This window comes from Panthera onca, chromosome B2 (genome assembly GCF_046562875.1).
Source record: "Panthera onca isolate mPanOnc1 chromosome B2, mPanOnc1 haplotype 2, whole genome shotgun sequence".
NCBI lineage: Eukaryota > Metazoa > Chordata > Mammalia > Carnivora > Felidae > Panthera > Panthera onca.
The window spans coordinates 120,650,118-120,722,206 of record NC_138343.1 but is presented as its reverse complement, the minus strand read 5'-3'; the positions used below and the strand labels follow the sequence as shown (position 1 = coordinate 120,722,206).

General features: G+C 41.3%; 2 long non-coding RNA genes across 4 annotated transcripts; both read left to right on the top strand.

Annotated features, from left to right (window-relative positions):
• The first annotated feature begins 31,054 nt into the window (after positions 1-31,054).
• Positions 31,055-38,726, top strand: LOC132667660 (uncharacterized). Its single transcript, XR_009605289.3, has 2 exons — positions 31,055-31,231; positions 37,649-38,726. It is a non-coding gene; the product is annotated as an uncharacterized LOC132667660 (long non-coding RNA).
• An 11,636-nt stretch (positions 38,727-50,362) lies between these two features.
• LOC132667659 (uncharacterized) lies at positions 50,363-65,196 on the top strand. 3 transcript variants are annotated; one of them, XR_013555774.2, is made up of 5 exons: positions 50,363-52,462; positions 53,600-54,070; positions 57,885-58,194; positions 60,493-60,666; positions 61,078-65,196. It is a non-coding gene; the product is annotated as an uncharacterized LOC132667659 (long non-coding RNA). The 3 variants fall into 3 exon arrangements; XR_014137722.1 differs by adding an exon at positions 56,871-57,021 and having other exon boundaries at positions 57,885-60,666; XR_014137721.1 differs by having other exon boundaries at positions 57,885-60,666.
• Positions 65,197-72,089: the final 6,893 nt, after the last annotated feature.

Genomic DNA, 72,089 nt, shown 5'->3' with positions numbered 1-72,089 from the left:
GTTTTCAACTCAGATCATGATCTCCCAGTTCGTGAGTTCGAGCACCACATTGGGCTCTGCTGATGGTGTGGTGTCTGCTCGGGATTCCCTGTCTCCCTCTCTCTCTCTGCCCCTTCCCCCTTGCTCTCTATCTCTCTCTCAAAAATAAATAAATAAACAAATAAATAAATAAATAAACAAATAAATAAACTTACTAAAAAAGTATATTAAAGTACAACTGGCTTGGGGCACTTGAGTAGCTCAGCTGGTTGAGCATCTGACTCTTGATTTGGGCTCAAGTCATGAACTCACAGTTCACGGGTTCGAGCCCCACATCAGGCTCTGCGCTAACAGTGCAAAGCCTGCTGGGGACTTTCTCTCTCCCTGTCTGTCTGCCCCTTCCCTGCTCGTGCTCTCTCTCGCTCTCTCAAATAGATAAACAGGAGAAAATTTAAAAAAAAAACACTAGCTTTATTGTTTCTCACAAAGGAGACATGTTTTTATATGTCCAGCGCCCGTAACACCCGTTTTATAACTGAGTCCCCTTCCCCTATGCGAATACAGGAGGAACTTCCAATTCCCTTGACTTGGATTGATTCAGGTTTGTGTTTGGAGAGAACTCCACCAGGAACATCCCTGATCTCTCCCTGCTGCCTTTTTCTCCTCCCTGAGCAGGGAGAATTGAGAGCCTCGCTGACAAAGCTGAGTTTTCCCACTTCAGACTTCCTCTCTTGCCTCTTTTTATGAGCCAATTTGTCTGTAAAGTACATAAGTCCTACTGCTCTCTGTCTTATGGCAAAAAGGCCTTGCCCCTGGAGGGAGACAGGAAGCAGCCCAGCCACAGCCTGTGATTAAGTGGATAAATCTGTTTAATCGGGTCTGAAGAATTAGCAAAGCCACTTGACCACTGAGGGAAAACCACGTTTTCTAGGTTTATCCGTAATAAAGCTGATCTGTGGGTTAAAAAACAAAAAAGAATTTTCTAAAGTACGATGGCTTTTTGCCCAGGACAGAGCTCAGAGCATCCCATGCTTTCTCAGTTCATGGCACCCCGAACGTCTCAGTAATTTTTTCCTGGTGCTCCTTGGCCCAGGGACATACCTAACAGTTCTATTTACTGAGCAGTTAGGTCCAAATAATTTAGTAAGTACGTATGTCCTAACAACTGAGTAGCTGTTTGAAAAAACAAACAAACAAACAAAATATATGTGTGTGTGTGTGTGTGTGTGTGTGTCTAATGCGAAAGAAGAAATAATAGCCATTTTATTCTTAACTGTCACAGCTACTTGCCAATAGTATATGCATGTCAGTTGGGCCCTTCGCTACTTCTGAAACCTTAGTATCAGGCTGTGGAACATCACCCTCGTTTCCTGTTTTACTCTGTCTTTCCTGAGTTACTTTGTATCACAGCAATAACTAAAAACCCAGCTTTGCAAAGATGTGACGTCCTCAAAAGAAATGCAATGTGATCTCATTTTGCAACCACGAGCTCCCCTGAGCTATTGATTCGTGTGCTATTCCACAGATGTTTCCCGCAGAAACTGTGACCATTCCATAGTGTCCCCGTGAATTTGTTGTGGTGTCCCAGGGTGCTGTCGTGTGCAGTTTGGGAGCACAGACCTGAGATGAGAATTCTGCTTCAAGTTGGGCACTCACACCACTGTACCCTTCAGCTTCCCTACCCCCATCGCCATGGGAAAGGTGACGCCGACGTGATACACAGACAAAGGTCACGGGAAAAAGAAAAAAAAAAAAATCAGGCCCGTCGCCTCAGTTAGAGAGACAGAGAAATTCAACATTACACAGATGAAACTTACATCCCATCCCAGACCAGACTTCCAGGGGCGGGGGTGAGATGGGAAACACATGGAAAAGAGTCAACCCGGGTCAGAACTATTCTCTGTTCTTATTTCAATGTTCAAAAAAAACTATTCAGTGCAGGGCACCCAGGTGGCTCAGGTCATGATCTCACGGTTTGTGGGTTCGAGCCCCGCGTAGAGCCTGTGCTGACAGCCCGGAGCCTGGAGCCTGCTTCAGATTCTGTGTTTCCCTCTCTCTGCCCTTCCCCCACTCATGCTCTGTCTCTCTGTCTCTCAAAATAAAATAAACATTAAAAAAATAAAAAAATAAAAACATTCAGGGCTGGTACAAGTGTTCTGCATTGATATCTGTGTCTTGTCTCCTAGAGAGAAGAAGAAAAAGAGAGTGAGATATGGTCATCCCCAACTCTGGCATGGTCCTGCCCTGATCCCTGGAACATTTCTGGGGTACCATAGGGTTAACATACGTTAAACCTGTTTACTCCTAATTTGGGATCAGCTTCTGGAGCCAATAATATGCTGTGTGATCATATGAAATGTCACTTAGAGACAAAATACATTTCTACCGATGAGTACAGGAAGCAGTTTTTAAACTTTTTTTTTTTTTTTTTAACATGGTTCACATAGTCTTCTACGACCTTGCCATTTTATCCTGACTCCACTCCGGCAAAGGGAAAGGGAAATGTATTGTGTGAAAGAGAGATTCATTTTTAGACAAGAAAAAAAAAAAAACCACACACACAATTTTGATCTTTGGGTCAGTCGCCCAATGTGCTAGTGATTGTGTAATTAAGTAATTTATTTTGCCGCTGAGATAACTACTTCCCTTTACTCGTTGCCACGAAGCTGGCTTAAATCTCATATTGTAACATCATCGTCCCCTAGGTACAAAAGAGCTACTTTTCTATTTGGCCCTTCTCAGTGAAACATCATGTGATTGGTTAGTATCCACTCTACCTCAGATGTCTAGTTGAATGGCAATTTCTTTCCCTCTCCACTGACTGGTCAGAAACAGGTAAGCTTCACCCATTTTGGTCGGTGGGGAACACAGAGACCCTAAGTCAGGGCTTCTGGGAAAAGAAGCCAATCTCTTTCCCCTGATGACATTGAACACAGTTGGTCTGGGCAGCTGGAATTAGCCAGGCCCCCATCAAGAAATTCCCGCCACACTCAGATTGGAATCACTCAAGAGTGACTTAGTAAAAGGGACTATCGACAGAGGTTAAGGGCAGTATGAAACGAAAGCACAAGGGATAAAGAAGCACCCTAAGGTGAGTCAGCAGAGCCCACATTACATCTGTGTCCAAAGGCACAAGGTGTAAGGGGTCACCAGCACCCAGGAGGGAATGGTAGAGAGAGAGCCACCTTGAGAAGAGCCCTGTACTTGCGGTGCGGAAGGTGGTCAGAACAGGTGAACCTCGCAGGAAACCAGACAAGTAAATATTCGAGTCTCATTCTCTTCTCTCTGCTCTGTGCCTACAGGGGCTTCCCATTGGCTGAATCCAGGCAGAAGCCAGGAGGTGAGGGAGTCTATCCATGTAATCCATGAATAGGTGGGTCTCACGGGACACAGAGCAAGGAGAGAGAAGGGCAGAGTGTGGGTCCGAGAGAATAACTGAAAACATTCAACACACCAGCCTCTTAGGATGGCAAAGGGGAGGTGGCCAAAGACTGCAGCGTCAAAGTACCTGGGTGACCGATGACAAGCAACCCCAGGTCTGTCCTGTCTCTGGATTCTCTCTGCTCTGTGAGACAACACGTTTCCATATTGTTCAAGCCAGTTGAACCCATAGGAGCTGTGACGTGCCACACAGACTATCTTGACTCAACGCTTTTTCAAGCTGCAAAGTGGGACCCCATTAGCAGGTTGTGAAATCAGTGTCGTAGGTTGAAACCACTTCAAAAATGGAAGGAGCAAGAGAAGAAAAGTTATAGAGCATATGAGAGTATAAAAAGAATATGTATTTTTTCATAAAACTTTGATTTTAGTTATATGTGTGTATATACACTCAAACATACTCTTTCTAGACACGTAAAATTGATTTCTTACTGTGTGTTATGGTAAAAAAAAAAAAAGTTTGAAAATCTCTCTGCAAACCAGCAAAAGGTGTTCCTCCCTTAGAAATTTCTTCCCAGGTATATTATGCATTCAGGAAAACTTCTTAGCAGCAGAAGCCTGTGGGGCATCTTCAAGAGCACAGCAGTCTGTGTGCTTCTAGAATTCTCCACATGTGAAAAATAGGCCACATGGTTCAAGAGGCTACAGTTCTCTTTATAGTCAAAAAAACCATTTCTCTCATGTTTTTAAATATACCCTGTATTTTCAAAATTTGCCACTTTCTGTGCAAACAAATGCCCAACTCCTAATTTCTGAAAATGCTAAAAAACGACCAGCATTCCAAATTAACCGTAACTTTCATTCTGATTCCAGAATTCTCTCTAAGAGGACAGTTGAGTATTTTTGCCAGAGGGCCCATTCACAGGTCCTTACTGTAAAATTCTTCCTGGGGCGCCTGGGTGGCTCAGTCGGTTAAGCGGCCGACTTCGGCTCGGGTCATGATCTCCCGGTCCGTGAGTTCAAGTCCCGCGTCAGGCTCTGACCTTCCCCCATTCATGCTCTGTCTCTCTCTGTCTCAAAAATAAATAAACGTTAAAAAAAAAAAAATTAAAATTCTTCCTGCTGGCCACGCTTGCTACACCAGTAGGCACTTTGACTGTTGTGACAAACACAAACAGTCCCCTGATATCTCCCAGCAAAACACTGAACAGAATTTTGAGCTCATTTTTGAAAGATTATAATGCAGTCTCTCTTGACCTTATCGTCAGACGCTGATCCTATGGTCTGGTGACACAAAGCATTTAAAATTAAGGGGTTTCGGGAAGGTGTCTAAGGGTTAATGCCCTTAGGAATACTTTCAGCAGCAAGTAACAGAAGCAGTAAAGGCATTTAATTATGTCAGCTAACAAGTTGTCCAGAGGTAGACAGTTCCTGTTCCATTGGCTGGGGCGGTGGTGGGGGGGTGGGGGGGGGGCAGTAACTCAAAAATGACATTAAGGATTCAGGCTCTCTTTTTGTAATTACACTCTGTACATTGATTCCTCATCCAGTGATTTTGTCATTTCGTGGTTACGGAAAGATTGATACAAGTACAAGCTAGGTATCCTCCCTGAGTTTCTTCTAAGACGAAAAGAAAGGTTTTTAGAACCAAAAGGTTTTTGTTTTGTTGTTGTTCTTGTTGTTGTTGTTTAACAAGTCTCTATAGTTTTAACCAGGAAGAAAATCTTTTCTAGAAGCCCCTTCCCCCAACAGATTTTTCCCTGACATCTTTTCAGCCCGAAGTTGGTCACGTGCAAGACACTAGGTCAAACACTGGCAAAGGGGAACCACATCGCCGTGACTGCTCAGACCTCTGAGAGACACCCCCTGGAGATCACCACCTGCCTCTAGGTTCAGGGATGTGAACGAAATCAGGGGTTGGTCGGCTGGCAAGGAGGCTGTTGGATAAATGCCTTCCTCCTCTTGTGCTGCCCACAAACTTCGACTGCCTCATCAGAGCAGGCAGAATGCCTTCTGGAACATCGGCTCACTGGGGAGGCTCTTGGGAAAAGAGGTCACTGGTGTGTTTTCTCCACGAGGGGAAAAGGTTTAAAAACCAAGGAAGTGGAGAAAAATGGCCCAAGGCTCTTAAATCTTAGCTTCATCAGAAGGAACTTTAACTAAAGAATATTATGGGCCAAATCCCAACTGTAGTCAGACTAAGGCTGTGCCAACCTCTAAACATTCAGGTACATGAGTGAACTACAACAAATGGCCAAGGACATCTCTGATTTTGTTTTAATCCTCTGCACATCCACGTTCCACGGAATCTTAAGAGTGACTCCAAGTGTCTGTATTAGGTGCCCATGTACGCATCGATGTTAAAATACATTTACAGCAAAGACTAAATTAGTTATCCTTTTGCTTGACATACATTTGAAAATACCTCCCTAGTAGAGCCCTTCATTATTTAGAAGGAAATACCATAAATTCCTGGGGAGATTCAAAAACTGCTTACTTGCGTTGGTGGGAATCTTGCTCGGTGCTCTTTTAGAAATTAGCCCCTCCCCTCCCCTTTTTATTTCAGTGTATCAGTTCTATTTTGTTAAAACCGAATACCAAGTTGATCACCGCCCCACTAAAATGTTCAAATTTTCACCTAAGTTCTTTAGTCTAAATATGACTATCTAGCAGTCATTCCTGCATTGTCAAAAACTCAGAGATGTTACTATATGACAAACTATTAGCATAATTGACGTAATGTTTGAACTTGCCTTGGACTAAGATGTTCATGCTTTCAGACATCATATAGTGATAAGAACCAAAAGATAGAGATCATCTACTTTTTAGGGAATTGCGCTGAATATTTTCCAGACATATTTTCATTTAATTCTCACAAGTTTTGCGAGCACTCGCCAGTGCTGGGAAGTCAGCACTACTTTCAAAATCTTACCTATGACGTAACTTCTTAGGAAGATGATGTAAACATTCCATAGTTACTAAAATAATATTTTTAAGTTGTCAAATATGTTGAAGTGATGGTTAAAAAGTTGTTAGGTTGAACCAAATATTTTACACTTGCTGAAGTCAATGGAGATTACGAGTATGATTCACTTAATGTGTTTAGGCTATCCAAGTTCTTTGGTTACAAACAAGAGAAACGGGTTGTGGTTAACTGAAGTAAAACTGAAACATACTGGAGAGGCTTGGGGATCACTGGCAGGGTGAACAACTAGATCATTCGAAGAGTAAGAATACAGCAGTTCCCAGCATCGAGGCAGCAGGAACTAAGGGACCAGTTTCTTTCTTTCTTTCTCTTTCTTTCTTTCTTTCTTTCTTTCTTTCTTTCTTTCTTTTTCTTTAAATTTTAATGTTTTATTTATTTTTGAGAGAGAGAGAGTGCAAGTTAGGGGTGCGGGGGGGGGGTGCGAGTAGAGAAAGAGGGGGAGACAAAGAATCCGAAGCAGGCTCCAGTCTCCGAGCTGTCAGCGCAAAGCCTGACACGGGGCTCGAACTTACAGACTGCAAGATCATGACCGGAGCCAAAGTTGGGCACTTAACCAACTGAGCTACCCAGGCACCCCCACACTCCTCCCCCCCCAACCCCGCCAAGGGACCAGTTTCTTCAGTAAAACACCACAGAGATCATCAGTCCTGGTCACTTTCTGTGGGCGTGGCTCACAATTCAAATTTCTGGGTGATTGAGTCTGATTTGGCCTACCTTGGTCACATGCCTTACTATTTTTCCATGCAAAGACTGGCACAAAATAGCGTAGAAGTTTTCTAATGGAAAGGGAAGGTGCTGTTTCCAAACACGGAGGAGGGGATACTGGGATGGTAAAAACATGAGATGTCTCCAACAGTATGTGACAGAGCTGGGATTTAAGCCTCAAACCATTTTGGGCTCTTAACCATTTTCTTCTCTTCTCTTTTTTCTTTTTTCTTTTCTTTTCTTTTCTTTTCTTTTCTTTTCTTTTCTTTTCTCTTTTCTCTCTTCTCTTCTCTTCTCTTCTCTTCTCTTCTCTTCTCTTCTCTTCTCTTCTTTCTCACTCAGTAACATGATCCCAGTGGAGCAAAATGAGATAAATATATAATAATAATCACATAGGACATGGCACTGGTAGGCACAAATTCAGTGATGTTACCAGCACTCACAGAAGGGTCTTGAGGGAGTCCAGTGGCCATTCTTGCTGGTGGCATCTTGTGCCACAGCCTGCTTGTTGAGGCTCTGTTGGCAGCCAGACTGGTCTCATCAACCAGAGCTGGGATCACCGGCTGTCTCAGTTCTCAGTCCAATTGCAGAAGCGTGTACTTCCTATTTCCAGTGGGCTGACGTCAGAAAGTTAACATTATTGCTACTCTTAGGATCCTCCCCAGGTTCATTTGTGGTTTTACTGTTTCAGTATCAGCTCCGGGAAACCGCCTTTCATAATTTAGAATTTCCACATTGTTTTTTGAAGTAAAGATTTGTTTTTCTCCGTTCCCATGGTTTTCATGAATGTGTAAAGAGACAATTCAGGTTACAAAATGTTGCTTTTAAAGTTAAACGTGTGTTTCAAATTGTAAAGTAGCCGCCTGAAAGCCTCTTTGATATTTACAAAATTTCACCATTCAATATCTTTTCTCTTGGAAGCTGTAACATGTATTATTTTGAAACGCCTGCAGGCTTCATTTGGAACTAGGAAACCAGGCTTCTTTTTTTTCTCGTAAAATACTGGATGTGTTTTAGTGTAGCTTGGTCCTGATCAGTAAAATCAAATCACTAAACTTTTGCAAAAGAAAGAAAGAAAGGGGTGGGGGGGAGGGAGGGAGGAAGGAAAAAAGAAAAGAAAAAAAAAAATAAGAGAATTATTTTTTCACTACCATTTATCGAGCCTGTCAGGACACAGGGTAGGGTAGGTACACGTCTGCACACATAGTCTCAATTGAAGGCAAAGATAATTACCGCTAAAAATAAGTGTAAGTTTGTGAAGGACACGAAAGTGTACAAATTAAAAAGAAAGCATGGCATGGCTCCAACAGAATGGACTCTGGTTGTGCTGTATTGAAGAATTTAATAGGAATGCACTTGCTATTTTTAAAGGGCTTCTGAAGGTTTGGTTCGATGTAGCAAGCAGAGGGGGTAAGGATGTTGTTTTAGGTCTAGACCACAGGAGTACCAGTCCTGTCTCTGCCCCATAGTAGCTAAGTGCTCAAAATCAAATACCACGCTATTTCTGTGGGCCTCAGTATCCTCGCATGTAAAATGGGGATAACAAAACCACCTCCTGTATGTTTTTCTGTGAGATAATATTTCTAAGTTACTGAAAATGGTCCCTGGACTTTATATTATTGTGTCTATGGGTAGGATATTATGGAATCGTGAAAAGTATGCTGTAGAAACAATATGTATTGACATGTGGAAATATTTGTTATAAAATAGTATATAGAACATGAGTCTAATTTTATAAGATAGTTATATATATGTGTGTGTGTGTGTGTGTGTGTATATGTACTATCACCCACAATCGTATCGCTATGTACACACACACACACACATACACACACACACATATATATATATATATATATATATATATATATATATATATATATTCATGACAAAGGAAACATAATGTGCATAGTGGCTATCTCTGAGTGGTAAAGTTGTCTTTGAGCGATACGATTGTGGGTGATAGTTACTTTATTCATTGGGTTCTTCCATATTTTCCAAATTTTTTTTCCATTTTTCCATATTTTGACCAAATGTACCTGACTGATTTTATAGTCAGGAAATAAAAAAAAAAAAAATCACTGTAAGTACAACCAGTATTTTTTATATTCTTTTTCCCTAGATAAGAAAGATAAGATGAAGGAGAAAAGGGCCTTGATAGTCAAGATCATAGAAAAACTGGCTGGGTCATAGAGGAGTTAAAAAAAAAAACAAAACAAACCCAAGGCTCAGTAAAAGGGTGCCTGCAGAGGAAGGAAAATAATATGGGATTCAGATTCATGTGTGTGTTTAGATCTTAACTGCAACCTTGCAATTGTATGACTTTGCATAAGCAACTTAGCATCTATGACTTCCAGTTCCCTATTTATAAATTAAGGCTGGGATGCCTGTTGTGGAGAATACATGCCATAGGTAAGGAGTTAGGCACACAGTACACATTCGATAATGATGTCTTTATCTTACAATGTCGTCAATTTATCATATTCATTACTCATTAAATGAAAAGAAAAGAAAACTTTTATATAGCTTCCTGCCATAAACTGGAATTTAAGTTAACTCATGAATGTAATAAATAACCCAATCATCTGTATCCCTATTATTAATGTTTGAGTCCAAAGGGCAAGACTGGGCTCCGTTTTTGTAAAGATATTATTTCTCCTGGTCTTTCTTTATGTAGTTAAAAAAATAGTTGAGCATTCCAAGTCACAATTTATTTAGAAAAAATTATTCAGTTTTTTTTTTAAATAAAAGAATGGCAATTATATTATTTACTATGGACCTCCGTGCCACCCACCTTGACATCAGGCATTGTTTCCATTATTTTGGGGTTTCCTGCCTATTTGGTCTCATGATCAAATGATGTCTAAATAAATGCGAGGAGGGGAGTCACTCTTTCATTACCTGGCCCAAACCTCATTACTCTCAAAAGCTACGCTTCTCAAATTTTAATGCATATATGAATTTTCTGGGCATCTAATTCAATGGGTCTGGAACAGGGCCTTTGAGTCTACATTTCTAACAAGTGCCAGGTGATGCCAATGCTACTGGTCCACGGACCAGTCTTTGAGTAGCATATTCTCCGTGGGCTCTAGGCATAACAGTGTCTATAGTCTAAATGCCCCCATATTACTGGGGATATAAATAGAGGCAAATGAAAATCTCTTAGTTTCAACCGCCTCTCCAGGGGGTTGTTTTTAATGTTTCTAGGCTTCTGCTCATTTTGTTCCTGTTGACTTGCTCTCCAAAGTCTGCCTCCATCTGGTATATTGCTACTTATCTTTTAGGTTCCTCTCCAAAGCTGTCTTCTGGGACAATACTGTCCCAGTACATGATAGTAGCCAGGTCCCTGTAGGCTGAAGGGGATGGCTGTGTTCCCATTGGCTCCTCTGCCCATCGTCACTTGTTTTACCTGCTCAGTGCCCATCAAAGGACCCCGAGAGATGCTTGCTTTGAGCACAATGCCCTTGTAGCCACATTCTTCCACATCAGACATTTCTTCAGACTCTGAAGTTCTTCAGGACACTGTAGTTCACGTAGCCAAAAGGGATCAGTGGTTTCTTCACCCTTGAACTTTTGTGTAGCCTTTTGAGTCCCTTGAGGGGAAGATACCTGTAACAATACAAGGTTGTATACAAATATCCAAATAACACAGTAGCATTAAGAGCTGTTTTCTTTAAAACATTAAAATGTTCCTGTGCCACTGAACCTCTATTCTATCTGGCAAGGACAAACCAAACTTCTTGGCATAGATGGACCAAGAAGGTAGTATAAGCCAGCGAGGGTGGTCAGTTAGGGGGAGGGTCCTGGAAAGTCCATGACCCATCTGAGCAAGGCGGTAACCAGCCACCCCCACCCCCAACCCCACCCAGGGAAATGCCACCCAGGGCTGCCGGAAATCCAGATTTTTATGTGAAACCTCCTACATCAACAAATCCAATTTTTGGTTGTTGTTTAAACACTCTGAAAGCCAAACCAGACAAATCTATGGACCAGATGCAGCTGGTTGGGGGAACACATAATTTTTTTTTTTTTTTGCATTTCATTTAAAGTGACTCTGATTTTAAAAGAATTTTCACCTCTAGCCTGTTGAAATCAATTAGAGCCAAGTGTAAGGCTTACCAATGTCAAGTCTTGCTCAAGATACTCTTCGCCCCCATACGTATAAACTTACATACATAGCCAAAAACACCCAGAAGCATCTGGAAAGTCTGGTCCCTATGTCTGCATCAACTGTTAAGAGTATTGTTTTTCCTGGCCTTCTTTTCAGAAAATAGCTGCCATGTAACATGAGGATTCCAGAGGGCTGGTGAGCACATCTGGTTCTGGCCAAAGTCTATATGGGCAATGCAGCTTCTGGCTCCATTTCTAAATGTGCAGCGAATTCTCAAGTCAGGCAGGCACAGTAGAAGACTCTAGGTGTTTAAGATTAGAATGCCAAAAGAAAACAAAAATCCATGAAACCTGCCCAGGTTGAATAGCATGTGGGAAGGAGAAAATTAGTGTCATCAGCAATGTATCTTGTATCATCTTGAACCAACAGTATCCTGCAAAGCAAATGACTACACCTGTAAGAATATTATATTCATGGTGCCCCAAACACTATTTTTGTTGTTTTCAGTTTTGTGTTTTCCCCTCATTGTTATCTTTGTTTTTTCAGATTTAAAAACAACCACCAAGGTATCTGAAATAATGGCTTCATGTCTCACCTTGGAGTCCTCCTTGCCACTCAGCAGAACTTCAATAAATTTTTGTCAATCGAAATAATGGATGGATACATCATTTTGAGTCACAGAGCCTGGAAAAATGGCATTTCAAAACTTGATTTTTGTTTATTTTTTATTTTTTTTATTTTAATTCCAGTTAGTTAACATACAGTGTTATATTAGTTTCAGGCGTACAATAGAGTAATTCCACACTTCCATACATTACCTTGTGCTCCAGTCAGAGAAAGACAAATACCATACAATTTCACTCATGTGTGGAATTTAAGAAACAAAACAAACAAGCAAAAGGAAAAAAAAAATAAGAGAGTGAGAGAGAAAGAAAGAGACTCTTAATTACAGAGAACCATGCAACGGTTACCGGAGGGGAGGAGGTAGGATTGGGGGCCTAGGTTAAATAGGTGATGGGGATGAGAACAATGGCACTTTTTGCTTTGTCCTATATACTAGACACCAAATCAGAGGTGCCCATTTATTGCACGTGACAATGAATGAACAACAACGAATAAGGCAAGAGGTTTACAAACTCCTTCTGATCACCGATGGGCAATGTAAAATTTCCGGTGTGGCCATTACCACAAAGGTATTAATACATGGTATTATGAGAACATGTAAGGGGAGGATTGGATCTAGTTAGGAATATCAGTGCAGGTTTCTTTGGGGAAGAAATAAAGGATGTAAAGGGATGTTGATTATGAAAGAAGGGCAGAAAGAACCTTCTGGGCCTATGTTAGCAAATTATGGCCCATGGGCCAAATCCAGGCCATCACATATTTTTATAAATAAAAATGGATTGGATCACAGCCATACCTAGCTGTTTACATAGTGCCTGTGGATACTTTTGCATAATCATGGCATTGTAACATGGCTCATGGGCACTTAGATGGACCCTTTCTGAGGCCAAACTACACACACACACACACACACACACACACACACACATTTGTATAGCACATGGGCTTGCCAGTGTGTTGTTAGCTTCTACCAGTATTTTTCAAATTGTAAGTCACCACCTGTTAGTGGATCGCGAATCAATTTAGTGAATTATAGCCATCATTTTTAGAAAAATAAAGTATGGAAGTTTTTTTTTCATGTCATAGCGCATCTAGCAAGAAAAGATATTATTTGGTGAAGCTTTTGTTCAGATATACATCCATATATGAGATCACAATGAGAAATATGTATTTCATATTGTGGGTCATGGCCCAAAAGGTTTGAAAAACACTGGCTTATAAGATAAATTGATAATCCTCCTCCTATATGCTAGTCTGAGAGTGGAGGTCCCAGGTGATTTTTTTTATCAATAGATAATTTATGTGTGATCTCACTTGATGTGTTCCAATTTTTATGTTTGTTAGAATCAATGTGTTTTTGCAGATGAATACTTAGCTACATTCACTTTGTATTCACTCATAAAATTAAAAAAACTATATTCAATGCATAAGCAACACCCACATTTAGTGAAAGATAACTCTAAAATCTAAAAAACAAAACAGCAACAACAACAACAACAAAACCGCAAAAGGAGATCTAATGATAGGACACAAACCACAAACCAGTGGACAAAAGGAATCCACCACCAAATTTGATTTCTTCTTCTATGTGCACTGACCAAGACCGCTGACAGAAATTAAAAAGCTTAACCTGCTGTTACTGTACCTGAGTAATAGTTTCCAATAACATCCTGATGATAGTCAATTCGGTTTGGGGAAAACAAAACAAATGCTTATTCTGCTAAATGATTTTGTTCCTGCACCTTGTCCATTCCTTATGTAAGTGACTCTGAAATACACATGCACACACAGCCCCAAAATGATTAAAGCTAAGCAACCATGGGCTTGATCATGTCCGTCCTCTCTGGGATGCACTCTCTCTGAACTCACCAAGGTCACAAGAGTTATCAAAGATGTTCTTTGTTCATTTAAAAATTAGAATAAATACTAAGTGGTCAGGTAACCAAGCTGTCATCAAAGGAAACTTCTCACTATTATTTCGTGATTATGCTACCCCAACAGAGTAAGAAAGTGTGGATGGTACTGTTTACACTGTCCAGTTTGCAAAAGCTTATACGAGCCTGGTACAGATTTTCCTAGTATGTTACACCCACAGGCAATCCACTGCAGTGTTAGGGCTGGACTTACAGGTCACATCGTCTGAACTTGTCATCTTACTGATGAGAAAAATATGTGGTGAAGTGACCTGTTGGGATTCAACCCAGGTTTTCTTCCATCGATGGAGGGCACTCTGCTGTTGCTGCTCTGTGAAAACACCCATGATTAGGTGAGGTTGAGCCCTTGAGTTCAGTGGGGTCTGCAATCGTAAAATTTTCCGAGAGATTGAAGGGAGGAAGTCTATGCAGCTTGGGACTCTGCATTCCGCAAAGCCTGCTAATTCTGGGGCCAATCTGAGCAGTCGTCTTGCTGTCTCAGGCAGCACACTCCGTTTCACCAGCAACACTGAAGGCAGAGAGGCCGGTGCAACAGATGGTCTCCAATACAGCCTGCTTCCTACTCTCCTCCAAGGGCGGTCTGAACCTCTACTCCTGCATTTTAGGAAGAAGCTACCCTTGCAATCGCATGTATCGTCTGTTCCTGCCCGGGCGTGTACATTCATTTACTCATGAAACATTTATGGTATATTGAGCACATGCTATGTGCCGGGCACGGTGCTGGGCCCTTCAGAGAGAAAAACAGCAGCAAAGCACAGGGCGAAATATTACAAATGGACCCTCCATGTACAAACCGAGTGAGAATTAAATTATATCGCTTGAATCCATAAATAGGTGTTGAAGCTATACTCAGACTTTAGAGTCACACAAAATTATTGCCAGCCAGCTGAATTTTCTCCAGCTCGCCCCATGTTTTCTCATCTTGAAGACGTCCCCGGGAGCAACTTGGAAGGATTTAGAAATCTGGCTTAGTGCCCCGGTGTTACTACTGCTTACCAGCTGAGTGACCTTGAGCAAATTCCCCAATCTCCCTGATCATCAGTTGCTCTTTCTTCAGCGAGCACGAGAGCACCTATCTTACAGCCTGTCAGAGGACTAACATGACGCGTGCATGCGGAGTGACTAAAAAACAAGTAACTTCATTTCTCTGGCCCCCCCTGTCTTTGCTTGTAAAGTCAGCATCATAGAATCCATGCCATACAATTACTGAGAAAATTAAATGAGATAACGGCCATTTCCGTCCTAAATCCATCTTAGCTATTCTACGCAAGTGTCCTGGAAACTGCAAAATGCCAGATAGAAGTAAAATACGATTAACTGTTAAAGTTAATCTCAGGCCAGAGAAGAGTACTGGGACCAGAATCATTCCAAAGCGCTTCATATCCAGGTGGACGGCGCCTCTAAAACGAGCTTTCAGGTTCGGTGCTATTTTGGAAGTTCAAAGAGATGACTCTGCTGTGGCCGTAATGTCATATACCTATCCAGCTGAACATGTGCTCTTTTTCAGAACCTGTCCTCTCCTCTCCTCTTTCTTTTTAGATCACTTCCCAATGCATAACTCCTTTAAGGACCTGTTCCAAAGTAGTAACGTTGGTCCTGTCTGCGTAGAAAAAAATGAGAAAATGCCACCAAGGTCTTCCACCTTAGTCGGTTTATTCTTCCTATTCTTTATATTTTTTTGTTTATTTCTGAAAGCGAGAGAGAGGAAGGGGCAGAGACAGAGGGACACACAGACTCCGAAGCAGACTCCAGGCTCCGAGCTGTCAGCACAGAGCCTGACGCGGGGCTTGAACTCACCAACTGCAAGATCATGACCTGAGCCGAAGTCGGACGCTCAACCGACTGAGCCACCCAGGCGCCCTGATTCTTCCTATTCTTTAAAGCAATAAAAATAATTTTTCCCATCCTTGATACATACCTCCTCAAAATGAGATAGGGCAGCACCAAAGCAGTTTGAAAACTGAAGGGTTTTCCGGGTAGGGAGGATGTCATTACCCACCAGAATTTGAAATTGCAAAAAAGAAGACTCAATATTGCTTTCTTTGGGTTTGAACCCATCACAGTTTATGGGTGCTGATGAATTTCTGCTTCAGTAACCACTGGAAATTGAGGGCTAGGCTATCTCTTGACTCATGTTTTAAGATGGTTCAATTCAGGTAAAAAAAACAAACCCACTGGCTACCTTATTTTTTTTTTTTTTCATTCAAATGACCATTTTCAAAACCACCAACTTTTTTTGTTGTTAGAAGTCACTCCGTTTCTATTTGTACAATAGCTTGCAGAAAATGAGCCCAACTAAAATATTGGCATTCCGGAAATTCACACTTGTTCAGTCAAGAGTAAGCAAGAGTGTATGAAGAAGGCATTCAGTTTAAATCTGCAGAGAGAAAGTGACTCCCCATGCTTTTAAAGTATCAGCCTTGTGTGTTTTGAAATGCAAAGAAGAAGAAGGAGGAAGAGGAGGCGATGGGGAGGAGCAGAAGTAGCAAAAGGGGGAGGAGAAGGAGGAGGAGGAGAATCTTGTTGCAAAGCATGGACAGATGCGAATGAGCACCAGTTAAAAATTTCAGCTACGGGGGCGCCTGGGTGGCGCAGTCGGTTAAGCGTCCGACTTCAGCCAGGTCACGATCTCACGGTCCGTGAGTTCGAGCCCCGCGTCAGGCTCTGAGCCCCGCGTCAGGCGCTGGGCTGATGGCTCGGAGCCTGGAGCCTGTTTCCGATTCTGTGTCTCCCTCTCTCTCTCTGCCCCTCCCCCGTTCATGCTCTGTCTCTCTCTGTCCCAAAAATAAATAAAAAACGTTGGAAAAAAAAAAAATTTAAAAAAAAAAAAAAAAAAAAAAAAAATTTCAGCTACGGTCATCCAAATAAATACGCACGTCCACGCCGGTTGCATAGTTAGAAGACAATTGCCTTGGTTTTCACATTTTCTAGTGAAGAGTGCTATTCTGACTTAGCTGTCCTGGAAACACCCGCTCAGTTGTGTAATATTGATGAACTTGAGCTTGGAGCTGCTAGCAGTGTACCTCTCTCTGTGAATAATAGGACACACATAAATGATTAAAACAAGGTAACCAGAAACCTGATCTTACCAGTCCTCCTCAGGATCCAATTCATTTATCAGCCTACCCAGGTCACTGACCTCGATTACTCAGAGCCTAGCTACTAAAATGATTAATTGATCCACTCTCTCATTTCGCTCATTTAATTTAAAGGGGGGGAAAAGCGAAAATATTTTCAATGAATTGACCTGTAAGCAATCTCACTTAGCTTGCTGCCTCCTCTAAAGCATTTATTAATGGTAATGAGAAGCATCGACACATGCTACAGTGGAGATAAGAATAAACAAAGAAACCATAGCTTTTCTTACGTTAATTAACTTGTTATTAATTAACTTGTTATCCCAAGTTTAATCCTCTCTACAATTCTCCGTACTATTCTAACTTTAAAAGGTGTACAGGTACATGAATTGAAAGAATATACTGGCAGATATGGAGATCTAATTGTACTTCTGCAGAGGAAGTACTCAATTAATTTTCAACGTGTTTATTTTTATAATCAATGGAGAACCCTAATGTTGAATAAAGCCTAGTTTTTCTCAAGAAGTTTTCTGCTAATGATATTGCTGTCTTTTTCATGGAATGGCGGGCATAGAGAACCTAATAAGAGCATATGTGTAAACCGATTAATTTTCATTCTAGAAACCAAATAATTCAAGAATCAGTTTATCCTAAGCATCAAGACAGCATAAAATACTGTAAAACGATTAAAGTGGATTCTACTAAAGTATATTGGTAAGTACTTCACAACTCTTGGGGGATGGGAGCCCTGATTTGTGGTAAATACATGCACCGGGACTGATTTCAAGCTATCAACGTAAAGTCATTGAACATGGAGTTAGGAAGAAATGTGCAGTAAAACGCCACTGTAAAGTATTTCTTCATACAGGATCTGCCAGATTTAGCAAATAAAAAGCCAGAATGCCCAGTTAAATGTGAATTTCAGATAAACAACAGATAATTGGTTAAATATTAGTATTTTCATGTAATATTTGGCACACATCTTAACTAAGCGATTATCCATTGTTTACCTGAAATCCACATTTAACTGGGTAGCCTAGATTTTTATCTGGCAATCCTAACGTAGACACCCTAGGCATAAAGAACCTCAGGTGCATAAATAACAGTAAAATGTAACGAGTTTAGAGTATTCATGACTTTTCTCCAGAATATAATTTAAATTTTGAGTTTATTTAATCTGCTTTCTCATAGTGACTGTGTTTGAAGCCCATGCGCAAAATTCCTGAAAATTTAGCAATCAGCTTTTGCAAGTCAGCTCCGGCACACCTCTGATGTTTTACTTAAGTCGAATAGTTCACCAGAGGTAGACTTTGAAAACGCAAAGATACAGAGTTTAAAGTATATCTCAGCTCATAATACTACTGGGATTTTAAAATAACTTATAAACATGGCTTCATTAAATTTCACACGAAGTAAATTTCATTGCACCAAACTCTCCCATCACCCACCTCACCCTCCAAGCCCCAGCCCTGGGGAAATTTCTCTGTAGCAAGGGAGAATGCATCTTCAGACTTCTTTTCCATTTTTAGGGATTTATGTGGAAGCGGGCCCTCTTTAGAACCAGAAGATCTTCATGAAAAAGCTCCGACTTCAAAGCTTCTGCCATTTTTCTGTGAGGCTGAAGGGTGAGGACGTAAGGTAGGAGGTCCTTCTGTTCTTGTGTTTAGCTGAGCACTTTCATCAGATGTTAGTAATGCAAAGATAAGCCTGGAATTTTGTTTGGGATAAAGATGAAAAATCTGATCCACAAACAAAGTAAAGGGGGTAGGAGCATGTAGGTTTGCAGTTAGGGAAAAAACACGATGAAGATGAGTTCTAGAGAAACATTACCCAGGAAGCCAAAACAACTGTTTATCTAATTTTTAAAAATGAAATCCACACGCACATAACACAGGTGTCCTTCGCTTTAATCAAACAGTGTGCTCAAAGGCATTTTTTAAATCAATTCATTTTTTTGACATTTGGGGAATTTCTAGTTCATGGTAAAAACTGGCAGCGTGAATGACCAATTACCCTGCATCAATATTACTTGTTATTAAACCAGGTTGCCTTTTAAGTTTTCTTTACGTGAGGAATCCCCAATACAAGTGCTATTTCATATTCATGCATTTCTGTATGCTGCAACCTAATTTTCATTTAATGTAATTAACATTTGCGTTAAATGTTAACATCAGGTGTCCAGGGGAGAACATAAAGATAGATACTAAATGTAACATTAAAAACAATAGTCTGGGGGGATGCTCCTGGGTGGCTCAGTCGGTTGAGTGTCGGACTTGGGCTCAGGTCATGATCTCCAGGTTCCTGAGTTGGAGCCCCACATCCGCTCACTGCTGTCAGCCTGTCAGCTCAGAGCCAGCTTCGGATCCTCTGCCACTGGCCCGCTTTCACTCTACCAAAAATAAAATAATAATAAAAAAACAAAAAACAAAAAACAAAACAAAAAAAAACCAGTAGTCAGAACAGGTACCTGATAAAGACATCTGCATGAAAAATTGCGAATTTGGGTATTGATACCAGTAGCCAGCTAGAAAATTCTATGATCTAGTTCTTTTTTTCTCATTCCTTTTTTTAAGATTATTTATTTATTTTGAGAGAGAGAAGTGGGGGGAGGGGCAGAGAGAGAGAGAATCCTAAGCTGGCTCTAGCTGAGGGCACAGAGATGGATTCGGGACTCGAACTCAGGAACCGTGAGATCGTGACCCAAGCTAAAATCAAGAGATGGTGGCTTAAGTGACTGAGCCACCCAGGCGCCCCTCTCATTTCTAATATTAGGAAATTATATGGCAAATAGGAGCAAATTATTGCACGTTTGAAGTTTCTTCTAGTAACTTGAATAGTAACTCAGAGAAGTATCCCTATAGGGTCTTCCTAGCTATTTAGAAACTTTATTTAGCTTCCAAACTGAGTTTTGACTATACCAGAAACCTATTATATTATTGATAATAATTGAGTTAGACAGAATTAAGTCATTTCACTCGTATAGCAAGGTCTTCTAACCGCTTGATTAAACTTGTATTGATTACCTCAAAGGTGCCTCCTCAAATTATTTTTAAAGATTACATAATTTATCAAACTCTCTATATTACCTAGGACACTAAGTGACGAAAATCAATCCTCCTACATGTTACCGTTCTACAACGAAATTGAATTTATTTCCATTTTTCCTCAGTGAAATTGGAGAGGCACAAATCGAAGAGACAGTAAATTCGTCCCAAAATGTAAATGTCAAACAGATTCAAAAGTTTAAGTAAAATGTTTCATAGATAACATGGAATAAATAAAATGTTAGAAATACACAAGAAAGTGAAAATAAATGATTATATCCAGGACTTTGTCTCATTTGTGCGTAATTCAGTATTATATTGTTGTTGCTGTTGTTATTTGCTCCTATTAAAAAAAGAGATGATTGTATGTGGGATTTTGTCTCATTCTTGCATAACGCAAGCTATTGGGGTTTCTGGTGTTATTTGTTCCCGTTAATTTTTACTTAAGCCTGCCGAGAAGGTTGTAGTAGCTTTGATCACACAATAATGAAAAGGTCATCAAATGAGACCAAGGATCCCACGTTCACCAACCTGCTACGTGATTCAGGCAAGTTATCTTGCCTCTCTGGGTCTCAGCTGTCTCCCCTGGAGAAGAAAAAGTTGGAATATATATTTCCTAAGCTTCCTTTCCGAAATTACGAAATTCCTACCTAACAATCCTGTGTCTCTGAACTCAAGCATTAAAACAGAAGAACCGGGGGTGCCTGGGTGGCTCAGTCGGTTGAGCGTCCAACTTCGGCCCAGGTCACTATCTCACGGTCCGTGAGTTCCAGCCCCGCGTCAGGCTCTGTGCTGACAGCTTAGAGCCTGAAGCCTGTTTCAGATTCTGCGTCTCCCTCTCTCTCTGACCCTCCCCCGTTCATGCTCTGTCTCTCTCTGTCTCAAAAATAAATAAACGTTAAAAAAAAAAATTAAAAAAAAAACAAACAAAAAACAAAAAAAACAGAAGAACCGACCCTTCAAATGACCCAACAACCTGTATGCGGTTAAGATGGTGAATAATACTTTAGCAGCATTTTTTCAGTTCTCAGTAAAGATCTCAATTAAAAAAAAAAAAAAAATCTCAATTTTGTCCTTAATCTAAACTTGATAAGAATTCAGAATATTAATAAATGTTAGTTCAACAGAATTGTTAGGGGGCGAACCTCCATATTTTGAAGAAGCTCAACACAGGTTCCATATTAACACCAGAGCAATGGGTTTGGTACCTAGTCACAAATGATAGCCATTACATACTTTACCAATTTAACTTAAAAATAATACGTCAACTTAGAAATGTATAGCGGGGGGTGCAGTTTTTCAAAATTACTTCAGGGTGAAGGGCGCCTGCGTGGTTCCGTCAGTTGAGCATCTGATTCTTGATTTTGGCTCAGGTCATGATCCCAGGGTCATAGGATTGAGCCCTGTGTCAGGGCTCTGCGCTAAGCATGGATCCTGTTTAAGATTCTCTCTCTCTCTCCCTCTGTCCCTCTCCCCCCACCTCTCTAAAAAAAATTATTTCAAAGAGTACACTAGGGAAAAAAGTAAAGACTGCTGCCCTAAACGGTCTTATCTTGTGCCATGCTTTATTCCTAATCTCAAACGTAATACTAAATCCTCAATAAATCCTGAAACCCAGTGCTGGGAAACAAAGGAGACCTTGGAGAAATCTCCCAGATGACTAAATCCTTTTTTTATTCTTTGCCACCCAGTATACAAACTGCCTGTCAACAGTTGGTAGCCATTTTGATATCCAGTGAATCTCTTGGGTTTGAGAGGATACACTTTCCCACCGTTTCATTCATTCGCCACCACCCCTCCGCCCCCCTGCACAGACACTGATGAGGAAGAAAGTCCTTGACTGAGCATGTCATCCAGGCTTCATCATGGTGCCCTCAGAGCTCTGTGTGGCCAAGATGTGGTGGTTTAGGGGTCTGGAACTCAGCCCTTTTCCCTCCAGCTGAAGGAAGGAAGAGAATACAAAAATAGGGCTCTGCAGGATAGAGTGAAACGCCGGGTAAATGTGAGGCAGTTAGAAAAAGGATTCTTTTTCCTTGTGAATTTACATGGATGAATTCCAGACGTCTGTGAATTCCAGAGAAATCTTTTAATATTTGTGTGTTCATGCAATTATATCTAAAAAGTATATATTACCAGATATGTTGATGGGTTTTCTTTTACAGTGAACTAGCAATTGAAAGCAATTTTCAAAAAAATGAGGTGTTTGTTCCTTAAGCCAGTATTTTTCCAGCTGTAAATTCCCTAGAATTAAAGGTCATTCTTTTTTTTTTTTTTTTTTTCCTGCTTTAAAAGTGCTATGGTACTCAAGTCTAGTGAAAAAAGGCAAAAAGCAGTCTTAATTCATTGATGAGCATCTTTAAAAAATTTAATTTCCTCAGGGCAGTGCTTCTTTAGTAATAATAGCACAACGGCTTTATCCTTTAAAAAAAAAAAAACAAATATTTCCCCAACAATTCCACTTTTAGTAATTTGTCTGGCAGAAAAAAACCCCTATGACTATATAAAGATGTTCAAAGCTACCCACTGCAGAAATTAAAACAGAAAAATTGGGGGGAAAAAAGCTTAACAATGGGGTATTAAATACATTAGGGAACTTTCATAGGCGGTATAATATGCAGTTGTTTAAAAGAATAAGATAGAACTATTTTTATTGACATTAAAGTATGTTAAAGCAAATAAAGAAACAAATTGCAGAAGAGGATATATCACACAGCTCAATTTTTGTTAATAAACATGCAAACATAGAAGTTCATGTCGAGATAAACCCGGAAGAATACATACAAAACTATTAATTATACTTACATTTGGGGTAGTGAAATTGGAGAGAGCTTAGGAGAAAATCACAACCTTGATTTTATATGTTCCTTTTTTATAAATCTTTATCATAAGCAAGAGTCATTCTCATAACTTAAAAAAATCCACAATCACTCACAATAAAGTTAAAAATACAATTGTTGGGGGCGCCTAGGTGACTCAGTTGGTTAAGCGTCTGATTTCAGCTTAGGTTATGATCTCATGGTTCGTGGGTTCAAGCCCTGCATCGGGCTCTGTGCTGTCAGCACAGAGCCTAGAGCCTGCTTCGGATTCTGTGCCTCCCTCTCTCTCTGCCCCTCCTCTGCTCATGCTCTGTCTCTCTGTCTCAAAAATAAATAAACATTTATGCAGAAGGTTGAAACTAGACCACTTTCTCACACCATTCACAAAAATAAACTCAAAATGGATAAAGGACCTGAATGTGAGACAGGAAACCATCAAAACCTTAGAGGAGAAAGCAGGAAAAGACCTCTCTGACCTCAGCCGTAGCAATCTCTTACTCGGCACATCCCCAAAGGCAAGGGAATTAAAAGCAAAAGTGAATTACTGGGACCTTATGAAGATAAAAAGCTTCTGCACAGCAAAGGAAACAACCAACAAAACTAAAAGGCAACCAACGGAATGGGAAAAGATATTTGCAAATGACACATCGGACAAAGGGCTAGTATCCAAAATCTATAAAGAGCTCATCAAACTCCACACCCGAAAAACAAATAACCCAGTGAAGAAATGGGCAGAAAACATGAATAGACACCTCTCTAAAGAAGACATCCGGATGGCCAACAGGCACATGAAAAGATGTTCAACGTCGCTCCTTATCAGGGAAATACAAATCAAAACCACACTCAGATACCACCTCACACCAGTCAGAGTGGCCAAAATGAAGAAATCAGGAGACTATAGATGCTGGAGAGGATGTGGAGAAACAGGAACCCTCTTGCACTGTTGGTGGGAATGCAAATTGGTGCAGCCGCTCTGGAAAGCAGTGTGGAGGTTCCTCAGAAAATTAAAAATAGACCTACCCTATGACCCAGCAATAGCACTGCTAGGAATTTATCCAAGGGATACAGGAGTACTGATGCATAGGGGCACCTGTACCCCAATGTTTATAGCGGCACTCTCAACAATAGCCAAATTATGGAAAGAGCCTAAATGTCCATCAACTGATGAATGGATAAAGAAATTGTGGTTTATATACACAATGGAATACTACGTGGCAATGAGAAAAAATGAAATATGGCCTTTTGTAGCAACATGGATGGAACTGGAGAGTGTGATGCTAAGTGAAATAAGCCATACAGAGAAAGACAGATACCGTATGGTTTCACTCTTATGTGGATCCTGAGAAACATAACAGAAACCCATGGGGGAGGGGAAGGAAAAAAAAAAAAAAAAAAGAGGTTAGAGTGGGAGAGAGCCAAAGCATTAGAGACTGTTAAAAACTGAGAACAAACTGAGGGTTGATGGGGGGTGGGAGGGAGGGCAGGGTGGGAGGGAGGGCAGGGTGGGTGATGGGTATTGAGGAGGGCACCTTTTGGGATGAGCACTGGGTGTTGTATGGAAACCAATTTGACAGTAAATTTCATATATTAAAAAATAAAAAAAAATAAAAAAAATAAAAAAAAATAAATAAATAAACATTTAAAATATATACAATGGTTGGAGATAAGGAATGCAGTTATTCTTTGTAGATTATTTTAACTAGGAAAACCCAAAGAATTAATGGAAAACTGTTAAAATTAATAAGAGAGTTTAAGAAAGTGGCTGTTTACAAGATACATAATCCTCTGAAATATCTTAAAAGTTTTCCAATCATAACCAGCTAAAAAGTGTAATGTACAAAATGTAAAGGACCAAGAATAGTATTTTTGACTTTCTTTTTCCACTACCCATTCCGTGTTTTCTCTGCCCCTATCCAGAACCTCATCTAGCTTTCTCTTCCAGGTGGCATAACCCAAGCTTTATTCCTGAAGGGCTTGAAGCTTCAGTGGTCCTGCCTTAATGTGAATGCTATAATTTTCCATCAACTTTCCTTTGGGACCTGAGAGTGCTAAAAGACAGCCCAGAGAATACCCTGGCTTCTGCATATAGGACGCCAACTGTTTAGCAGCAAACCAATTTCCTGTTGGTAATTAGGATAAGTCACCCTGGTCAGCGAACTAATTCTCTTCTTTTTCTTTGGCATGAGCATTCCAAATTGGCCAGGTGGTAGTTTTAGCTTTCAATTCAACATTATTGTTGTGTTCCCAGTGGACTATTCTTCCCTTGGGAAGCAAGACTTTCAAACCAGCAACTCTCATAAATACAAATATAAGAAGTAGGGGCACCTGGGTGGCTCAGTCAGTTGACCATCCGACTTTGGCTCAAGTCATGATCTCACTGTGAGTTCAAGTCCTGCATCGGGCTCTGTGCTGACAGCTCAGAGCCTGGAGCCTGCTTCGGATTCTGTATCCCCCTCTCTCTCTCTGCCCCTCCCCTGGTCTTGTCTTCTCTCTCTCTCTCTCTCTCTCTCTCTTTCTCTCAAAAATAACAAATAAATATTAAAAAAATTTTTTAAGTACAGAGATAAGAATCAAAAATTCCGCAAGTAGATTATAAACCAAAAAACAATAATTTATTATTTAGTACAAGTGTTAAGTGAACAAACAGAATAAAAGATATATACATTCTGAGTAATACACTAGAGAAAAAAATTGCAATTGTGCAATGAGATCAGGATAACAAAGAGATATCCAAAGAATACTCAGAAAAGAGATCTCGGAAATTAAAAATAAAAAAGAAGAAAAAACTTTTAATTCAGTACAAGAAAATGAAGATAAAGCTATGGGAATCTCACAGAAAGCAAAACAAAAATAATTATTAAAGGACAGAAAATAAAAAAAGATAAGAAAATTAGAGGACCAGTCCAAAAGTCCATCATCCAACTGACAAAATTCAGGAAAATATTTAACAAAATATTAAGAAAAATTTCCAGAATTAAAGAATGTGAGTTTCTTAACTGAAATGGCCATAACAGTAAAAGGAAATAGATCCACGCCAACGTTCATTGTCATTTACTGCAGAATTTTGAAACAAAGAAAAGATCCTATAAGTTTCCAGAGGGAGAGAAAAAGTCACATACAAAAGATCAGGTAAAAAGATTCCACTAACAGCACTGGAATTTATAAGTAACTAGAGAAGTGCTTTTGTGATGGTGAAGGAAAATTATTTCAATCCAGAATTAAATATCCAACCAAACTATCAGTTAAGTGCAAGAATAAAACAAAGGTATTTTCAGGCTTATATAAGGATTCAAAATTTAACTTCCATGCACCTTCTTCTGGAAGCTTCTGGAGATTGTGTTTCACCAAAACCACGGGTTAAGTTAACAAAAGAAGGAATAGGATCCAATAAAAGGTGATAAGAATTTCCAGGATGTGGCTAAAGGAGGTCCCAGGATGACAGCTCTAACAAGTGGGGATAGTAACCAATCTATATTGGAACAGTCAAGAATCCTCCAGGACAGGCTTTTCCAGTAAAAATTGATAGACAACTTGATATGTCTGAACAACGAGAGATTTCAACAATGAGAGAGAATCTGTGATTGAATTAGAATTAGCAGCGAAAAGCTAAGCAACTTTATTAACTCGAAGGGAATGGAAAGTAGTGCAGGAAAAAAAATAGCAATACCCAACAAACTACATTATTTCCAAAAAGTAAGATTATACATTTCCATTTAAAATGTCTTAAGAATATACAATAATAAGGCATTTTGGCGCATAAGGAAAATATGATTAATTTAGATTTTTATTTTTTTATTTAAAATTTTTTAAGATTTGTTTTTGAGAGAGAGAGAGAGAGAGAGGGAGAGAGAGCATGAGTGGGGGAGGGGCAGAGAGAGAGGGAGACACAGAATCTGAAGCAGGCTCCTGGTTCTGAGCTGTCAGCACGGAGCCCGACGCGGGGCTCAAACTCACGAACCAGAAATCATGACCTGAGCTGAAGCTGGACACTTAACCAACCAAGCCACCCAGGAGCCCCCAGTTTTTTAGATCTAATGATAAAAAAAAATGGTAGAGCATGATTTCAAAGGAAAAAAAAAATGATACTCCTTCAAGTTGTTAAACCAGTAGATTCCAGACCTACCACCATAATTCTTGATTCCTGATTGAAATGAGAGAGATCACAAGTGAAACCCCTGGTGGGTATATAATCAGGCCTCAACAGGAAGCCAGTGGAAGGTTCAGAGAGGGATTATTTATGAGATATGGGCAGGTAGAGGGAAGGTGCCCCGGGCTAGTATTAATAGGTGTTACGACATGTGCCTGTAAAGAAACAGGAGGAAGCTAAAGCCAGTGGAAGACCGTGCAGAAAAGGTCACCTTAAGAGGAGCTGTGACCTTTAGCCTTCGGTGGCGATTGCACAGCCAGCCCAAGGCAACTCTACAGGTACACAGCAGGGAGACATAGGACCTGATGTCACTGTGTTCCTTCCCTCTGGCCTCCTGCACAGAGACTCCTCCTGGGACAAATCCAGCTGGGAACCTATGGTGAAATGAACCTGTAAAAGTAATCTACACAAGTCTGCCTCCGAGGCAGAGAGCCGGGCGCAGAAGGGTGAAGAGCATCTAGCAGAAGGGGAGGCATGGAAGGTCTCTGGCCCAGTGAACACGGCACATGCTAGTTTCTTTTATCCCACTTTGTACTGCTAATGGCCACATGAAGACGATGTGTCATCACTATGGAAAATCGTGTGCTTCACTTTAGTGAGTTTCAAATACAATGAGGCCAAATAATAACCATAATAATAAATCAAACTTTCTTCGCAAACACTTCGGCGAAAGCATTCTTTGGGCACATTCGGATCCATGGGAAAATTTAAAAAAAAAATATTTATGAAGACAATTAATTCATTGTGTTTTGGGTGTGGCCACAGGCAGAGAGGATAATGCAATGTAGGGAAGGGCCGTGAACCAAAGAAATTTTGGAAATGCATTTGGAGGGCCAGCCTTAATATCATTTGGGGAATGGGTGGCAATTTCACTTGTTTTTGCAATTGGATTGGATGGATGGAAGAAACACTCAGGATATGGGGCAGATAATGGTTACAAAATTACCTGCAGTGGAACAGTGTGTTTCCTGATTGTGAGACACAATGGAAATCTGATTCCAGCTTTAAATACCTATCTCATCCCCAAGTATGTTACCATCCCTCAATATCCTTCAACAAGTATTTATTGATCACACACTCCATTCTAGGCACCATTTTAGGGGCTTTTGATGTCACTGTCTGTAAGATAACACTGTCTCAGCCCTCGTGAAACTTTGATCAAGACGAATCTTGTGCAGAAGTCCGTTGTATTTACCTAGAAGATAGAAGGTGTGCGATGATAAGAGCAGAGGTGTTCTGGTTTAGTTATGTGCAGGGAGCTCGGAGCCCTGTGCGTTCCCCCATTCTTTCTGTCATTTGGTACACAGTGCATCAGTATGAAGCCACTGTCCTTATAGGGTCATACAGTATTAGCAGCTCAGGGTTAGGGAGTAGAGTGTCTACTGGAAGGGTTAGGCTCAAGTAAATCCCAAAAAGATGTTTGCCCATAATTCTCATTTAAAACTTTTAGAGAATTATTTATATTATTAAGTTTTGGAATACTCTTGCTTTGACATCCATTCACCCATTCAATAAATGACTGCCTTCTTTTTGTAAAGCACAGAGAATACATGTGGAAAAGACAAGACTTCCTGACCTTTTGTGATGTCCATTCTTGCCAGGAAGATAGACTTTAAAAACTTAATTACACAAATGGTTACTTAATTCCAACTGTGGATTAAAAAACTAGTATCATAAGTCCCAAGCCAAAAGTTCTTCCTTGTTCCTTATTTAAACAGAGTCAATTTAGACTACAAATACATGCCTTTTCCAAGCGTGCACACACACGTGTGTGTGTGTGTGTGTGTGTGTGTGTGTAAAGTTAGATATTACCCAGGCTTATTTACTCTGGGAATAATTTAAGCTTTTAATGAAAGGGTATAAATTAGATGAAATGTCCCCAGACCTCAAATTTACTTTTAGGAGTAAAAGTTAGAATATGATTTAAAAAAAAAATCGTGGGGGCGCGTGGGTTTCTCGGTTGAGTGTCTGACTTCAGCTCGGGTCATGATCTCATGGTTCATGAGTTCAAGCCCCACACTGGGCTCACTGCTGTCAGTGCAGACAGAGCCTGCTTGAGATTCTCTGTCTCCTCCTCTTTCTGCCACTCTCTCTCTCTTTCTCTCAAAAATAAAATATACTTTAAAAAAATATCGTGATGGGTGCCACGAAGGGAAAGTGCAGGATGTTTTGAGAGTGTGGGGCTGGGATGGCTTCCGTGAGGAAGTGACATTGGTGCAGATTACTGGTTGCTTGGTAGGAATTAATTAGGTCAGGGATTGCAAACTCAAATTCCTTTGTGGGGAGGGGGCAGACAGGTAACACAAATGTGTGCATCTGGCAGGGGATAAGACTGAAATAAATATTAAGGCCCAGGGTAGACTGGAGGAAGTCTACTGGCCTTAAGGCATTCAAATTCAAACTTGAAAAAAATCTCTGTTTTGTTTGGGCTGGCCAAACAAAAGAGGTCTGTAGCCAAAGACAGCAGAAGAGTTGGCATACTTCTCCGCTCTGACAATTCAGGCAGGGGGACCAGCAGGTGCAATAGCCCTGGGGTAGGAGGGAGCCATCTGTTTTGATGAGCTGAAAGAGAGCAACCAACGGTGGTGGAGGGCAGAAGCCGAAGGAGAGTGAGGCTCCAAGGGGCAGGCGGGATGGAGGAGAGGCCCAGCATGCAGGCTTATCAGCAGGTGAGGACTGTGGTCTTTACTCCAAGTCCCCTTGGATGCACCGGAGGATGTGAAACAGAGAAGCAAATTCATCAGACTTGCATTTTTCAAAGCTCAGGGACAGCAATGTAGCAAAGCATTAAAAGCAGACAGTTAGCAAGCTGCCATGGCGGGTTCCCCATCCTCTCTTTCAGTTTTTTTTTTTTTTATCCACGTTGTTGAAAAAAAATTTTTTTTTCATGCAGTCTTACCCCGTATTCCTCACTCTAGATAACCAAGTGGGACACTTCCTTCTTAGTTGTGACTCGGGCAAAGAAATTACAGGTGTCTGTGCCACGGAATGGAAAGCGCTGAAATGGAAACGTGACAGCCCTACACAGAATCTTCTATCTGCTGGCTGATTTGGCCTCTGGTTCACCTCTCTGGAACCATTGTGGGTAAGCCAGTCTCTATCCTCCAGAAATTCACCTGACTGGGGAGAGAGATATTTAAGCCACTAAATATTAAACACTGTGGTCCCACCGATGCTGATGAAAATCCCAAGTATTATGGGAGCGCGGAGGACATGTGGTCGAAACGGCCACAGGCGGAAAATCAGCTGGGGCTTCACCTGCAAATCGAAAACTTGTTGCTGGATTTATCATTCGGTTCAGCGTTTACAAAGTCATTCCTATTTAGGGATTCTCTCAGGCAGACTTTGGCCAGTTAACAGACACGAATGCATGCAACTATCTTACTGGTGAAAATGAATAACGTGCAACGTTAGTTTGCCTGCTCTCCAGTGACACCATTCTTGGTTCTCAAAGAGCCGAGGAGAAAGGAAGTGCTGTGAGTCAGCAAGTCTCCATGATGGTTATTTAGAGGTGCACGTTTGAAGATAGGAAAAAATCGAGGAAGCCAGACACATTTGCTTCTCCTTTTAAAAAACGGAAATGGCAAACTCTCGCAACTTTCATGCGCGGCCCAACGTGATGTATTTATGGTTTTGTTGTTATCGTACAAGACAAATGGGGTGAGGGTTCAGATGTTAGAATTAGCTCACTTTTTGTTTATTGGCATATTTAGATTCAAAACAATCTCTTTCCTCTTTTTCTCCTCTTAGGACTTTGTATAAAACACCTTCCTAACACTTTAATGCTACAAATAAAACACTGGGATTAAACGCCATTCCCTTAGCAAAAACGATCTCCCTTGATTTAACAACCATTCCTCCGATGATGTTTCTAAATCTAGATTTCAAAATCTCTAGGCTTGTATTAAAGTTTCATGATATACCTGTTCTGTTCTTAGATAATCGATACCAAGTCTTGCGGGGTAGGAAAGTCAACTCATGCAGGGGTCATTTATTTTATTTTTTTGAAGTTTGATTTCATTTATTTTGAGAGGGAGCTAGAGAGCAAGCGGGGGAGGGGCAGAGAGAGAAGGAGACAGAAACCCAAGCAGGTTCCATGCTGTTGGTGCAGAGCCTGACGCGGGGCTCTAACTCACGAACTGTGAGATGGTGACTTGAGCCAGAATCAAGAGTTGGCCACTTAACCAACTGAACCACCCAGGCACCCCTGGGGGGGGGCGGGGGAGGTCATTTATTTCTCCTCATGATCGAGGGAAGGGCTCTATGCTGCAATCTCTGGGGAGGAGGAAGTCTTACTGTGCTCTCTCTGCATAGTGAACAACGAGGACATGGAAGGTCTGTTCACACAAGCGTCTGCATCTGTGTTTCCACGAATAAGAGCGAAGCACAGCTGTCGGACTGCAGATCATTCCAGAAGTCAATCAAGCAAGGTTGGTGGCATCACGCTGAGTGATTCATTTTCAGAATGTCGCTCTAATATGTTTATTGCTCAATGTATTTATTTATTCAAAAGAATATTTGTAAACAAATGCCTCAGAAGCATCTTTCAAGTGATATTTCTTCTAGCATGGCTATTTAGATGACTCAAGCAAAAGGCAAATTTTGAGAAGCACTAACTAAGATGAAATTTTCCTTCCCGCTCTTGGAGGCCTGTACATACAATATGGCAAGTACATCCCTAGGAGAGTAAAATATGGGAAGCAGATGTGGTAGAATGGAAAGAACCAGAAGCACTGGCTTTGAATCCCACACCTACCTCCTACTCTTGAGTCTTGGCCAGCAGCTGGGTGACAGGAGAAGGGGACAAGAAGCTTTCCCCCAGTAAGATCTAGACTGACGTTAGGGTCACATTCCAGTGGACTGAGGTTGAGGGCAGAGCTCAGGCCCATGGGGGCAACTAGACCAGTGTATGTTCACATGGCTTCTGGAAGGGAGAGGAGAGCATTGTTGGGATGGAAGTTCAAGGGCAGACTGTGAGTCAGGGCAGCCAGGTGGAGATCCCCACAGGCACCCCAGGTCCTACCTGGGAAGGGCAGAGGCTGCCAGGGTATTCCCTGCCCTGGGAAGACTTGGATCAGTATCTCTCTGAACGTAGGCGTCAACGGAGGTAAAGTTCAAATGTCTTATCTTGACACCAAAGTACTCTGGGGACCTCGTGCTGGGAGAACTTACGTCTCACCACCATCAGAGGTGCGCTCTATCGACATCACAACCAAACAGTAGTTTACGGGTCCAGACACTGCTCGGCACTTTCCAGGGCCATCCGCTTGCTCGCACGACTCCTGCTGCCTGGGGTAGCCCATCTCTACCCGCCCACCATTACTTGCCCAAACCCTCAGCTCCGTCGGAGCCCAGGACAGAAAGCATCCGCTCCGCAGAACACCCTCAGACGTGATCTGACTGTGCTCAGAAATCCCGCAGCACGTTCCTTGTATTTCACATTTGCCACTTTCTATTCTGCATGGGTTGTTTGTATCTGCGGCTTACTCTCCTTTACTGGACCAGAAGCCCCTGGGAGGAGCAGTCAAGGCCTTATGCATTTTTGTATTAACCATAGTACCTGGGCTCAGTGCCTTAAAGGAAGTGATTGCCCAATAAATGCCTATTGAGTTGGTCACTGACTGTGTTGCTGCCTTGCCTATTCTACTGAGAGTGAATAAGTAACCATTCTTTAATAGCTCATATATGTACACAAGTTACCAGGAAAGAAAAAGAATGGAGGGGCAGACCATTATACTACAAAGCATAAATGGTGACACCTGCGTGTGTGTTTTCAAACTGATACAAAAACATATTTCCAAATAATATTGCTCTTCTTACTGAAAGGTAACAATAGATCTATCTATTATTAACTGTAGCACAGATTTTCTGTAAACCTCAAAGGAATAAGAGGTGAGGAGAGGGCTTGAGGACAGCAATTTCAGACTTCCCTGGGACCGGCTGTTCAGAGAAACGAGAAAGCCTGATTCCCTCCTGCAACAGAAATGTGTTCATCTTAGTGGATCACGGACGCATTGCTTCATGACATCAGATATTCCTGCTTCGGGGAGAGCAAAGGAGTGAGAGATTATAGAATGACTACTGCCTACTTCACCCTCTCATGGGGCCGCAACCAGCACCGCTCCCTCCCTTCCTCTCTCGATTTCCTTTCCAGCACAGGCTGCTCTGCCGGGAATCCTATTTTCCACGGAGAGAAAAGCAAAGGGGCGCTCAGATGTAGGTCAGGAGGCATTCAGCCTGTCTAGCTAATCATGAGGTCTACCTGGGTGGTTTCATTAATCTGTTTCTTGTAACTGGGATCAAGTACGTTGTATGACTGTGCAAGACTGATTTTCATTCTGGAAATGGACATTTTGCCCTCACCCGATGTGTTGTCAAAGCCCCCATGGTTTTTGCCCTTAGGGGTGTTGGGTGCCCTTGAGAGACTACAAAAGTCAGGCTGGGTCCCACAGCTACCCAGACAACCAGAGGCTCAGAAAGCCGAGCCTTCACACGCTGTGGGTAGAGGGAGCGCCAGGACGGTGCTGTGAGCTTTTCAAGCCCCTCTGGTGCTCACATTCTACGACCCAACTCCCCCTGGGGCAGAAGGAAGAGATCGCTTTTGCAGTAGCCTGGGTCACTTGACCCTGGCTCGCAGGGAGGATCTGAGCAGGGCCTTGAAGGAGAGGCAAACAGATCTTCACATTTCGTGGGAAGAAAATGTTGCCTATGTAGTAAAAGCCAAAGATTCAAAACATACATGGAAACACAGGCAATTTAAATGAGATAATCTGAAGTATAAGTTTAATTCAATTAAGGTAATCAAATCCCACGCATTTTCATTCTAAAACTCCATTGCCATTAAATCGAATTACTTCCCTCTATGACTTTGGCATTAAATGAATGTCAGCAACGACTATAGTGGATCCCTGCACCCCCTCCCCACCCCCACCCCCCCACCCTTCCAGCTTTCACGGTAAGGATGGAGTTGTGAGTGGTTGTAGCTGCCAATATAAGTACCTCCCATCCAACATAGGGGCAGAGACTAGCTAAGGACGCCATCTCAATGAATGCACTTTAATTTAAAATACTGACTTTCTTTTGTTCTTGGCCCCTTGCCTTTCAGAAGAAGGTTTACATATGTGTGTCCCTCAGTCTCTCCAAGGTATTCGCTATGTAGCTCTCCTAATTTTTTTATTTATCTTTCACCACCATCAGAAGCCAGGAATTCAACTCATAAAACTCATCCCATCACACTGGCTGATGCCACATTAGACAGAAAAGACATATCACTGCCCCCTCTCAGCCGTCTGGACAGGCGTCCAACCCCCTCACCCCCCAAATCAAACTGCACCTGATGGAATTATTGTCTCAGGCGGTCCCCGTCCTCAGAAGCCAATCCAGCCTCATTCTTGTCTGCTGTTGCTCTCATAGATGTTACGAGGAGAGATAAGCATCTGTGGCTACACACGAATGCTTCAACTGGCTCTGTGGCACGGATTGGCTCCAGACGAAAGTCCCCGCGATCAATCAAGTGCAACCTAACCGCAAAAACATCAGCCGATTTTGTTACACTCGTTGGACTTTCCAGAGACTAAATTCTCTACAGCTTTGAGGTTAGAAATTTTACGGACAGATTGAAAAAACAAGGTGTCACCAGCAATTGTACGCTCTGAATATCTTGCTGCATTCTGCCTTCAAACCGGATGCAGATACGAATTTGGGTATTGCTGTTACTGCTTCACCACGGCGTGATGGAAAATCTTCTGTCTGTCTTTTTAGAGTGTTGAGTCGTGGAATTCTGGCCTGGGCATTTAAATGTGAAATGTGGTCAAATTCCCAGAAAAATCTCAAACCAAGAATAATGCCTCCCTCAACTACTGAAATGTTAGGATCTGTCGAATCGGAAGTTTTGTTGTCATTGGTGGTAGTTGATTTTAATACCACTGGCTTTTTGTAAATGTCATGTCATAAAACTAGCAGTGACTCTCAACTTTGGCTACACTGAGAATCAGCTGGGAGCTTTGAAACCCGTGATGCTGGGCTTTGAAAGTGATGCTAAAGGCCTACCCAAGACCAACTGAATCAGGCTCTCTCCAGTAATGGGACCAGGGTGTTGGAATTTCTCAAAGCTCCATGGACGACTCTAATACACTGCAAGGGATGAAAACGACCAAGCTATAGCCCGAGATGCAAATTGAAGAGGTGGAAAACAGAAAAAAAAAAAAAAAAAAAAATTAGTCTCTTAATTAGCTAACCTGACCTCTATCCTAAGCCCTTCAAATAAATTCCTAGATGTCCAAGTCTTCAAAATGCTATTTGGGAAGACAGAAAGAGAGAAAGTGTTTTATTTGTGCAGACTGTATGCTGTTAAACACCAGTTCCTAGTTCCAAGGGACCTCTTGGGATCTCTTTCCTAATGACTTGATGACAGGAAAGCAGAGGGGATCCCTGACCCAAGGTGGTCCCAGGAGCCAGGCAGCCCTCCTTCCCCATCCACATGCCTGGGGGCGCAGGGGTGTCTGGGTCTCTGTTCCCAGGGAAACCCTCCACTGATTCACAGGGAAGAACCAGGCCATCCCTTAGCCCTGCGTGAGTAAATTCTTTAAAGAGATAAGTGAAGTCTTCTGCATCAAGAAGACAATATTCTTTAATCTGATGTCCTCCTTCCATTGTTCACAGAGCTCAATTACACAGCAGGAATTGGAACACTTCTTCTAGTGAAGTGACTAAGGCCTTCCCTGAACGTAGGATGACTCCGCTTTCGGAAGCTCCCCTGTGGCCAGCAGGGCTATGATCCCAAATGATGTCCTCATCTTTTTCCAGGAAAGGACTGAATGGAGCCCAAAGGATTGAGTGAGGAGTTACTATATTTTATATTTACAGGGAATTCCTTCTGAAGTTGATTTTATTTGTCACCATGACTATCAACATTGATTTTAAGAAACGGTAGGAGATCTGAAGGTTAAAACGAATGCTTGCGATACGTGTCTAACGTCTCATCGTTCCGGCATTTTCTTGAGCAACTCAAGCTTCACTGTGTAGTGCAGCCATATGCGAAACGGACCCTACTGAGGCCCGAAGCCCGGAAGGCGGTAGCTCTCAGACTCTAGGGTCCATCAAAATTACCTGTTGAATTTGAATCTGCATTTTGAAGACACACACCAGGTGCTTCTGAATTAGTAGATGGTCCTCAGACCCCAGAGGTGGGACATGAGTAGAGGGACCCTGTTGGGTGTTTTCAGCATAAGGACAATGACTATAGCATCAGTTACATCTGACAATGGTCTCCCAAAAAGAAATAGTATTCTTTTAGTCGGGACCTTGTTATTAACATTTACACTTACATTACATGTACATTAACATTTACATCAGATTCTGAGGCCTTAGCGCCCAGCTTAAGTCTCTAAAGGAAACAGTAAGAAAGCCAGCATCTTGAACTGAGGGATACCTACCAGGCCCTCCCGTCACAGCTGTAAGTTCCTCTCTCTGCTCCAACTCCCCACCTACCCCCCATCCAGCGCTCCCCGTCAGCATCCTGGGCTGTATGACAGGAAGGCATAGCGATATCTGGTGCTGTTAATGTTTGGATCCTTATCTTTATCCTTGGATCTATTTCATAATTTGCATTTGAAAAACCTGTACCTACACACTAACCAGGTTAACTTCATGGAAATGATTATTATTGTTGCTGTCGTCGTTCTTACGGTTGATTTGAATGTTGGTTTCATGGAGAAAAAATGACATACAGCTTCTGGCGGCTTGCACACAGGAAGCTAATAAAAGTATTTGTGGATCGCCGACTTGTGAAGTATGAGATTTGACGAAATGTTTCACCTGGCATGTGAAGGTTCTCAATTCAGACCAGGGACTGCAGAGGGAGTGTAGGGCTCAGCTGCAGAAGAGATTGGAGAGGTGAGAAAACAAAGAGTGGTGGTGAAGAAAGTGTTCATAATGGAAGCAGTTATCTGTGAAGTAGAGAGACCTAGACAGGGGACAAGTTGCGTTCCATAAACAGAGAAGGCTGCTTTTCATAATGGAGAGGGAAGGAGTAGAATGGGGTCTGTGAAAGCCACCCAAGGGTCCCTGGCAGGACTGGAGGAAGACTGCCTCCTTCGGTACACACCTGGTCTGAAGGCAGTAGGTTTGGAGAGAGAGAGACAGAGACAGAGAGATAAGGCACAGAAAGATGAAATAACTCACCCAAAGTCCTGCTAAAGCTAAAATTCTAATAAACCAGGCAGTCTGACTCTAGACTCTGTATGATTAACTCCTCTGCTTTAGAACTGAAAAAAAGAAAAGAAAACAAGAGAAGAAAAGAGAAGAGAAGGGAAGGGAAGGGAAGGGAAGGGAAGGGAAGGGAAGAGAAGAGAAGAGAAGAGAAGAGAAGAGAAGAGGAAAGGAAAGGAAAGGAAAGGAAAGGAAAGGAAAGGAAAGGAAAAAAGACAGCTTATGGAGTAGGAATGCCCTATCTTATGTACATCTTTATTGACCCCTCCTATCAAATGTGTAGTCATACCTAGGACACAAACAGAGACGATTTTAGAGTAGTAATAGGCTAGTTTTAAAATATGTAGATTGTGATATCTGGCCGCTCTTAATTTATTAATTAAATAAAGTAAAACAAGATAAAAGGGCTGCTCACCACATCTCAGTGATTTAAAAAAGAGAGAATAGATACCCAAGCGTAAAGGGATGTTGCTCTGTTTACCCAGCCATCACCAAGAGACGTCAGTCCCTCTATTTCTGAGTGTCTTTATATCTACCACAAATGGTGCTAACAGTGACTCGCTCTTTCACTCTAAATAAATTACCTGTGGGGAGCGGATTTATGGTGATTTTTTTTCCCCCTTACGATTTTATTCCAGGAGTTTTCAAGCACACCACAAAGTGGGCAGAATTTTCCAGTGAACCTCCGGGGTCTGCCTGGCACCTGAATCGCCAGTGTTGGGTTATCCAGTATGCACGTGAGGAACGGCATTCTGGATTGGTCTTCAGCTGCATCTGTGAATCACCCGACAGTGCCCAGCATGCTGCTTGTTATTAGTTGAGTCATCTGGATGGAGGCTGATCATCCTCTATGCCCGAGGCAGGGATAAGTGATGAGCAACTAATCAAGGGCAGATTCCAAAGAAGCCAAACAAAGAGTCCTTTGTATGCTATGCGTGTTGTTACTGGTAAACGCTCTGCATATTTATGATCAACAATCACCTGGTGGTAAAAGTTTGAAAAGCTCTCAAGATGTCAAGTATATCAAGCAAAGATTTCTTAGAATTCTTTTTCCTCCCTTAATTTTGCTCTCCCTTTGCTTTTCACCCCTACTGGGTCATAGAATGGGAGGAAACCCACACGGTGCATAAAGGGACGTTTACTCTCACATGTATTGGCCAAAGAATCCCAGGTGTACTTCAGCTTCTACTCCAACAATACTGGCTCCTGCAGCAGCCATTTGAACTTGGGGGCCACATTTGTAGTCGTCTCAACCTTTTTCTTTTTAGAAAACCGACATCATCAATCTTACTAAAATACCTAGGCATATCTCAAGGATTATACACACCACGACCCACAGCTGTGAGAGCCATTGCCTGCCTTTCAATGCAATTATTAGTTAGGAATAAACAAAGATTTTTAAGGGCTGAATTGTGTCCCCCCCCCCAAAAAAAAAGATGTATTGAAGTCCCAATCCCCGGTACCTCAGAATGTGCCTCACATGGAAACAGGGTCTTTGTAGATTTAAACAAGTTAAGATGAGATCCTTCGAGTGGGCGTCAATCCAATATGACTGGTGTCTTTATAAAATGGGGAAATTTGGACATAAAGGCAGATACAAACTTTGGGAAAATGTCAAGTGAAAAAGAGATCAGGTGGTATATCAGCAAAGCACTAGAAGCTCGAGAAAAGGATGGGACAGATTCTCCTTCACGGCCCTCAGAGGATGCAACTCTACCAACACCTTGATCTCCGACTTCCGGCCTCCAGAACTGTGAGACAACCAATCTCTCTTGTTGAAGCTGCCCAGTTTGTGGTACTTTGTTTCAGCAGATTAATACCGGGATGTTGGCAGGAGCTCAGAGACCATTGCCTTTGAGAATATTGTAGACAAGGCTAAAAGCAGTGGCGAGGGAAAAAAAATTGATTCGAGAAAATCTATTGTACAAATTTCCTTCCAACCGGTATGCCAGCTTTCTGCAGGTCTCCTTTCAAATGTTAAAAATGTATATTCTAAAGAGAGTTTTAGAGACAATCCCTGCTCATAACGGCTTTGTTACATATCTGGCATTTGAACGTGGCTTATTTCAGTTTTATTGGAACGTGTGAATGTGAAATGTTTTTCACAAGAATAAAAGAGTACGTCACACAGAATACAGGTGTGTAATGGGTAAATAGATCTGGGAGTGAAATTCTGCATTCTCCCATGTCAACTCGGCAATGGCACTACTCCTTTCTTCTCACAGCATATGCTTGGGATTATGTAGGAAATAAGAGGCTAGAACAGTTTTGATAGATAATCCTTCGCCAAAAAACTTCTGGAGGACAGCAGAATTGAACTCTCAGTTTTCCCCTTCTCTCTGGCCTAAAAATCAAGCGAAAGGGAACATTATCAATGGCCAATTCTTCATAACGGGAAGGTCTCATGGGTGTTACTTATGACCAATCATTTCAGAGAAATCACAGTCCTTGTAGGATGGGATGGCCCAGATACTCTGGATTCTTTCTTCAGTCCTTTAACCAGAACTATAATTACTCTTCAGTCTTCATCCTCCTAATTCCTATGTGCCCAGCCCTCAAATACTGGAATTTCATTCAATGTCGTTCAGCTTATGAAACAGAAAGTGACTCTCCCTCCTTGCGCTGCCCTAAGATGGCCAGAGCTTGACCGTGGCCGAGCCTGCTGCGAAGTAGGTCACTGCAGGCTGCCATAACTATGAGAACATGCTCAAGGGAGGGCAGGACCTCTGGTCCTCAGGACCAGGACTGCATCACATGCATCATGTATAGGAAGCCCTTTATCCCCAAATGTTACATAGACTGGGTCAGAATTCACTGAGCTGCTGCAACTTTTCTACAACAGTGAAGATACTTCCAGTATTCTTTTTTTTTATGTCTTTTTATGCCAATTCCTTTCATGTGTGTACATGTTTACATACATAGTCTACCTAAAAATTAAAAGTAAAAAAATAAATTCAACATTTTGCTTTCAATTGCCATATGACGAATGTGTCTTTACTAAGCCATGTATCCAGCACAAGGAGGGCTATAAAAGAAGAATAAGGAATGGGGTCTGCCCTAAAGGGAGATTTGCGTTCATCGAAGAAACAAAACCACCTCTCCTCTCGCATTCAAAGCACAGTTATTTTCAAAACCTATGGCAAGGACTGTATAGAAGTATTTAGCTCCGAGTGTAATAAGAGCTGAAAGGAAGAGTTGGCTTGACTTCAACAGCCAGTACAAGCTCCATCAAGGACATCAGACACGAGCTGCCTTAAAAGAGAAAATTACAAGAAAACTGAGGGACAGGGTCTGACGTATTATATTATGCAGAACACAGAACACAGAAACACAGATATGGAGATGAGAGCGGGCACGATCTGTGTTAGGATAATTCACGTGTCTGATCCAAGAAGGCTGCAAATTTGAGTGGAGGTACCTCACAGAGAGATGCTTCCTCGCTTTCTTTTATTCTTTGGTTCTCTTCTTTCCTTCAACAAATACTGATTGAAAGCCTGTTAGGTGCCTGGCACGCGTCAGGTACTGGGGATAAGGGACACCATCTACTGACATGCAGCCTACACTCTAGTCAGATAGACGAAGCAGGAGGCTGACAACAAAAGAGAAGGGTTGGAGGAAAGAAGAACAAAGTCTTGAGATTAGGGAGAAATGATCTGGAACTCGCAACAAGGATCAAGAAGATGCTACTGCATTTTCAGGCCCCGGGGCCCATGAAAGAAACTGCCCCATGCGAGAGGGATGCGCATGAATCAGTGCCTTGAGGGGAAAGCAAAGTTTCAGCTAGGTCCGGAAGATGAAGTACATATCCTGAAAAGTGGCCAGAGACACAAGGTGTATGGCTGATGACGGACAGTGATTTATTTATAAAGCACCAAGTAGATGTGTTTGGAGAAAGGGTAAGGGTAAGAGATAGGATCAGCTTCGTTGTGTGGACCAAACAGGAAAATAAAAGTGTGTGTGTGTGTGTGTGTGTGTGTGTGTGCGTGTGCGTGAGCCAACTTTTCATCATTCGCCTTCCTCCCTACCTTATCCGCCAGCAGTAAGGCCCCATTTTGAATTCACTCAGTCCTGCTAGAACGAAATTCTCTCTCTCTCTCTCTCTCTCTCTCTCTCTGAGGGAAACCCCTGAGACTCTGGAAGCTTTCCTGTACACACACACACACACACACACACACACACACACAACACCATACACCCAAGATGCATCTAAAACACCAGCACCAACCAATCGACTGGCTACCTAATAAGACTGGAAACAAATTTCAAAATCTTCAGATCCTCTCTTCACCAGCTCCACCAAACTTTTAGCTTCCACGGCTGCTTCCGGGGTGCTGAGAGTGGATAATTACTTGGAAAGAGTTAAAGTGCACCCTCAGAATAGGAGTTACTGTTCCAGATACTGAAATTTTCAAACCACTCATCCATTTGACAGTAAACTATATTCCCCAAGCATGAAGCTCGTACTGAGTGACCTACAAAAATGGTGAGTCTGTTCTTTTGAAGCTATTATACGCACTTATCTTATTTGGTCCTCATCGGGATCCAGTGAAATAGACAAATGTAGACACTGAGGTCACAGAGTTAAATCGTTTGCTCACATTCACATAGGACCACAGGGAGATTTACTGCCAAACTAATGAAGATAAATGTCAGGACTCTCCTCTTGCATGGGCTTCTTCCAATATCCCGGACGGGAAAGAGGCCCACCAATTTGTCCGCACGGTTATAGTGGCTATAAAACTTGTAAGAGTGAGACATTTTAATCACAAGTGGTGATTAAAGCACAATTGGTAAATATTGCTATCTCTTTCTACTCCAATTTCCCCTCCATTACATTTCTCTTCATGTTGGGTGGCCTCGATCATTTTTAGGATCCAGCTAAGGAAAAGTTGAGTTGGGAATATCTATAATGTTTTATAAGATCCGTGTATGGGATCCGAAATGGTTCATGTGTATAATAGCTATTGCAAGCCTTCCCAGTGTAGGACTGGCTTGGGCATGCACTCTCCAACCCTCTGCACACACACACACACACACACACACACACCCCATGCCAGCTCTGCTGGCTTCCACACAAAGATTTTAGGGTTACAGGTTGTCCTATAGCACCTGGCACTGAAAGTAGGTAGGTCTGAGTAGTGGAAGACAAACAAGTTTTTGCATATTAAGACTCACTTACCGGGGCGCCTGGGTGGCTCAGTCGGTTGAGCGTCCGACTTCAGCTCAGGTCACGATCTCGCGGTCCGTGAGTTCGAGCCCTGCGTCGGGCTCTGGGCTGATGGCTCAGAGCCTGGAGCCTGCTTCCGATTCTGTGTCTCCCTCTCTCTCTGCCCCTCCCCCGTTCATGCTCTGTCTCTCTCTGTCTCAAAAATAAATAAAAACGTTAAAAAAAATTAAAAAAAAAAAAGACTCACTTACCATCCCATCCTCTATAGAAAATATTCCAACATTGTTATCTTTTGAAGGGTATACAGCCAAAAAATTTGGGAAAAGTATTACCGAAGTGTGCCAGGCTAATAAAAACATTGTGCTGCCTTTACAGATTTTGTAAGATAAATGACATTGGCCAGCTTTTTAAAAATTTGTAATCCTTAGCATTTCTTTGCTCATTATAAATGGATATTCACCATCATACTTAATTTTTTATTTCTAATTTGTATTCTTTTTCCTGGAGAAGACCTTTGCCAAGTTGTATGAGCCCTCAACATACGTTCAAAGAAACTAGGTGTTCTAACTCCTAGCCTGAGGAAGGTTCCTGCCTCTCAGATCTACCCAGGCCATTTACACAGTATCGGAAGTTACAGTGGAGCATCTGACCAGTGGTAATTTCCACTAAAAGCGGTTCTTTCTTTCTCTCCTAATGACTTACCCATGCTGAACATTTCGATGCCATGAAAAAATTGAGAAATTCCCCTTTCTCACCCCCAAGCCTCCACGCCAGTAGTTTTCCTTTTCACACATGCCTCTTCATTTCCTGATTCTGGTCTGGGCTTGAAGCAAAGTACCTGAATCCAGCCAGAAAGGCTGTTATTACAGTAATTTTGGCCTAACAGGGGCAGGAAATACCAACAACCTTATGCGAGCTATTCTCCAATGAAGAGCCAACCTGAATGTATAAATGTGGGGCCCTTACATAATTCAGATGATGCACAGATAAGATCAGGACATTTGGAAACACCTTTCCTCCTAATCCTTAGAAGCACTGGGTAGATATGGATTCCCCACAATAAAATCCTGAAATAAAGGACTGTAATAACATTTTTTTAATGCAAGCCCCAGAGAAATAACAAATAACATTTCTCCTGGGAATTTTGTTCCAAATCCGAGCTTTAATTGTCAAACAGATAGAGAGAAGTAAGACCGCCAACGAAAACAAAGAAAGTTCGGTATTATTTTTTGATAAAAAGGATTCCCTGTCCAGTTCCTGCACAATTAGTTGTGTTAACTTTAATCAGAATCCCAGGTAAAACAAAATAAAGTTATTTTTCCCAGTGCGTTATAATGAAGAAGAAAGGAGAGAGAGAGAGAGAGGGAGAGAGAGGTGTCATCCATGCAAACTGCCTTATCTTCCCACAAAGACCATAACCCAGCTCATAAATACATAAAGCACATACAACATTCAGTATGTCAGGCATCTTTCTTTCAGGGAAACATGTTACCAACAAACTGACATTTTCAATACCTGCGTTATAAAGTTTGAAACTCAATCCTACTTTTCAACGTTACCTAAAATCCTTGGCTCTGAGGTTTATGCTAATCTTTCTTTTACTTCCACCTCGGGCAACTTTGAAGTTTATATTGTTGTTTGCAGCATTTGACGTAACCGTTTTGTAGTTGTGTTTACTATGCCAGTGCATAGCATAGTTCGAGTGAAACAAACATTTTAGAATTTGCATTGGCCTTGTTGTGACCTGCCTGATGAATCACCCTTGCTGTTCCAGCCCATCGTTTCCCAGGGCTGACACAAGGCTGTTTTGCCCCATTAATTGGAGAACTCTGTTTACACTGATTCAAATACATGTCCAGGCTGGGCTGTTTGAACTGCTTCAGGGAAAAGCACTAAGGCAAGGCCTGTAGGTAGGTAGTTCTCTCTCTGAAGTCTGAATAGGGGGAGAGGGTCTGGCATGAGATGTTCAAAACCACTCCCTTCTCGGGCGCCTGAGTCTTGTTCTTTGTAAGGTTAGTTCTCAGCATGATTGCATGGCCTCTATTGGCGTAGCTCCCAAATTTTGTGGTGTTGATGCATTGACTGTTGAGGGTGGTCACAAAACAGATTGTGGAACTGGGCAGAAGGACACTCGGTCACTGGAGCTGTCACACATCTCCTGCAAAGTCCTTCACCCAGAACAAGAACTCAGGCCTGTGTCTGTGGATAGATGATTAAATAAATACATAAATAAATAAATAGATACGCACTAAGGAATGAAAAGAAATAGGATATGTAACTAAACTTTATAGGGGATAAGGCCCTGCCAACCCCAGAGATTCACTTGGACAAAAGCCTGGTAATCTTTTTTTTTTTTTTTTCTGGTTCCCGTTTTCTTCTTTAATTTTTTTTAAACATTTATTTATTGTTGAGATATAGAGTGTGAGTAGGGAAGGGGCAGAGAGAGAGGGAGACACAGAATCTGAAGCAAGTTCCAGGCTCTGGGCTTTCAGCACAGAGCCCGACACGGGGTTCGAACTCACAAACTGTGAGATCGTGACCTGAGCCGAAGTCGGAGGCTTAACCGACTGAGCCACCCAGGTGCCCTGAGCCGAAGTCGGAGGCTTAACCGACTGAGCCACCCAGGTGCCCCTAAAAGCCTGGTAATCTTAATGGCATTTTGACTTTATGTGTTTCCTGGCACTGATCAGGCAGCAAACGAACCAGGTCAGAGACTAGAAGGACGTGCCCCCTTTTCATTGTATTAGCGCTAAATTAATAGGACTATCACTGACCCTTAATTCTATTGAAATCTGTATTATCTATTTTATAAAGTATTTTTGCCCCCGGCTGCTGTTTTTCCACCCACCCACTTCCTACCTTTTATTTAGCCTTTTGACTTCATTCTGATTTCCTTCCAAATTGGAAGTATTAGGGAGGAGTCCTTGAACCAGTTTTTCTCTTAATTAGAAACTCGTGTAAAAATGAGACCAAGAATAGGGTGGGGGAAATGGTAAAGAGAAAAGATTAAAAAGCAACTATGATGTGGCTGTGGGTTTCAGGTTGTCACAGTGCAGCTTCTCTCCAGAATCCAGGTAAATTATGAATAGAGAGGAAAAGTATATACAAGTCAATCACCTTCTTCAATAAATCTAGAGTTTACCCATCAGTCAAGTTCACCCTGAGTATAGCATCAATCCTACTCCAATCGCCCCTCCTTATGCATGGAATATATGTTCCAAGACCCCAGTGGATGACTGTAACCACAGACAATACTAATACTATATATTAGTAGTATATATACTATGTTTTTCCTATACATACATACCTATGATAGAGTGTAATTTATAAATTAAGCACAGTAAGAGATTAACAACAACTAATAAAATAGGACAGTAATAATAATATACTATAATAAAACTTATGCGAATGTGGTCTCTGTCTCTCTTTCTCAAAATATCTTATCATACTGTACTCACCCTTCTTCTTGTGATGATGTGAGATGGTAAAATGTCTGCTTGGGGAGACAAAGCGGGGTGAATGACACAGGCACTGTGATGTAGCATTAGACTACTATTGACCTTCTGCCAATACGGCAGACGGAGGGTCATGGCTTCCTAGCCATGGTTGACCATGGTCTGAAACCACGAAAAGCGAAACCATGGTAACTGAAACCCCTCTATAATTAACACTTTAAGCTTGGTGATGGGGGATTGGGGGTGCAAAATGGAATACAAGCAGTAATGAACGAAACTTTCTGTGTTGCTAAATGAATAATTAAACCACACTGAAGGGGGTGGAAAAGAACAGAATTATCCTGAGTGACTTTGGGAAATAACATTTTGTCTATATAAACAAAAAATGTACACAAAATATTATACTCAAGGAAACTGTGTCTTTCATGAGTATGAGTTAGCAATTCTGAAATTATTTTATGCGTGTGTTAGGATTGAACAGAAAGTCTATTATGGACAGTGAAAGCAAGGTTTATCTCTGTCAGAAAAAGGAATTACAAATTAAGAAAGGGGAAGACTAGGTAGAATGAATTTCGTGGTGTTAGATCAGAAACAGAGGTATCTATATAAACTCATAGATTTAAATGCGTGCGTGTGTGTGCGTGTGTGTGCACATACGCATGTATACACAGATGGGCTGCTTTTAGATGACCTGGAACCATTATTTTGTTTTGTTTTGGTTTGGTTTGGTTTGGTTTGGTTTGGTTTGGTTTGGTTTGGTTTTTGGTGGACTTATATAGGGTCCTTAGAAAAAGAAGAAAATGTATGTTGTTAGTCATTGAAGGAAATACGAGGCTCATCATACATAATAAGTGCTATTTCCAAAGGGTGCCAGTGAGGGCGTTAATAAGGCAAGGCACAGAACTGGGCATAATTTGGGGCGCGTGGGTGGCTCAGTCGGTTAAGCATCCAACTTTGGCTCAGGTCATGATCTCATGGTTCGTTGGTTCGAGCCCTGCATCGGGCTTTGTGCTGACAGCTTGGAGCCTGGAGCCTGCTTCAGATTCTATGTCTCCCTCTTTCTCTGCCCCTCCCCCACTAGTGCTCTCCCTCCCTCCCGCCCTCTCTCTCTCTCTCTCTCAAAAATAATAAATAAACATTAAAAATTTTAAAAAAAAGAACTGGGATAATGCATAATGGGGGAAGGGAGTAAGAAAATACCAATAACAGCTAAGAATCCCTGTTCCCAATCCAGGAGCCAAGTTGTAAGTATTGCAAATTCAATCTACTCCATCCAGCTCTAATAACATAGGCACAGATTTAGATGCTATTGTTTAATTTTAGGATACACTCGAGCTATAAAATCTGCTTAAAACCATAAGCCCTCCTGTTTAAAATTGAGAGAAGAGCGAACACAAACTTTTAGAGCCAACATAAACTTTTTAGGCCATTTTTAAGCCATTTTTTGAATTAACAAGTTCTCATCAAAAGGAAAAACAGGACCGCTCGAGAGCAGGTCTTGAGGATTCCTCACACAGACTCGAGAAAGTTACAAGCAACCAACTGACTTTCTCCAGAGAACTTTCTCCGGAGAACTTTCCATTAGTCATTTTCATGACTTCAATGAGATATTAGTCAAAGAGATTTTGCTGCCACCCAGAATGAATCACTCTCGGTTCAGTGAAGTCTTGGAGGGGTACTGACGAGCAATCCACTTTTCCGTTTCCAGGGAAGGATTTATTTATGTGTGAGTTCAAGAAAGACAGAAAATGACTAACACCTCACACCAAACTGAGACTTGAATCAGAGAATTAGCAGGGACACAAAGTCTTGTGTTGATGGCGAGTATGAGGGCAGTTAGTCTCCGTAATGTGAACACTGTAATTTCTCTGACCTAGGATTTCTCTGACCTAGGATCTTCTTGGTTCTGTTTCACCACTGACTGTGTGGTCTTACCATTGTCTGCGAAAAACTTGCACCCTACTAACACCCCCTGTCCTGTAACCTCTCTTCTAACCTAACCAGCAGCCCTAACAGACCAAGAAGGTTTAAATCAGACTTCACGTGTTTGCTTTCTTTACCTGACTGAGCTGTCGGAGAAGTTTGCAGTAGGCTATCTTGGAAATTCAAAAGATACAATCATCCATAAATTACAGGGTCAAAATCCTAGCCAGGAGCTAAAATGTGCACAGCTATGTTTTGGATCTCAAACTCTGGACCTAGAAAGAGCATCACTATTTACAAAGTTTGCCCTATGGCACAGCTGAGAGGACAGGTTTTTAAAATTTGTCAAATGATTTACATTTATTTATTTATTTATTTATTTATTTATATCAAAATAAGTGTACTTTTTAAAAAAATTTTTTTAATGTTTATTTTTGAGAGAGAAAGAGACAGAGCGTGGGCAGGGGAGGGGCAGAGAGAGAGGGAGACACAGAATCCCAAGCAGGCGCTCTGAGCTGTCAGCATAGAGCCCGACACGGGGCTCGAACCCACGAACCATGAGATCATGACCCGAGCCAAAGTCGGATGCCTAACCAACTGAGCCACCCAGGTGCCCCTAGATAAGTGTACTCTTAATATCTTTCACCTATCTCATCCATTCCCACACCTACCTCCCCTCTGGCAACCACCTGTTTGTTCTCTGTATTTAAGAGCCTGTTTTGCTTTTCTGTCATTTTTTTTTCCTTCGTTTTGTCAAATTTGTCCTTGAATTCCACATAGGAGTGAAATCATATGGTCTTTGTCTTGTTTTGCCTGACTTATTTCACTTAGCAATATACCTTCTAGGTCCACCTATATTGTTGCAAATGCCAAGATTGCATAGTTGGGTAATTTTCCATTGTGTGTGTGTGTGTGCACATGTATACACACATTTTCCTTATCCATTCATGAGTGCCTTAAATAATTTACTTTAATAGAATAAATTCACATTTACTGAATATTAAATAAGTGCTAAACCTAAAATCTAGAATAGGATTCATTCATCCCACAAATACTGATTGCTGTGATGTATTGGGCTTTGCCTAGTCACTGGGGAAAGAGAGATGAATAAAAAGATGGTCCTTGCCCTCAACAAGCTTATGAGCGGAAGGAACATGTATAAACAAAATGAACAAAAGAATCTGATACAATAAAGTGTGAGAAGGATGCATAAAGGAGAGAGCTTTTAACCCTAGGGTGTCAGGAGTTGTAAAGAGAAGGTGTTGCGGAAACTGACATCTGGGCTGATTAAAGGACAAGTAGGAGGTCACCAGGCAGCCCTTAGGACAAGGGCAGGTGGAGAGATCGGTGGCACCGCGATTTCTTTGGGCAAAGAAAACAGTAGTCCATACGGAGGCATGAAATAGTATTTTGTCCTACAAAACTCAGTCAGTATTACTGGCGGGTTGGACGTGAGGCAAGCAGGTGTCAGGTACGATGGGAGGAGACCCTGCCGGAGGTCACCAGCTGGCCGGGGCCACCTGTATCACACCCACATTCATGCCCAGCTTTGATCTCACCGGCAGTGGGATGCCAGGGAGAGGTCTTCGGATGAGCAATGGTCAGACTTGCAGATGGATGTCTCTGGATGAAAACAAAATGAGAGAAATTACGGGTGACGGCATGTGCTTTGCGCGATCTGGTTAGAAATCTTTCTCCCCAGTACTGTTTCAATCTTCCAAATCATATTTAAGAGCACTAGCCTTTCCTTTTTTTTTTCATCCTTCAAACTCTGTGCCAACTGCTAATGATGCCAGCAGCCACGACATGGAGCGTGTGTGGGGGGCACCCACAAGCTGCCACCGCCACCCCTTTTCTCACCTGTTCCTTCAGCCGTCCCAAAGAAACATTCCGTCTAAGGAAAGACATTGTACTTTGCTCTGAAAGGGCAGCTTCAAGCCAAGGCTCTGAGCCCCCCTTTCCAACCATTTGCAGCTCTAAGAAGCCCCTCTAATATGCAAATGCTGGAGCATCGCTGAGTAAGCAGCAAATGGCTCATAGAGGACCCTTTGATTCTTCCAGACCTCAGAGGTCTTGCGATGTCTTCATTTTTTTTTTTTAAGTTTATTTGTTTTTGAGAGAGCAAGAGAGAGACAGAACATAAGCAGGGGTTGGGGCAGAAAAAGAGGGAGACACAGAATCCGAAGCAGGCTCCGGGCTCTGAGCTCTCAGCACAGAGCCCGATGCGGGGCTTGAACCCACAGACTGTGAGATCATGACCTAAGCCGAAGTGGGACCCTTTACTGACTGACTGAGCCACCCAGGCGCCCCATGATACCTTCTTTCTTGTGTAAAGCCTTTGGGAAACCTCTCTCAGTACCCCACTGGTCTACAAATGGCTGAGAAAGGTCCCTGCAGGTGGGGTCTAGGGAGAGAGTTTCTATCCTTCAAGAAACTGGCAACAGATGGTTTGGCCTTTGGCTAAATCTTCAGCTGAGTTTCCCAAAAGTATGAGCAGGTGTGAGCTGACACATGACCATCTTCTATCTGAGAAGCCAACAGCCTAGAACAACCCTGTAAATCACAAGCAGTATTAATGATCATCTGCAAAACCGGAGTGAATTTCCCTGCAGTACTTTCAAAACAGAAAATTAATAGCTACTCATAAATACTTTGCTTTTTTTACACATTTAATAATTTTGGTTAGGCACACTGTGATTACTTTGATCTTTTTGAGTCTGTAGATACCACGTGTCTTTCTTTTTTCTTTCCTTTTTTTTCTTTTTTTTTTCTTTTTTCTTTTCTTCCCATTGGTTTTCTGCTGAGCTTTTACCAAATGGTGGATTGCCCATAAGAATGAAAACTACTTTCTTGTTTGAAAAAGTAGCATCAATTAGGCAGGATAAACAGATCCGCTGCCTAGGGTGGCCAGACTTAACAAATAGACATACAGACAGCCCAGTTAAATTTGAATTTCACAGAAACTACAAATAATATTTCAGTATAAGTACATTCCGTGCAATTTGGGGACACACGTGCTAAAAAATGGCTCGTTTTATTTACCTGAATTTCAATTTTAACTAGGGATTCTATTTGGCAACCCATTCAGAAAGATTTGACTGTTAGTTGATGGTATTTTGGCTAGGCTATCTAGCCTGAAAAAAAAAAAAATCTTCCACCCAGCTTTATGGAAAGAAATACGGAGAAGTATCATGTTGTTCAATTAAAAATAATTCGATGTCAGTAGGATATTATGTAGCCATTGCAAAGGACATTTTGTAATAAGTATATACAAATGTGGGAAAGTGCACATTATAAGCTACATGAAAAAAAGCAGGATGCACAATTACATTATAGTAGTAAAATAATACCTAGCCTTCAAAGAATGCTGATACGTAACAAGCATGTTCTAACTGTTCTTTGTATTAACTTGTTTAATACTCGCAGTTGAGTAAGTGCTGTGGTTATCCCCAGCACGAAGATAAAGACATTGAAATCCCAGAAAGGTTTACTTGCCTACTAAATATTATATTGTTACACATATACATATGTTGCCATATAAGCATTCGCAGATACGTAAATGTATGTTACCAAAAAGCCACATGAAGGAAAAAAAGACTACAAGAAAATGTAACAAGCTATAATGTTCATTATTGGGGGTACGAATATAGTGATTTCTAAAATCTGATTCCTGCATTTTCTGTATTTTCTACAAGAACATGCGTTGCTTTTCAGATAAAATAATAATTTAAGTGGAAGACTGCACAAATTAGAAAATTCTATTCCCATTTTTGATGCCCTTGTTACCTGCCCCTACTGTATATTATGAAACTGGCTTTGAGGGGTTACGTACGTCACTGTAAGTTTTAACCCACCCAAGTGTTCATTGGGAAGATACAGGCCTCTGTCTTTGAAATTGAGGGCACCTTTGGAATCAGTCGATTTATCCAATCCCATGATTCCAAGTGGCCACTGCACAGTCTGCAGAAAATGAAACAAGAAATTTATCAACAGATAGATAGATGCGGTTCCTGTGGCTTTTTGTACACATTCCACTAGATGGAACAATACTGGCTTTGCAGCCGGCAAGGAAAAGTACAGGCAATTTGTACATGCCTCCAAGTCATTTCCTCAACTTGCCCTGAAGAATCAGTTCCTGCAGAGAATTCTAGGTTCCTCCTACATGAAATAGGTCAAACAGAGAAAGACAAATGCCATATAATCTCTCTGGTATGTAGAATCTCAAAAACAAAAACAAGCTCATAGATACCGAGAACAGATTGGTGATGGCAAAGAGGCAGAGGTTGAGAAATGAAATGTTTTCTTTCTTCTTCTTCTTCTTCTTCTTCTTCTTCTTCTTCTTCTTCTTCTTCTTTCTTCTTCTTAGTTTAAATAAATTGAATATAAATTAAAAAAAAAAAGACAAGGTGAGGTACTTATGTGGGGTTGGTGCTCTTAGGGAGAGGCTTTGTCTGCCATATGTCAGAGAGGACTTGGGAAGAGCACGAGGCAGGCTCCAAGCTAACCATGAGCTGAGATTGTTCCAAGGGCTCCTATGCCGTTACTAATAAGAAATTTGTTTTTTCAGGAGACTGTCACCAGTAAAACATAAGCTTCTGGCTTTTACTTTAAAGGAAAGATGCCAGCTTCTCAGCTCATCCTTTAATTGCCTTCTACGTAATAGGAGAGGTTGTTAGTATAGAGAACAAGCCAGAACAGGGATAGGGAAGCCAACTGCTCTCCATTCCGACCATGGAAAGTTCACTGGGAGGCGTGGTTTGAATCCAACCAGAGGATGCAGGAGACTGGAGAAGATTTCCCTTTCGCTTCAGGCCCACAGCAAAGTACATTGCCCTCTTTCCTTTGCGAAGCAACCACCGAGCACTTCTCAGAGAAATGCCACAAAGATGCCTCAGCCTCGAACAAGAGTGAGTCATGGTTTGTACAACTCGGTGGCACTGCGAACCCGCCTCTGCTCTTCCTCACAGTTTTTGTTTTCTTGGTATGATAATTAGTTGTTGGCATTAAGAATGTGTCTTCTGAGGAACAAAAAAAAAAAAAAAATCGGGCACCTGTTATTTCTGGAGTGAGTTTTCTATGCATCCTATTGAGGTAAACTCTCCACTCAGAGTCCCTGCGACGTGTGGTCGCCTAACCCAGAGCTCCAGGGTTCTCATGCTATGTTTATACCAGTCCCAAATAAGGAACCCGATTCCCAGCTACTAGCTTCTACCTTCTGCTGAGATAAACAGAGAGCAAACTGTTCAGGGAAAGCCAGAGTTCCTCAGTTACCAAAAACTTGAAAGTTATCATCTAGTGATTCTTAACCTCAACGACACAGTAGAATCACCTCGGTAGCTTTTTGAGAAATACCTGTGCTGGGACCCTATCCCAGAGCAGGTAGACAGAATGAATCTCTGGGTGTGGAGCCAGCCGGGGCACTGGCATTCTTTTAAAGCTCTCTGAGTGCTTCTACTAGAGGCCCAGGGTTGAGAACCACTGATCTCATCCATCCAGGCCCTTCTTAATGAAAGAGACCCAGAAAGGCAGATGGACTGTCCCAAGGTCCCATAACTTGTTAGGCAGCGTGCCCTTCTCTGTCCTCTTCTAGCCTATGAGCTCTTTGAGCACCTGAACCGTAATGATGACGTTTAAATCCACAGTGCCTACCACAATAAACGTGTGATGAGGGCAGAAAGCTGGGAAGGAAAAGCTGGGCCAGAACCTGTTCGTTCTTCTGTCCCATGGCCTCTTATAAGACAAATTATTAAGATAAACTACGATGAACTTTTTTAGCCCCCAAACTAAGCCACTAAATATCAGATTCCCCAAAACTTATGACTCATTCATTTCTGGAAAACTGCTCTGAGTCAGCTTGCCCCCCAAATCCCAAACCAAATGACTTTACCCTAATTGGTCCAACTTTTTTTTAAGCCTAGTGCTTGATGTCATTCCATACCCTATTTCTCATTAAATTCTCATTCTGTTGAGTTTCTTTCATTTCCTTAGTTAAACTCGACACTTTCCAATTAACGGGTCCTTCGCCACGGCCTGTTTTCCTTCAGCCTCGAGATACCAGAGTAAAGAGGGGAATACCGAGAAGTCTGTCCTGGGATGCAGGACACATAGGCCTTGAGCCTGAGAGTTGCTGAGGCCTCGGCACAGAGTGCCAGAGTATTCTGTAGCTGCACGTCTTTCACCAGACAGCCAGCTGGCATTCAGGCGAATACAAGTGTGGCGTGACATAAGGACTCAGGATTGGGACACCGGTGTCCGGGGCCCTGGAACTGTGCAGCGGCATGGTGGTCCCCATGCCCTCAGCCTCGGAACCACAGTGCACACAGACCAGCCTTCCAAATGCCTGAATCTCTACACTGCATTCCTTTGCCGGAGGGAGTTCTCTGAATATCTCCCCGTGACAGACCGAAGCACCTGAGAATGAATATCTCCCCCCACCTCTGTGGTGGTCTTCAACCCAAAACCATCAGGAACTGGGGTCTCCAGCTCCCTTCTCCCTCAGGTGCAGGAACTCCAAGGTAAATGTTGAGTTTCTCCTGGGGTGACAGTCCAGTTACCCAGCTGATACCTGCTCGCTACCTCGCCTTTCATTAGCTGCCTCTCCTCTTTCGCCCTTGTCCACTCTCTTCCTGGTGTTTCCTCAGCTCATCCCCCAAAGAATGAAATCCTATGTCAAGGCCTGATTCTGGTCTTCTTCGAAGACACAGTGGCCTGGTCGGCCTAAAGCCATTTGATTCTAGGGAAGCTGTTTAACTTCTCTGAGAGTCGCTGTTCTCAAATGTAAAGCACGGAAGGGATTTTAAAGCCTCCCTTGGTCAGAGGAGGCGAAGAGGTGCTTCCCATGGCTGCCAAAGCCCTCCCTGACCAGCCGCAGTTTCCTTCCGGCTCTTAACCCTTCACGTCTAAGTGCTCCCCTCCCCCACAGGGAGTTCCTTTGGATTCTTGCAAGTGCCATGTTCCCACTTGCCTTTGGAACTCTCACTCAAGCTGTCCCTCTGCCTGGAACACTTTTCTTCCTTCTGTTTGTTTGGCTCACGCCTACACATCCTCTAGCTCTCTGCTGAAATGTCAATTCCTGTAGGGAAGCCTTTTCTGCCGCCCAATCTAGGACCGTGCTTTTGTTGTGTGCTACCAAATATAGTGTTCCCATCGTCACATTTGACATGCTTTCCAGTAATTTCTATTTATTTCTCCAAGCCCACCTCACTCCCCAACAGCCATCACCGCCGGTTATTTCGCTCCTTGAGAACAGAAATTCCATTTATCTTGCTCCCCACTGCAGCCCACATCCAGTGCCCTGTGTGCCCACAGTGGGTACGTAGTAAGCAATTGTTGAGTAAAATGCACACTTGTTTAGGAAACATGAGAAGATTGGGGCATAAAAGTTAAAACAAAGGTTTCCGATCAGTCGTGGCTCTGTCTCAAACAGTCGGCACCCAAGATGTGGCTTTTCTCCTCACCTCTTGCACTGAAAGCCTTGGGGAAAAGGCAAGTGAAGGATGGAATTGCCCTTAACTTGCGAACAGCTTTGTCACTTCATCCTAGTGTGGGCTCTCATTATTTTTAACATGAAAAATTTTAAAGTTGGAAAGCACTGTGTTAAAATAATCTAGCTCAGTACTTATGAAAACGTGGAGTTAAAATTTGGAAAAGAAAGTTTAGTAGCAAGCGCTGAACACGAACAATGCTTGGAAGCAGAAGTCACCATGTTTATCAGCTGTTAAGGACAACGCAGCCTTCCTAGGTGTGGGCCTTTCTGACATTCCTTTACACTTGGTGGCCTGATGGGCTTTATCATAAAAAAAAAATATCCCTGGATCTTCCAGGGATGGGCCCATGTGCAGTGAGCTACTCTCAGCCTCTTCCAACCACCGCCTACCCGAGAGTAAACTCCAAATCCCATAGCAGGTGTCTCAGACTCCCTGGGTCTACACTGTCTATCTTTCTCTCCAGGCTCATCTTCCCCTATATCCTGCCACACACCTTCCTTGTCTCTGTATCTGCAGGCGTGTTTTGTATCTTTGGGCTGTTGCCTTGCTCTTCACCCAAAGGCAGACTCCTCCCTCTCTTGCCCACCCTTCGGTCCGTTTTTCTGGCTGATTCCTTTCATCCTCACATGCCACGCGGGCCCCAGGGCAGCCTTCTCTGAACTTGTAGATCGGAGATTCCATTTTTGGCTTCCACGACCACCTGAGTTTTCCTCTAGCACATTTATGTATTGAAAATGTTGGTTTGCTGTGCCCCACCTACATCACCCCCAACCCCTTTATGGGCTTTTTGAAGATAGGAACTATGTCTTGCTCATCTTTTTCTCCTCAATGCCAAGCATAGCACCTGTTATTGAGTAGGCATTCAATAAATGTTTGCTCAAATATACCAAACAACACAATTATTTTTTGTGTCATTAGCCCTTGTCTGACTTACAGTAATAGGCACACTTTCATACACTTCTGATGATTGATTTACTACTGAATTATAATTTAAAAGTTCTTATCACGTGCAGTTTAAGCATTAGCCAATACATTTCCGCAGATTGGAGAAAGGAAACATTCTAGCTTAAAAAAAAAGACATGTTGGTAGGGCACCTGGGTGGCTCAGTTAGTTGAGTGTCTGACTTGATTTCGGCTCAAGTCACGATCTCACGATCCCGTCTGTGAGATCAAGCCCAGAGCCAGGCTCTGAGCTGACAGCACAGAGCCTGCTTTGGGTTCTCTCTCTCCCCCTCTCTTTGCCCCTCCCCCACTTGCTCTCTCTCTGTCTGAAAAATAAATAAATACACATTAAAGAAAAAACATTTGTTTTCAAGTTTATTTTTGACAGAGAGAGAGAGTGAGCGTGAGCTAGGGAGGGGCGGAGAGAGGGAGACCCAGAATCCAAAGCAGGCTCTAGCCTCCGAGCTCTCAGCCCAGAGCCTGACGCGGGGCTTGAACTCACGGACGGTGAGATGTGACCTGGGCCCAAGTCGGACGCTAACCCACTGAGCCACCCAGGCACCCCTGGGGGGGAAAAAATTGTTTAAGTTTGTATACTGTGCACAAGTCTGTCGTGTTGAGTGCCCTGACCACAGACAACAGTCCTGAGGTGCAGCACCTGGGAGAAGGGAAAACATTTCAGGCACTGAACTCCAACGAGCAAAATGGCTATTGCTCAGATCTCCCTTGAATGCGAATACGACTGTACCGTTCGTAATTCCTAAGCAGTCAATAAAACTGAATAGAAGTAATCCTTTGTTGAGATGAATGAAATCTGCGGTTAGGCTTTGGAATTCATTTCTGAGGGAGGGGTTGTCAAAGAAGCTGTGCTCCTGTTCCACCCCAGTGCCGGCCCAGAGAGGGACCAAGGCCAGCGTGTCCACACCCGAGCCAGGAAAGGGCGGAGCCACCAGCCATAGAGCCTGAAGCAGGAAGCAGAGCCCCTGGGGACAGAAGGCTGCCACACCACTGCCCTGCTCCCAGGCTTCCAGCACAGGGTGAGGTCTCCCGAAGTTGGGTTTCTGGGGCTTTGCCTTGTTCAGACCTTTGGCACACTTCCCACGTCCCAAGCAAACCCTGATAGCTGCTGTTGACCGAGCTTTTGTCAAATGATGGCCTGCACGTTTGCATAAAACCTGCCCTCCCCCCACAGGGGAGTTAGAAAATAATTTTTAAATAATTTTATTATTAAACAACGATAATTTTTGGACTAACAGGTAGTTTTTAAAATAATTTCCCCAAAGCTGCGAAGTTAACATCTGGGGGTTCCATCTGCGCTCATAATGATCAATACATTAAAGCTGTGATAAAACTTATAGCCTTGATGTTATTTACATGTATCAGCTCATTTTATTCCCACAAAAGCCTTTTTTGGAAAAAGGTATCCTTTTCTTACTGTTGAGGAAATTGAGGCAGAGATTAAGTGAGGTGTGGACAAATGCCGCCCCCCCCTCAGCCCCAGGAAACGTGTAGTATAGTGGGGGTGGGGAAGAAGTCCATCTCCTATCTTCTGAATCAGAACTCTGTCTACCCATTTACCTTCACGCAGACACACACACACACACACACACACACACACACACAGAAATGCTTTACTTCTGGTAAAAATAAGAAGAAGAAGACAGGTGGAAAAAGGATTTGGGAGAAGCCAGATGTGTAATTTACATAACACACGTTCTTCTAAACATGCCAGGCACCATGACAAATAAATTGTAAGATCACTCACCAATAATTGAACTACAAGCTGGGAGGGCTAGTAGACCCCCAAACTGGCTCACGGTACAGATGATTGAGTTCTACCCCACTTTGCTCTAACGTATAAACTACAATTATGAAAAGACAAATGCGTTTGCGGTTTTAGCTCCACAAAGTGAAAGCACTCAAAACGGAATTCCCTGAGAGCACCAGGAATGTGGCTCCCAATGAAGATGGTCGTCTCTTGCCGTGGAATACGACATGAAGCTTCTTGACATCCGAAGATTTCCAGTGTCCACTTTGAGAGCCCACCCATCAGAGCACTGTGGCAGCAGGAGTGTGGCCGAGATTAGAGGTTGAAGACAGCTTTGTCGAAATGAGCTACTGGCCTCATGAGACCTGCTGAGGGGGTGAAGTGCGCAGGGATGAATAAACCCTGCCATCAAAAATGTCACCTTCATCCATGAGACAACAAGGTTGGTTCCTACCACTTGCCCTTGTGTGATAGCTGTTTCTCCTGGATTAACATCACATTGATTAATGATGCCAGTTAAAAGCCAGAGCATGCTGAGTGCTGACCTCCGTGAAAGATTGCAACGTTATGTAAATCTAATAAGGGGCATAGGAAAGGGGGCATGACACTGGAAAGAGTTTCCTTGCTCCTCTGCTTGTTACGGATTTGCATTAGAATGAGGTCAGGTCATCACAATTTCTGTTTTAATTTGTCAATAGGCAATCATGAATTGTAGTCACTTTCTGCCATCCCCAACTTCCTAGGCACCGAGTGGCACAGCCTTTTCCAGTATCGGAGAAACTTCCAATCCTGCTGAAATGACTTGGTACTCTATTTCCAGACAGGAACATAATGTATGTATATGGGAAAATTAAGTCAATATTTAGCTTAAGCATCTTTTGGCAATACATAGCTTTAAACATAGAGTGCATGTAAGTGTACCTTGACCAAAGGCTTGCCATGTGTCATTTGCTGATATAAGCATGTCAGAATCATTGAAATTCAGAAAAATTCAGTTTTCTGCTCACACAATAGCCCTTATGTACCGTAAACTAGCTCAGGGACTTTGTCCTTGATGATTTACTATTGGAACACTTCCAATTATCCCCATGGCTCACTCCATGATGGGTTCCCTCAGGCCTTCACTCTAAGTCACCTTCCCAGAGAGGTCTTCCCTGACCATTCTTTTCAAATTTAAGCCTCAAGGGACTGACCCTGTCCCTTTCCGTGTCCCTTTCTCATTTTCTTTTTTTCCCCTTATCTGCTTTATTTTATACCTATTTATTTTATTTCTCTTCTATCGGCCCCTACTAAAGTATAAGCACTATGATACCAGGAATTTCTCTCTATATTTTTCCCCACTGCCAAAAATCCTTGCTTGTAGATGAATTCCTAGTACATAGTAGTCATTCAGTAAATATGTGTTGAATGGATGGATGGACGGATGGATGGACGGATGATCACTGGATCTTTCAGCTGGCTGGAGTCTGACAAAGAGAGTACAGGTCCAAAAGTAAATAAAGGACAAGCTGATTTCTCAGCTTTTCTCTCTCTGCATGTTGGCAGTTGTTAAACCATCTGCTGTACGAGCCAGCTCTACCATTTCACTCCTGAAACCCTGTGTTAATTACATCGCTACGTGGTATTTCTTCACTTATACAGGACAGCCATGTGGTAATGATCTTTCGAGACAATCCTAAAAGAATAGTATTTCACGATTTGGTTAACATAAGAGATTAAGGTGGTTACTGAAGACGTGTCTGTAGGCAATTCTCAAGTCTTTATGTGTGGTTGAACATAGTATCTGCCTCATGGGACAAACTCTTTATAAAAGTTAAGAGTCCAGTTGTCAGAGGCACTGTTCATACACTTACCAACTATTCAAATCTACCTCTTCTAAACACATTAGATGCTAGTTTTTATACTGTCCTTTTCTGTGTATAATCAGGGACACGGTGGTCATTAACGTCCTCAGTCAAAGGGATATTCCTGATTGGTTCTGTTGGATCCTACTTTGACTCCAGGGTCCTGCATGACACCTCTCCATTCCATAAATTGTCTATGCCCTCTCACCTCTGTTAGAGGTGAGGTAGAAAATGGACGTATGGAAGTTTAGCACCTAAAGATGACGGGTAATCCACAAGCAATAAGTAAGAGAGGAAAGAGTAGGCCATTATCCAAAGGCTCTTTGAGGTCCGCCTTAGACAATAACCAGTGCCCAATCTGCCTCTGTTCAGCTCCCTGGTCCTGGAGCTGGCAGGTCCTTCTTTTGGCACATACCCCATTCCTTCTCTTCCCCGCTATCGGTCAGCCCTCCCCTCTCCCTTTTCCTGATACAGTTTTATTTAAAGATGGAGGTAAAACTCGGCTCCATGTACCCTAAAAGGTCCCCACTTAGAATGGGCTTTTCTATGAGCCTTTGCGTTTGCTTCACTGCGGCTGGAAGAGGGGAAAATGGTCACAGGGAACAGAACGTCTGGCAAGCACATAAATTAGTATTTCAGGATTTAACCTTTTAGCTTGCTGAATGCAATCCTCCACATCTGAGGATTACTCTGAGACCCACTTCTTGCTTGAGACCTGTTGACTCTACTCCATTTGGCATAAGTTATCCCCTCCTCAGAAGTACCGTGTCTGCATCACTCATTTGTCTCTCCTGAACACACTTCAGTCTTGCTCTAGTTTTTTTTCTGTTGTGTTTTAATATCTTCTAAATTCACCTTTTGTTTTGTCTTTCTACCTATGTGATCAACTCCCTTAGAGCAAGGAAGATTCCCAAAAGTATTTTGCAAGCCTGTGCCTCCCACATAATAAGCATTCAGCAAAAATCTGCAGATGCATTGGTCAAGTCCCAATCTGGAAGCACCTGCAAGGTACAACTGACTACGAGAGGCAGGATGCTCGTCGACATGAAGTGGTATTCTGCAGCTTTCGGGTAGGGAAACCCTCCTGCCCTAAGTATTATCACTAGAGGTTCTGACACAGAATTCAAGGCACGGGGTGCACAGCCTAAACAAGCAAAATGACAAAACTCCACAGGGAAGTTTATATCATCATCATCATCATCATCAAGATTTGACTATTAACCATGTTCCAGATCCTGTTCTGGGTCTGTCACACACATGAACTCACTTAATCCTTTCAGTAGATAGTCGCATGATCCACATTCATGGAGAAAACATTTGTGTGTGACCTAAGAGAATGGGCTCGATATGAAAGAGCAAAATAGAAATTGAAAAAGATTAAGTTTCCGAGTTAGTATTATTTTCCCATTAAAGTCTCAATGCTCACCCCAGGAAAACAGCATATTGCATAATATTAAAGGCATTTGCTTTTTTTTTTCTAGTGCTCTAAAGCTCTCCATTACCAAGGGAAAGGATTTCCACTCAATTAGATCACAAAATAGAGGATTATGCGGTTTGAGTCCCAACATGGGGAAGACTTGAAGAGATTGTGTGTCAGAAAAACTAACTGAAGACAAGAGCTACAATGTGTGTTAGCACGGAGGCAGTGTCCGCCCCAAGAACAGTCAGGTATATGTCTTCCTTTGTGTCTTCAGAGGGCTGTGTTGAGGGCTAGCACTCATTTCCAGGAGAAATGAATCACGCACCCTCAGATTGCATGTGGCTAGCGGGGTCTAGAGGGTGTCAGTCTTTGAGCTGCGCACCGTCTAACGTCAACACTTCGTTTACTTAAAATATAAATTAAATCCCTGAGCTGGAACAAGCCAGGGGAGAGACAGCAGGCTAGACTTGTCATGGCAGGAAAGAGTAAAACTCAGGGTATCCTCACAAAACATATTAAAGATGTAAATTTGGGTAGGAAAAATCCCGTTAACGATTATTGCTTATTAAATGTTGTTACTTAATCTGAATTCTTCCAGGAAATTTGAGTTTACCGAATTCAGCTTGGTAGGACTCAGTGGAATAAAGAAAAGCTGAAAGAAAGAGTGTTAAATTCTCCACCTGGTTTGGTTGTTGATTTCTCTTTAACCTATAGGTGGTTCATTGTATTCTGCCCTTGACAGACAGTTAATAAAATTATGGTCAGTTTGGGTGTTTAGTTTTCCGAATGAGGTTTTGCTGATGGGATCATTTGATAAAGCCATGGACTCACTAGGACAAAGGCACACGTCCCAGAACCCATAGGAGCCTTTTTGCTCTCACTGCCACTCACTGTACCCCAGTATATTCACACTGCTGGTCACCAGGAGGACCAGATGAAAAAGGGTGAAGACAGCAGCATGTGGTTGATGCTCAACAAATCGTTGTAGAAGGGACGTTGTTTGAAGTTATAGCTTCAGATGTGACTTGGAAGCAGTTATCAATAATGTCATCCCTATTTAGCTAACTTTGATTCTCCCGTATTGGAGAATATATATGAGGATGAAGCCTGAATGGTACTAAAACTGGTAATTTACATGTGTAACCAATATGGATTTTTCCACTTAGGTCAATAAATGTCACCATCTGCGGGGCATTCGATAACTAGCTCCCTATGTGTGTGCGTGTGCGCGCGCGCGCGTGTGCGCGCACACACACACACACACACACACACGCACACACAGGGAAGGTTCCAGGTCTACAGGACGCACCACCCCAGGCTATGCTATGTGGCATACCTATCTAGTCTGCAATGCCCAGGGGGCCCAGGTGAGAAAACTAACAGGTTTTCTGTTTGAAATTGGTTCCCCAGAGCCCAGCAACCTCTTTCTTCCTCCTTATTTGGGGTGGAGAACATGAAAGAAAAAGCTATTATATACCCGCTGAGTAAAGAACCTAGAAGGGGATTCAAAAAAAACTAGATCCAGGGGCGCCTGGGTGGCTCGGTCGGTTGGGTGTCCGACTTCGGCTCAGGTCATGATCTCACAGTTTGTGGGTTCGAGCCCCACGTCGGTTTCTGTGCTGACAGCTCAGAGCCTGGAGCCTGTTTCAGATTCTGTGTCTCCCTCTCTCTCTGCCCCTCCCCTGTTCACGCTTGGTCTCTGTCTCAAGAATAAACATTAAAAAAGAAATTAAAAAAAAAACAAACTAGATCCAACCTACAGAAAATTTTTTTTGCCTTCTAGAGAGTTAAAAATCTGGAAAGTTTTGTCTAAATATGTGGTTTGCAGCTGCTCCAAAATAACGGAAGAGCTAGCATCACTGGAATGACGTTTCCATGTGGAGCTAGTCGGTGAGACCTGAGTAACAGCCACTCTTTTCAGACGGCCCTGTTCAGTGCCCGCCTAGCCTAAACATTGGGGTTGAGGGCAAGAGGGCTACAGTACAAAGAGACCTCAAGGGGCGTCTGGGTGGCTCAGTTGGTTGAGCGTCCGGCTTCGGCTCAGGTCATGATCTCACGGTTCGTAGGTTCGAGCCCTTCGTCGGGCTCTGTGCTGACAGCTCTGAGACTGGAGCCTGCTTCAGATTCTGTGTCTCCCCCTCTGCCCCTCCCCTGCTTGCATTGTCTCTCTCTTTCTCTCAAAAAATAAATAAAACATTAAAAAAAGAAAGAGACCTCAAAAATACCAACGAACTTATCAATAAGATTCCAGAATATTTGCATTCTTCACTTCCCTTTCGGCTGCCCTCAGCATGCCCTTTTGTAGCCATTGGTTTTAGTGAATGTTTTCATTAAACATCCTATGAACGTTTTCAGATAACAATAAATAATGATAGCTAACTTTTACTGATCTCCCACAGTGTGCCGTGCACTCTGTTAACCGACATATGTCCTATCTTTTCATTATTCTAAGAACACAGAGATATAGTTACAACTACTATCTCCTCTTTAAAGACAGTAAACAAGCTTGGAAAGTTTAAAAAATGTGTCCCAAGGCAGAAAGCTAGGAGATGGTAGGGATAGTTAAGCCCAGATAGCATCACTCTTAGCCATTAGACCACACTGCCTCTAACGGGAAACCCACTGTTTCATTATTATTGATTTAATAATGCACATTGATTTAAATATGCGCATTGAATCCTTGAGGTAAAGAGGTGAAACTCAGATCCCTAATTTAGATTTTCTCTCTTTCCTCATGCAAACAATGGTGATATACGCCTAGTAGACTAAAAATATATCACATAGCATGTAGACTTTTACAGAGGGGAAGTTTTTGTTTTTGGTTTTTGGTTTTTGGTTTTTTGGGTTTTTTTATTTTATTAGGTGTTTTTCTTTTTCCTTAAGACTTCATGTTTGGGCACTATCTAGAATACCTTGCAATAAAACATAAATTTGTATTACATTTAAAAGCCTTTCAATGGTCCGTTTCATTATAAAAATAGCACACGCTGGATAAAAATAAGAGTATTCCACTTTAAGTACACTTTAAGCCCTTCCAGAAAAGCTAAAATATTGGTACTCTGTTCAGCCAAAGCTGAGAAGGAATTCTAAGCAGAATTCTAGTAAAACCCTATATTAAAAACTAAAGATAGAAATATAAAATGATAGGCTAGATAAGGAATAAGTATTTTTAAAATATAAATAAATAAACAGAAGAATTTTGGAACATACTGGCCTCCCCCCACTCTGTTCAACAGCTTCCGTTCAAATGTTCCAGTCTGTGCTTCTATGACAAGATAGTGTGGAAAGAAAAGCCAAATCAAATGAGAAACCCAGTCGCTACAATGTGTTTAATCATTTACAATGTCTGCCCTTTCACAATTCAAATGATTTTGGGTTGCACATAACTTTTCCAAGGAGCCAGGTTTTCTGCAGAATGTTCTTACATTTTTAACTAAAAATTCATTTTCCCCATTCCATCTGGAAAAGTCTAAACTTTTCATTCAACTCCCTACAGATTTCTATACTTTAGGGACTGAAGGAAAATTTCATGAAAGTCTTATGATGCAAATTCGGTCAAATTCTTTATCACTGCCTGCTTTGGATGACTTTATCTCTTTTAATTAAGAAGGTCACTTATAGTCAAACAGAGAGACTGTTTGACTGATTTTGTAATCAGTAATGGAAAAAGCTGAAAAGAATAATCACCGAAAGGAGTTACTATAGCTCTTCACACAAATTCCATTGCATAGACCCTTATAAAAATAAGCATCGGTAGCCAATGGCTGAGTATAAAGAAAATAAGTCAGAGCCTAAAGCAGTATGACAGATACTTAGGCCTGAACTCAGTGCCTGAGGAATGTTGGGTTGTCGACATAGATTTGCTCTCCTATTGCTTGAAGGATACGTTTTACTATATTTTCTTTTTTTCTAAGTTTATTTACTTATTTTGATAGAGAGAGAGAGAGAGAGAAAACGTGAGAGAGTGGGGGAGGGGCAGAGACAGAAGGAGAGAAAGAGATGTAGGGCTTGAACCCACAAACCGTGAGCTCATGACCTGAGTCGAAATCAACAGCCAGATGCTTAACCAACTGAGCCACCCAAGTGCCCCTTATTATAGTTTCTGTTTTATTTCCTATAAATTTCATATATACATATGATTGCCAAATTCAGAATGGTGATGTCATTAACTATGATTAACTCTGTGCAAGTCAGATATATATATTATATAATATTAATATTATATATTAATTATATACATATAATTATATATTATATATATTATATATATAATATAATTATATATTATATTATAATATAATATATAATATATATTATATATATAATATATAAATAATATAATACAATATTATATTATATTATAATATTATAATATAATAATATTATATATCAATATATAATATTTATTATTATTTATTAATATATTTTATTATATATTATATTTATTATATATATTTATTTATATACTTATATTTATATTTATTTATATCTATAATATATATATTTATAATATATCTTTATTATATTATTTATTAATATATTATTATTAATATTATAATATTATAATTATAATATAATATAATAATATAATATATAAAAATATCATATCATATATATCATATCATATATATTATATTATATTATATTATATTATATTATATTTATTATATAATAATATATAATAATATTATAATATTATATTATAATATTTTATACAATATATATAATATATTATATTATATATAATACATATAATATATATAATATATTATATAATATATTATAATATATTATATAATATATAATATACATAATATAATAATAATAATACTAATATTATATAATTAATATATATAATATATATTATATATATATAATATATATATTATCAGCAATGAATGCATGATAGCTTTCAAAGGAAGGAAGTAGAGTATCTGGTAAAAATGACATGATCTGGGTCCATTTGGTAAGGCATAGGTTTTGAAATGTTTTCCAACTTTGTAATAAGTGCTTGCTGTAATAAGCACAGCATTGTAGAGATTTATAAAGAAAAAAAAAAAGCCATCCACCTCCCACAGTAACCCATTTCAACTTTTGGGTGTTTAAGTATCCATTCTTTTCCCTATGCTTATACAAAAGTAAGCTGTTTTTATTCTTTAGAAAACATACTTTTTGTAACCAGACAACAGATCATGCAAGTTTTTAAATTCACACTAACATTCATACTAATGTTCTTTACTATGGTGGTATAATGCATTTGATTAGTTCCTATGTCCCCCAAATTGTGCGATCACCACCAGTCTTGTAATAAGTAGGTCTATACACAGAGTCTTGCATATACATATTATATGTATATATTTCCAAAGAGTTTATTCTCAGAGGGAAGATTTCCAGATCAGTGGATAGGCACATTTTAATTGTGTGTAAATATTGCTAAATTATTTTCAACAATATTCCCATCCCTCTCAGCAATATGGAAGTGCCTATTCCCCAGAGTCTTGTCAGCTTTGAAAACATAACTTTAAGAAAAAGTGTTTTCCAATCTTATAAGCGTAAAAAAGGTATCTTGCCATTTTAAATTGCATTTTTCTGACTATCAGAAATTTGGGCATTTTTACACATGTTTATTTGCATATGTTTTTGTTCTTTTGCATTATGCCTTTTCCGATTTGCTTTTTACACCCTAGGGATCTTTTCTAGTAAGTTATTTGTCTTTTTCTTGTAAATTTGTAGGAGCTTTTGGTATAGGAGTTAAATAAACCTTTTGTCACATGGATTGGCATAAATTTTGAAAAATTTTTCTAGCTATTACTTATCAAATAAGCAATATAATAATATGCATTTTGTAGAATTGATGTGGAAATTGAGAGTGTATCAGTACCAAAAACAGTGTCACATTACAAAATAACTGCTATGCGCTGAATTCTGTATCCCCAAAATTAACATGTGAAGCTCTAACCCTCAGTGTGATGGTGTTTGGAGATAGGGCCTTCAGGAGATCATTAAATTTAGATGAGGTTGTGAGCATGGGGCCCTCATAATGAGATTGCCACCTGTATAAGAAGATACATCAGAGAACGTGCTCTCTCTTTCCTCCTGCCATGTGAGGACTCAGCAAGATGGCAGCCATCGCCAAGCCAAGAGAAGAGATCTCATTAGAAACCCATCATGCTGGCGACTTGAACTTCTAGCTTCTAGAACTGTGAGGTAATAACGTTTCGTCATTTAAGCCACCCAACCTATCTATCGTCAAGCTGACCAAGGCAACAACAACATACAAAACTCAAAAGAAATGTTGCCTGAAAGAGAGCGGTATCCCTCAACTCTCTCACCAGTTATTGAGGTCTATTTGAATATGTCTCATCGGAATTGTTAACTGCTACTAACTGAGCATTGCTTTTGGCATTAAAGGTCTCCTTGTACTCTCATTTATTGAGTGTGAACCATGCTCTCAGAGATGATGGAAGGGGTCCAGGGCATATGTATCTATTGCTGTAAAACAAACTACCTCAGACTTAGCAACGTAAAACATCGCCATTTTATTAGGCCCAGAGATTCTATCTCTGTTGCATGAAGTCTCCCACCTCAGATGAAATCTTCCAACAGCTTGGTAACCCAAACACTTTGGGGCTGGAATCACTTGAAGGCTTTCTATTCACATACCTGGTGCCTGGGCTGGGATGATTTAAAGGTTGGGTCAGCCAAGACTGCCAACCAGTGTCTATGCCTGTCTGTCTTTTTTATGTAGCTGGGGCTTTCTTGTACCATGACAGTCTTTGGTCAATCAGACTTCTTATATGGTGGCTTAGGGCTCCATATGAGACCATTCCAGCGAACAAAATGGTAGCCACATGGCCTTTTATGACTTAGCCTCAGAAAACATATAGGATCACTTTCACTGTGCTTCCTTAAGCAGTCACAAGCCCAACAGATTCAAGGAGAGGGATCATAAACCCAATTTGTCAATGGGAGTAGAATGAAAGAATTTGTACTCATGTTTCAAAACTGTCACTCACAGATGTAAACTAAACATATAGATATGCATATATATACATGTGTACACATGTGTAAGTATGTGTGTTTGTGTATTAAATACCCTATAATTCTCACAACGAATCAACTGGGTTGTATTATGTCTATTTTAACTTGCCCAGGATCATGTAACTAGTGAGTTATAGAGGCAGGATTCCAATCCATATAGAGCAATGCTAATTCTCCTAACCATATCAACCTCAGGGGATACTCTATTAGTTTCAGTGCTTAAAATTTCCACTGTAATAATTTTGAGTTGACACTATATTCAGGGTAGCAGATTTGCCCTGAAAACAAAAGAAGCCGGAAGAAATGAAATTGTGTTCAATTTAAATAGCATAATTTACAAAACAGATACACCCCTGGTAAAATTTCACAGAGTTTCAACTTGAAACCAATCATGTTCAGGAATCAACTCACCCTGAGCCACAGCATTTTCTAGAATTCTAAGAGGAGACATTCTTGAGTGGTTTTGTTTGGTTTGGTTTGGTTTGGTTTGGTTTGGTTTGGTTTGGTTTGGTTGGGTCTGCTTCCACAGCTAGACATTTCTGCTCCACTCATTCTCCCTTCCCATAAACTTCGGCTGATTTGAATTATCTGAGAAATTGACTTGGCTTTTCAGTTCATGGTACACATCGGGATAAAGCCACGGATCATGCTTATAGAGTGGAGAAAACAGGACTCTGGTATGGGCTACTAATTTTCCTCCAGCATCTTCTCAATCAATACTAATCACGACAGCCTATTTCATCACCTACATGGCTTAGTGAAAGGTTAACAGGAGAAACCCCTCTGTTGCTACGGCTCATTTGTGCTGTACGTACAGAAGTAGCTAATGAACAATTTCTGGGCAACTCAAGTTGAAAGTACAATTTTCTGGCCTCAGTTAAGGAGTTATATTGAACGTAAACTCAAAGGTTGAATGTTGAAAGAAAAAGAATTATCACTGAAACACACACACACACACACACAATTACATCTTATTAAAGGCCATAAAATCCATTGCTATATAGGGCATCCACTTCATTCGCAGTCATCCAGCAAGCAATCCAATTCATAGATGCTAATAACCTTTGCAGAATGCTCTGCTGAACCTGCTCTGTTCATTCCCACTGACCGCGTACGTGTGTGCGTTTGCACGCTGAAGGGTGTATCTGAACGTTTGCCAGGTCTCTATCGGTGAGCTGTGTGTATCTCTTGACAATGACAAAGTCTTGCTACGACACTGAAAATACCCTGACGGAGGAGACAGGAGATCACTACAATAAGAGTGATCAGGCCCTTAAAAGGGAGCTCAAAGGAATATATTTTCTTTAAAGTAGAGTATCTTTGCAGGGTCCCAATCCTTTGTATGACTTAAACAAAGGCATGGAAATAAATGCATAAATGTGAAATCTGGGAGAGCTGTAAAATTCACTGTTTATATTGAATGAATGATCGCTAATATTCAAATGAGCCATTACTAACAAATTGATTTGTGCCCCTGGGCTACGTGTTGTCACAGGACCACAAGAAAGGATTTTTTTGTGCCTTGGTATCAGTAAAGGCTATGTCATACATATGTTTGGTACCGTTTTATGATATAACACCAATGAAGGAAAAAACAAAGAGAGACAGGGGTGTGGGTGGCTGCCTGCGTGGGAGGGCAGGCCCAGGTAAAAAGCGAGTAATAGAGACAGAGGGAGAAAGGGAGAGGCAGCATGAATTTTTCATCAGCTGCTTCTCATGAATTAAGAAACTAAATTGTACAATTCTACCTAAAAATATGTCAGGCAGTAGAGATAAATAAAAGTCCGGCTTGCTTGGTGATCTGGCTAAAACCATATATCCCTGAAAAAGCATCAAATGCCTTAAATATGAATTAAATACTGTTATGACATGTGATTTGCCAAGACAAATGCAGATCCTTTTTATTGGTATGTTTCTTATAAGTATAATAACTAGCACATACTTGACATTTGATAAATAGTATTAAGCCAGTTGACACTAAATACCTTTTGAACTTTTTGTCAGTTAGAAGATAGTTGGTAAGTACTGACTCTATATGGAAGCTGCATATTTAGAAGTTGCCTGTTTTTCAGCACAGTGAGAATGGAAACAAATTGCACGTATGTCGCTCTTTATCCTTACTCAGTCTCTTATCCATAAAAGGAAGGACAAGCCCTTGCCACTTTCATCTTTTCTACAAAATGCCATGAATCCACTGTGTTGTTGATTCTTTTTGTTGGTACTTAATTCTCTCAAAGGAAAAAAATACAACAAACTGATATTTTAGGTTTGGTTTTTCCTTTGTGACTTGTCCTTTGATGTAATGCATGAATTAAATGAAATCTAGTGTGATTAAACCAAAGGATGGTAAAAAAAAAAAAAAAATTAAGTTTTTCATATATACAAAAACAATACCAGAATCCTCAATGGGCTTTCCTAATTCCTAATTACATACATCACTACTATTTAGGCTGGGGTTTTAAGCATATGATTGAGTCATCCAGGCCAAAGAGGAATGTAAAACATTTCTCATGATATGGTCTGTTTGTGTCCCTTTCTCCTTAGGGACATTTGTCACTAGACAGATATTTTATTGTTTATTATCTTTTGTGTTTTCCAGGTTGCTATAGAAAAAAAAAAAATCACATTCCATTCAACAACTAAACGTGTCACCCAAAAACACTTTAATCTATGGAAAGACAACCTTTCTATTAAAAAAGTGTTACAGCAGTATATGTCTCTTGTTAGTAAGATATAAAACATAGGGTTATTGTTTTGCAAGACCCTTTCACATATAATCTGGTACTGATAATTGCTTTCTGAGGTAAATGGAACACATTTTATTAGTAGTATTTTACAGATGAGGCTCACTGAACTGAGGAGACTTGTTCAAAGTCACACAGAGAAGGGAGGTTAGTTTCCATACCTTCCATATCCACTAAGTACTCCCTCCACTTCCTGTTTGCATTGGTCATCAGTTCTACCCAACCATCTTTTGTGTTATAGTTTAAACAATATTGTTGGGAGAAAGAAGTGAGTGTTCTGCACAAAAGCAAATAGGGTTTCAAAGGATTCTTTTCAACATTAGAGTTTCCCATAAAAAGATGCCATCCCAGGGCCATGATGTCATTGAGACTTACAGAAGAAATGGTGACGACTGAGGGTCATTTGCTCTTACTAGAGCTCAGTACATTGGCTATGATGGGAATTTACTTAATTGTTTCAGAATCTCAAGGGTATTTAACAATTCCCACAAATGGTCGTTGCCAGGGTCACTGATGTTAGCTCTTCATAGTTTTTTGTTTGATTTATTTGAAAACCATTCATTGAATGCCAAGCTTGGCCTAGGCACTCCACAGTGTGTGGGGTTACAAATGTGAATAAGCATGTTTAATGAGAAAAGCAGGTAAATTAATTAATTAATTAAAGAAGGTTACTTTATGTTTTTATGAATTTTTAAAATTTTTTTGATGTTTCTTTTTGAGAGTAAAGAATTTTTATTTATTTTTGAGAAAGAGAGAGAGAGCAGAGAGAGGCAGAGAAAGGGAGGGAAACACAGAATCCAAAGCAGGCTCCAGGCTCCAAGCTATCAGCACAGAGCCCTATGCAGGGCTCAAACCCACAAACCTACAAACCGGGAGATCATGACCTGAGCCAAAGTCAGATGCTTAACCAATTGAGTTACCCAGGTGCCCCTTTTATGAAGTTTTTTAAATGTTTATTTATTGTTGAGAGAGTGAGAGACAGAGACAGAGCACGAGTCGGGGGTGGGGGGGCAGAGAGAGAGAGACACCGAATCCAAAGCAGCTCGACGCTCTGAGCTGTCAGCACAGAGCCTGACATGGGACTCAAACTCATGAACCATGTGATCATGACCTGAGCTGAAGTCGGACTGAGGCCACCCAGTCGCCCCTTAACAAAACAATTTTTTTTTATTTTTTATTTTTTATATTTATTTATTTCTGAGACAGAGACAGAACATGAGCAGGAGAGGGACAGAGAAAGAGGGAGACACAGAATCAGAAGCACGCTCCAGGCTCTGAGCTATCAGCC